The sequence below is a fragment of the Ochotona princeps genome, chromosome 3 (assembly GCF_030435755.1).
Source record: "Ochotona princeps isolate mOchPri1 chromosome 3, mOchPri1.hap1, whole genome shotgun sequence".
Classification (NCBI taxonomy): domain Eukaryota; kingdom Metazoa; phylum Chordata; class Mammalia; order Lagomorpha; family Ochotonidae; genus Ochotona; species Ochotona princeps.
The window spans coordinates 103,286,565-103,345,493 of record NC_080834.1 but is presented as its reverse complement, the minus strand read 5'-3'; the positions used below and the strand labels follow the sequence as shown (position 1 = coordinate 103,345,493).

Below are 58,929 nucleotides of genomic sequence, written 5' to 3'. Positions count from 1 at the left end.
ACCAGTTCCAAATCCCCTTATCTATTCATTATTGGGACCATATCTGTGTCTTTCAAAAAGAGTCGCCAAAATGTGATTACACATGCAGAAATTTTATTGTGGGAGACAAAAATTAGGGAACCGGAGGGAGCTGTGGAGTTTCCAGATCATGATGCAGGTTTGAACCTGAATGAAGGAGAAGAGATGGAAAAGCAGGCCAGGGGACTCCTCTGCTATGGAGTCTAAGGACACTTTGGCCCTTGGGGAGTTCCTAAGCTAAAGACAGCTGTCCGGTAAGTCCCAGGTCTCCCAGGAACGGCTCTGCTTAGTCCCACTGCCGTGCTCCGGCTTTCCCCGCAGGCTGCTTATGGACGACCTCAGGGCTTTGCGGCAGCGACTGGCGCCCTGGGTTGATGACATAGCCTAGAGTTGGAAGTGTGCAAGGCACGTTCTCAAGGCCATCTCAGGTTGGAACAAAGACTAGATACCACTCCCCTGCACTGGCTTCCCTCACCCTCATGAAACTCATGGGCAAGCTAGCAAACAAAACAATCAAACACCCTTGATCATTTCAGTGGGCAATTGAATGAAGGAAGAAAATGAACACACTAATGAGATCAAAGGTGGTTGGGTATGTGCGACTGTATCTACTCTGGATAGGGGAGCTGGACAGAATCTATGTTGGGCCCTGAAGGAAGAGAAATGGAACAGACACTGTGAGGAGAAGAGGAAATGGGCCCAGGCACAAAGGAATTCACCACGGAGGGCAGAAGCAAGCTGACTTGGTGTCGCGTACAGGTGAGGCAAGGAGAGAAATAGGCCCTGGAATTATGGAGAACGATGAGGCCAGAAGGTCAGGAGTCTGAAGACCACAAGGGGAGTCAGTGAAAGGGGTTGTGCTGGAAGCTGAGTGCGATCTGACTTATGTTTAAAAAGTGAGCCCTGAAGAGGAGGCCCGGGAAAGCTAACGGTGTCTTGGACTGGGGCGTCAGGAAGGGGATGGCAAAAAGTGGTTGGATTCTGGTCATGTTAGGGCGCTGCCGTTAATGCTTGTTGATGGGGTGAGTGCCCAGAGTGAGAGGGACAGAGGGTCAGGCATGCTTGCACAGAAGTGGAATCGAGTGGCCGAGATGGGAGGAGGAGCATAGTGGAGGGTTTGGGTGGTAAGGATCAAGTCTTTGCTTTCAACCTGCTGGATGTGAGATCTGATTCACTACCACAGGACATGTTTGAAGAGAGATAGCTGACAAGAACACTTCGGAGAAAGCGTGTTTGGATGGGTTCCAAGTCAGAGACAGTTAGGTGTACACTTGACTTGGATGTAGCACCCAGTTATTCAATCAAGCACGGGTCTAAGTGCGGCTTGAAGACTATTCGGGAGGTGTGGGTAATGTCTAAGAGGATTCTCCTTGGTAAGGCAAGGGGGCCTCCTCTGGTCAGTTGAAGCTCTCAAAGAAAACATTTTGAGGCTTTTCAGAGAAACAGTAAGCCCACCTTGCGACTGAAGCGTCAACTGTTGCCTAAGTCTCCAGATTTAAAGTGCACACATGGGAGGGGACTTCAAAAAAGCTCAGCGGCCCACAATGATGGACATATGACAGAGTATGACGAACTATATGTTAGTAATGATATAGAGGAACTAGGTGGGGGGGATTGGGGAGGGGATAAGGGAATATGGAACTGTATCATAAAAAGATAGTAAAATGTTAAAAATAATAAACAAAATGGATCCAAAAAAATAAAATAAATTTACTCAAAAAAAGAAAAAGGAAAAAGCTCAGTGTTCACAGAGGGGCAGGCACTGAGCTGCCAGTTGGTATATCCTTGTTCTGCATCACAATACCCAAGGTTTTTCTTTTTTAAGATTCATTCCTTTTATTTAAGAGCTAGGGAGAAAGACGAAGAGAGATAGAGACTTCATGTGCAGTTTCACTCCCCAAATGCCTGCAACAGCCAAGGCTGAGCCGGGTTGAAGCCAGGAAGTTCTGGGTCTCCCATCTGAGTGGCAGGAACCCAAGTACCTGGGCCATCCTCTAATGCTTTTCCCAGGCCACTCGTAGGGAGCTGGACTATATGTGGAGCAGCCGGGGCAGGAGCTGGCGACCATACAGAATGCCAGCACCACAGGCAGCAGCTTTATCTGCTTTGCCACAACAGTGGCCCTGTGGTCCCCGAGTTCGATTCTCAGCTCCAGCTCTTGTTTCCAGCCTCCTGCCCATGCAGACCCTGGGAGGCAGCAGGTGGTATTGCAGGTGGTTGGGCTCCTGTCACATGCATGAGTGACGTCTTTGGCTCGGCCTTGGCCTGGCCCAGCCCAGGTCATGTGGACATTTGGGGGGTGAATCAGTGGATGAGTGTGCCCTCTCTCTCCCCACACCCCCATCTGCCAGATTTGAAAGTGTCTATCTAATAGCTAGTGGAGTCACAAGGCATATGGGTAGAGGGCAACACCAGAGCTTTCTACCTAGAAAGGGCAATTAGGGGCCCTGGAAGGCGATGAGGGTTGTTGGGGGCCAGAAGATTCTGCTGCCTTGAAATATTTCTCCCGCCAGCCTTATGCTTCGGCCTGAAGCCCTCGGATTAAGGTAGCATCTTTTGATAAAATGTGAGTGGTCTTGGGAGGGATCCCATGTGACTCCATCTTGATGCCTAACATGGTTATGTACTAGTTAACAACATTGGTGGGAATCAGCGGCAGCAAGCTGGATGCACTTGTGGAAGTGGTATGTGGGCATCCCGGGTACTTGCCTTCAGGAAGAGGTCAGCCACCAGCATTCATGGTCACTAGGTTACCAGTCCCAGAGCTTAGGGGATGCCCTCCTGAGGAGGTATACACTGGGGTGAGGTGGGGAATGGGCTGAAGAGGGTGTTGTTCCATCATTCCTCAAGCAGGTTCCTGTGGAGTTGCTTTTTCTTTGTATGCATCCTGGAATTTACTTACCTGCATTGTGCAAAGAAGGAAAGCGCCAACTCCACAGTGTGTCCCTGGACAGTAGGACTTGTGTGTAGTTCCCTCCCTGCATCATGCCAGGCACACTCCAATGAAGTGTGGAGAAGACGTGTCACTTCTGGGACTGCCTTCCCGAAGTCACTGCCTCTTCTACCTGGCTCAGTCCCTCCTCATGATCATGGCCCATAACTCATACAGGATTTGTATTTGTTTGTTTCAGTCCCTGCCAGAGTGCCTGGCATTCGTTAGGTCCGTAACTGGTGCTGTTCGATGAATGAATGGGAAAACATGGCATCACTTCAGTAAAACAGTCATCTGTGCGGAGGGCAGGGCTAGGGGATGCGAGCACTTGGCACAGTGGCTGAGACAGTCTGGGATACTTGCAACCTGTAGCAGTGCACCTGGCTCCTGATTTCGGCATCTCACAAATGCCGGTCTGGGAGGTCAGCAGTGACGATGCAAGCAGGTGGGTCCCTGCCACCTACGTGGGAGACCGGATTGAATCCCTGGATCCTGACTGGCCTGGCCCCAGCCCCAGCTACTCTGATCACTAGAGGTGTGAATCAGTAATGGGAGCACTCTCTGTCTCTTTTTCTCTGTCTGGGAGAGAAAAAATAATACAAATAACAAAACAAATTGTATTCATGACTCACTGGTCTGAACTAAGAGTTGGGAGATTGTAGTTTATAACTTCAATGAGATTCATCTTCTCAGAAATTTTGTTTCTCCTGCACAGAGTCTTCCTACCTAGAACAATGTGGTGATGGAAAAGAGAATAAAGTAAATTATCCATAGAAAAATGACTTACAACCTACATATGACAGGCTTGCCACTGAGAAGAGCATAAACAAAATTTTATGTAGGATTAAAATCACATCATAAGAAAGAAGTGACATGAATAAATCGTCAAAATAAATTTTTATTGTAAAAGCTATACAATCCAATATTGTATTCAAATGAACGACAGGCCCTCACCAACCCCATTGCTTTGCAGGGGAACCAATCAGGAAAGTCAGTATGTTCTCTAGGTTGACGTGAATTATCCCGTTGCTAAAGAAGTCTAGTGTTCTGTGGTCTTTCCTGCTACAAATCTCAGCTTAGCTCCTTTCTTAAGCACCAAAACCCAGCAGGAACAAAATTCTTATGCTTCGCTGTGCACTTAAAGCCAACATCAGAACTTGGGGATGTAAGCATGCAGCAGCAGCACGTGGCCACAAGGAGGAGCCCTTTTTAAGAAGGAACGTTATTAATGGGGACATTTCCGCTTTTGAAGAAATTCAAGATTTTGAGAATGTTGCTGCTTTCCTTGCCACAGATTAGCAAAGCTGTACAGAGCCTTCTCTGGTTCCCATAAGAGGGCTTAATTAGTGTCTTGTACATGTGTGTTCACTAATAAGGGCCACAATGACTGTGGCTTGCTTTTGATTGGATTCTGATATCTGTAGCCACGGAATTCTTACAAGTCTAGTGATTTTGGAACAGAAATCATTAAAACAAAATATATAAGCTAATGGGGTCCTCTTATAGTTTCTGTTTAAAATCCTAGACAATCTGTTATGTTGTTCTTTTCGACAATTTTTTAAAGCAAAAAACAAAAACTTTTCAGGAGCTGGAGGACCTAATCATCACACCAGTCAAATGTAACACGGCCAAAGCACTGGCAGGCCATTTGACAAAGACGCAAACGTTTTAAAGTGGAAAATGTTAAAGGGAAAACAAAATTCTCAATGCAAACGACAGGTAACATTAAGGAAAGCTGACACTTCGGTATATTATTTGGAAGCATACACTACTTCATATATATTCTGTTAATTCAACATATCTCATGTGGATTTTCAGGGATTAAAATATTTCAAAGGAAATCCAAAAAAATTTTTTTTTCAAAAATACTCTTAAAGATCTGGCTCAATCTTTCACAAAACTAGAAAAAAAAATAGAAATGGATGTGCCGTGTGAGCTTACGCAACAAAAGGCTCACTTGGTTTTAGTGGAAGATTGGGGTTCACATTGTTCGGGAGGACTCCCCAGGAAGCTCCCAACTTTCCAGAGACGGTGAAGGAATCCTCTAAACGTCATTGTTTTCGTCTCCCCCGGCACCAGTTAGATTCTCTGATATCCGGATGATTGACACTTTAGGCGGATTTTATGCACACCCATCCCCACAAGGCAGAGGCCGACCACGATGGCCCCAATGACAGGAAGCACGACTGTGTAGTCAGACGAACACTCATCCACTAAGAGAAAAAACAAACAACAGAGCAGGTGAGCCGCGGGGGCGACAGACAGGCTACCGCTGAAAGAACCAGAGCTTTGGAGGCACGCGAACCCAAGCTTGCATTCCACTCCCACCACTAGTGAACTGATCCGGGCAGTTTCCTCATTTATCAAGTAGGCAAATCAGAAATGACAGCGGGTTACATAAAGTAGCCTTATCGTCTCAGCCGTGGTTATTCCATACCCCTTGGTATGAATCACAGGCGAGGTCACGCTGGGCTTGCTCCTGCTCTCAAGAACCTTGTTAGTACTTCATGCATTGTCTCATATTCCTTTGAAGCTGATATTAGAAAATAGACGTGAATGTGCAAGAGCTGAAAAAACTTAAATGTATAAACTTCTCAAGACTGCTCTTTATTCCATTAGACAAAATTTACTTAATTCACTTTAAAATGTAATTGGGTCTCTGGACTGGAGAAACATGGAAGGGAACTCGAGAGAATACTGCATGTGATGGACCGTCTGGGAGAGAAAAGTGTGTGGACTCCTTCATCTCCGTCTACTCATAATAGATCAGATCACTCTATGGGTGAGAGAGAGCCCTACGCGAAGCAATACTTGAGCTGTGCCCTGAACTAAGAATCACTATGGACCCAATTCTGTGTGCTAGAAAAAAAAAAATACCAGATTGGAGAGTTCTGGGGAAAATCCATGTAAAAAGCATGGCTTTTAATATACTACTTGATTGGGCAGCCCACAATACTTACATGGATATGATAAAATATGCCTATTGATTTTAAAATAGGGTTACAACCATAAATCCTTATCTGCTAACCATATCTTTATCTAAAGATAAAGATTTTTTATCTAAAACTTTTTCTAAAACTGATAAGTGAAAAAACATCAGGATAAGTGTCTTAGGTTTTTGTTTGAGTTTTACAATTATGGAGACAATCATCAGAAGAAATTATTAACATTAGCAAAGATGAACTGGTCTCTCGGAGCTGGCATGGAGAATAATGCTTTTGATGAGAAACCCTGTTGGAGTTCACGATGCTTTAGTTATTTATGGAAACTTCTTGAATAAAAACCAACTTTGACAAGGACACAATGAGAAAAAATACAAAATTTAAAATACAACGCGCATATCTATTTATTCCAGCTCTAAGAATTTACATTAAAGACATAGCCACACAATTGTAAAAGGGTATGTTACAGTCATGTCCATTTTAAGAGAGACTAAAGACCCACCAAAAATTTAAAATGATATTCATCCACTAGAATGCAATGTAGTCACTTCAAAGAATGTGGTGGTCTCAGTGTGATACAATAAAGTTTCCCAAGACCCAAAGTTCCCCAAGCATCACATGATCCCAAACAGACGTGTGTGTGTGTCCATCGTGAAATGATACACACACCCAAAAATGAGATGGAACTAGAAGTTAATTTTCACCTTCCACACAGTTTTGTTAAATTATTCAATTGTTCGACTTAACATTATTGGAACATTTTTAAAATGCAGAGGAGTACAAGAAGCAAAGTTGTTACCCAGTCACTGCACTTCTATTTCAGTTCATCATAAACCTTTTCAGGAACTTGCCTTCTCTGTGAGTGGTGTCTGCGTGTGTGTGTCCTCATGTATTCGTGAGCGGGGGCATAGTTCAGACCATTCAATATTTTTATTAACAGTCTATACTCACTATAAATCACTAAAGCTGTCAAGAAATTTGCTATTAGAAAAGTAAGAACCCATCACCCCAAAAAACATGCAGAGAAATTTCATTGCTAATACAAACCTCATTTAACCTGCCTCTTCGGAACTATAGAAACACCAGTACTTATATTTACACATGATCAGACACGTGAGACTTAATTCACATTGCTGATTTTGCTTTCACTTGAATTGAATAGGTGGAAAACATGAAGTGAACTTGAGGCATTATTGCGCCTTAAAACTTCTTTGTCACAGGAAGTATTGTTCTATAAGAGAACCCTTCAAGTCTCAAAAAAGAGATGATGAAACACATATTTTGTAATCATGACGAGGTGATGAAATAAATTGGGGTCACATGTTTTCTAACATTGCTTCCTATTTAAACATTTCCTACTGAGAGAGTTTCCAGAAATTAGCACTAACCGATTCTCTCTCTTTTCCCCCTCCCCAACTCCAAATTCTGAATATTTGTATTACTGCCTTTAACAATGCCCATATTTCTCATCCTATTTGGTAAGTGATATTCCTACAGTACTTAAAAATATATGTGGAATATAGAACACATTCATGATTTAAAAACTCAAATACAAGATGCTGCACCCTGAGATGTCCCACTTTGCCCCTTCCTATCATCTTAGTTCCCTTGTCCCAGTTAGCTAATTGTATTTTTATTTCCATTTATCTATATACACACACACACAAATATATATTTCTGATGATGCTGTATGCAGGTAGAGATAAAAACAAAGGTATAGTTTAGGGCCTGGCGGCGTGGCCTAGCGGCTAAAGTCCTCGCCTTGAACGCCCCGGGATCCCATATGGGCGCCGGTTCTAATCCCGGCAGCTCCACTTCCCATCCAGCTCCCTGCTTGTGGCCTGGGAAGGCAGTGAAGGATGGTCCAAAGCCTTGGGACACTGCACCTGCGTGGGAGACCTGGAAGAGGTTCCTGGTTCCCGGCTTCAGATCGGCACAGAACCGGCCATTGCGGCTCACTTGGGGAGTGAATCATCGGACAGAAGATCCTCCTCTCTGTATATCTGACTTTGTAATAAAAATAAATGAATCTTTAAAAAAAAAAGGTATAGTTTATTTCCTCCTTTGTTCACTATTATGCACTCTGCCTTTTTATTTATTTAACAAGGTTTTTGTGTGCCTTTCATTATACACTAACATCCTCAATCTTTTAACAGTTCTATCCAATGTGGGATAAGGGATAGGTTTTTAAATCTGTCCTGGACCTGTAGTTTGTTTTCAATCATTTTTTTTCTTTGCTATTACAAATAGTGCTGCTGCAATGAGTACAGGTGTACTAATATCATTTCATCTATAAGAAGGTAGATTTATATTCCCACAAGGCTAATGCCTTAAAAAAAGAAAGCATTTATTTATTTGAAAGACAGAGATGAAGAGAGGGGGAGGTAAAGAGAGTGCTCCCCTACATTGGTTCAGTCCCCCGTGGTCAGCACTGGGTCAGGCATCCCATGAGGATGACAGAAACTCAGGTACTCACACGGGCGTCACTGTGTCACCACTGCGGCGTGGTCTGTATTAGCAGGAAGGTGGAGTCAGGTGGCAGAGCCAGGAGTTACACCCAAGTGCTCTGACGTGCGATAGAGGCGACTCAACCCACGTCTGAACTGCTAGACTAAACACCCTCCCCTGTTTTAATGTTTTTTTTTGATTACAGGAATAAAATATTTGGCAGCAACAGCTTTATATATATATAAACTGGGTTTTTCTATTCCTGAAAATCGTTTCTTTTTTCTCCTTGTTGCTATTAAGACCCACATCCCGTTTCACCGAGTCGCACTGCTAAACAACATCTTTATGAAGGGGTTCCTAGTACTGCAATCTTTGAATTATTTCCCAGGCGCAGATATCTGACTATTGCATTTACGTATGCTTAAATAATACCCGTCATCTTGAGTATGTGAAGGTGTGGAGCAAATGCCTGATTGAGGGAGAAGGAAGAGGTTGCAGCTTCACAGCCAGGCCCTCGCCCTTGAGCCCAAGTCCCTCCCTCACACTTTAGGTTCCCGTCAACATCTCTTGCTTTGAGCTGGGCATTTCCTGGCACTGGAGATGTCTTGAGGGGAGTCTTAACACTCTCTTGAGGGTACCGCTTGTCCTCCCAGTCTCCTCACTTCTAAGAGAGTGGAAAGAATTAAAATACCTTGGGGTGAGCCAATACTCTTCCTAGATAAGCAACAGTTTCAGAGTTGGTGCCAAATTTCATAAGCTTCCTGTTAAAAATAATGAATGACACCTCTGAAAAATGTAGAAAAAAAATCAGAAAACTTCCTGATCATAAAATTAGCTAAGAACTTCCAGAAATCCAGTACTTCCCCCTTTCTCAAAACCCTCATGCTTAAGCCGTTTAGTGTAGTGGAAAATGCGGAATGATATCTTAAGCTTATTTTAATAGATTTTTCCCCTCTAGTTTTCAATCACTTTCAATCAGATTTCTGGTTTGGAATGTTTTTGCTAAAAAGCCAATTGAACTGCACTCATCCTCCGCCACCTGGACAGATCTGCCACCTCCTGCTTGCCCTCTTGGAATGTTCTGCCTACTTGCCTCCTGCAATGACCCAAATTAACCCATTTACAAGGCTGGGAGAGCATCAAAGAAAAAGGTGAATCAGGAAGCAATGTTAAGAAGAAAGACCACAAATCAAGTGGAAGGACTAGAGACCTAACATTTACTGAATCTGGTTTTTTTTTGTTTTTTTTTGTTTTTTTTTTTTGCCAAGATCTTGCTATGTGCTTTACCTTTAGAAGCAAAATTTAGGCAGCTTTCTAAGTTGTCGGGGTTTTCTGTTTGTTTGCTTGTTTACTTTTGTTTTTTACTAATACTAAATTGTAATAGTTAAAACATAACCTTTATTACAAAAAAAAAAGCTTGCTTTACAAAGAACATCTATAATAAGTAAATCAAAGTTGGAGTAAACCCAGTAGTTTAAACTCACCTTGTAATCTATTTTGAAAAGAATTGCTTTTTAAAAAAGTAATATTAAAAAAATAGAACACTCTTAAAAACATATAAGAAAATTCAGTGCAGTTTGAAAATGTCTTCTGTAATAATTTCCCTTTATGATTTTGCTTTCTCCTTACAGGTACTCATGTCTCTGCCCCTCTTTCCCAAATTCCAAAAGCCAGCCCCGTTTATTCAAGTAGGGTATATGGTATTCAAGTCTGCTGATGTGGTTTCCCTGAGCCAGAAGGAGAAAGTCGGGTCTCGCAATTGGCTTGGGAAGGTGGAATGGACAACCCTTTCCTTTTAGGCTGGACATGAAGGCAGATGCCCCAAGGAAGGCCTTCACCTTGCTCGCTTGGAAGGCAGGGCTCTACATGCGTTCATACCCTCTGCGGGGCCTCTTTCTGGCCACCAGGCACGAGGTTAGCCAAACAACCAGTAGTGCTGTGATACTCAGGCCGACAGCCACAGGGATTTCTTTCTTGCTTCTGTCACTGAAGCATTCATCCACTGTAATTGAAGGCAGAGTAACAGGTATTACGGGCTAGCCACAAATGCTGCAGGTGTGTACAGAAAGAAGCGGAGGAACAGAAGAGGTGGCTTGGGGACCACTGATCATTCCATCAGTCCGGTGGAACGATCTCCCCAGTGGGTCTGAAATGTGGGCAGCTGGTGATTCCTGCAGGAAGTTACTCAAACCCATCGCCCAAGCCATCAGAACTCAGTGGGTCCAAGCCCTCCCTGCACCCCTTCCCTCACACACTCTACCCTGGGCAGGGGGGTGTATTCTGCCCACTGCTGGAAAGGAAATCCAACTCTGAGAAACACTGGTGTGATCTCAGAAGTCATGATCACAGTGAGGTTCTGATTTGTGCTCGTCCCAGTCTAGAGACACAGTCCTGCACCGAGTCACAGAGCCAGAACATTCCATCCGAACCCTGGGCTTTCCTAAGGGCTGCCAGAACAGTAAGGAAAGGGAGACAACAGAAAGCCCTCTGGCAGGCTGCAGGCTGGAGCAAGAGTGGCGTCCATCATCTGCACTTGTCTCTCTGACAAGGCTGAGCTCCTGCACTTGCTCATTCCTTTCTCAAGCCCTGGTTGAAGTGTCAGAATTCCCTGCACCACCATCTCACCAGCAACACAGCATTGACCACCCTTTTCCCCTGGGTTCCCACGGCCCTAAGCATGCAGAGCTTTTTCAACAGCATATCATAGTGAACTTGTTCCTGTCTCCTTCCTTCACATTTCAGCGACTTCAGCGAAGTCTGAAGTGCCAGATACAGTGAATGTGGGGTGAACAAGAGAACTCTCTGGAAGGCTATGGGCAGATCTGAGAAAGCATGAGGGAAGGAGAGGATTCTGGGGTAGCTCTGAGGCTTGGTGTGTTGTGCCCTGAAGGGTGGCTGATGTGTGGACACATCAGATGGGTTTGCCTCTGTTTCCCTGTGAGCACTGCTCAAGGCAAGCCAGAGTGTGTGCTGAGCTCCTGCTTCCATTCACCTCCTCAGAGGTCCTATAGGCAAGAAGAGCAGGTGCACACCTGAGGTGGCGAGACCCATCAGTAATTCCAGTGAATTCTAAAAGTGATCACGTTCCAATATGACAAGCCTTGAGACCAAAGATAACATGAGCGGGGGGGATGCCTGCTGGGCAGCTTTATTCTTCAATCTTAGCAGTAGGATGAAGACTCAGACATTAGTGTGATTGTCTGGCTCCTTCCTTTGCAAAATAGTTAGTGCTGAGTCCATCAGGAGATGGTTTCTGCTAGACGTACCTCTCATTTCATCATGGGACTCAAAGCCAACGATTTCATAGTCAATGACACTTCTCGCTGCATCGGGTTCTAATCATTGAGAAAAACTCCTGTATGGGTTCTGACAAGAGGAAGTCAGGGGAAATTGAAGTTCATGAATTGATGAACCCAGTCTCATGGCGAGACCATGATAATACTGACCTTCCCGGCAGGGAGAAAAGAAGGGCTTTTCTGGAAAGTCACTCTGGCTCTCCTCCAAGGATCAGTTTCATTTTGAATGTGCTGGTTAAAATTCCAAGCAGGGGCAGATGGAGATGAGATCTGACTCAGAATCACTGTGGGTACAAATGGCTCCTATGCCAAACAGCAGTCCTCTCTGACCACATCTTGCCCTGTTCCCTTGGCAGGTGGGGAAGGATCTACCCTGACACCATGAATGCTCAGGGGCTTTGTTCTCCAAACACAGTTGACTTTGCCAGTATCCACAAGAGTGTGAGGGGGATCCTGGGGAGAGTGCTCTAGGCTTTTCCAAGGCAGGGGTCGGGGAGAAGGTGTGTGTGGGTTGGAGGAGATGCACCCTGCTAGAAACAAGCTAGGGCACTATGAGCAGGCATGGGTGCAGGGGCCTGGTTTTGGAGTGAGGAAGGAGAAACTTGACCCTAAGAACAGTGTGCAACATTTAGTATTGGTAAGAACACAGCTTGTAGCGACCTCACCCCCCGAGTCCCTGATGTTTACTTCTGCACCCTCAACTCACCATTTCCAAAGTGATCTCCTTCAAAATCAAAAGCCTGCAGTTGGACGTTGGTGGTTTTTAGCTGAAGCAGGGGTGACAGCTGCAGGCTCTGCTCACTCACACACTTGAAGGAATGCCCGACCAGCGTCTCAAACACCACCACAGCTTTCTCCATCCCTTTGTAAGTTTTCTCTGGGAACAGATAATGAAGTGCAGGTGCATGAGAACCCACACACCCCTCCATCATGCTCCCACCACTGCAGGTGAGGCTGCAGCGGCATCTCCACGGGAAAACAACCAGGTGCTGTCAGAGACTTCCTGGTAGTGTTCGGGGTGGGGGGGGTCTATGAGAGCCATCTCACAGAAACTGAGACAGAAGGACATTGGAATGAGAACTCTGCAGGATGTTTCTTACATATGCATGTGTATATATGCATGTGTATTTATTTGAAAGGCAGAGAGAGAGAGAGAGAGAGAGAAATAATTTTTTTTTTTTTTTTTTTTTTTTGTCCAAATGGCTGTAACAGCCAGGGCTGGTCCAGGCTGAAGCTAGGGTCCACGAACTCCATCCAAGTCTCCCACATGGGTGTCAGGGGGCAAGCACCAGAGTCACCCTCCACCACCTTTCCAGGTGCATTAGAAGGAAACTGGATGGGAAGCAAAGCAGCTGGGACTTGAACCATCCTTCACATATGGGTTGCTGTCACTACAAGTGATGGCTTAATCTGTTATACCACAACTCCCAACTCCAGTTGTTTTATATTTTAGTTTATTTTTGTTTGAGAGACTCAGAGAGACAGAGGGATGAGGAAAAACAACATGGGGAGGGGGAAGAGAGAGTGAGAGAAAGAGAGAGAGAGAGAGTCTATATGTACTCCTATGCACACGTCAAGGCCCACAATGGCCAGGGGCTGGGTTGGGGTCAGAACCAGGAACAAGGAACTAACCCATGTCTCCCATGTGGGTGGCAGAAATCCAGTTACTTGAGCCATGACCACTGCCTTGGCAGGAAGCTGAAATCAAGAGCTGGGAGCAGAAATGGAACCCACGTATTCCAATGCAGGATGTTAGCAGCTCAGTTGGGTCTTAAGCACCAGGCCAAACACCCAGACCTCTTTGGGTATTTTAAATCACTAGGGACAGAGTTGGTAGGAACCACTATCAATGCCTGGGGGCTACAGAGATGTGCCCACAGAAAACTTCAGGAATGAGAGAAGAGAGATTTCTCTCTGAGACTTCCCATCACATGTCCTTTGGGTGAATCAGAGCAGATGGCAAAGTCAGCAGTGAAGTATTTGCATATAACCAGACTGGATGTATTAATACAGCAGAAAGGAGAACCCAGCCATGGAAAGTGAGAAGGGAAAGACCCTTCTCTTTCCTTCTGAGTGTTGTTGGTCAGGGAAAGGACCTGCTCATAGACCCACCTGGTCTTGTGACAGACCCACCCCGTCAAGGCGGTAGATTCTTCAAGACAGTACTAACCTGGATTTGAGATGGTCAAAAAGGCTTCCACTTCACTGATGTAATATGACTTTTCACCCTGCAAAACACAGTGTGTCAGTCTTTGGGTTAAAAGACAGGTTTATTGTGTTGCAAAATATTATTGAAATCCATGCACATGAGGGTCTTCAGAACATTCATGAAGAACTCATGTTGTGAAATAATGATATGTAGATTTCACTAATGTTTTACAGGTACTTCTATACATTGTCTGATTTAATCCTCACAATAACTATGAGAAGAAACGGAAGCTCAACAACTTGCCCAAGGTCACAAATATCAAAGGACACAGAGGAAGATAGGACCTTAAAGCTGTCTATATCCTCATTTCGCTTTTTTATTAATTTATTTTATTCTCTCTCTCTCTCTCTCTCTCTCTCTCTCTCTCTCTCTCTTTTTGAATGGCAGAGAAACAGAGATCTTCCACCAATTGGTTCACATCCCCAATTGTCCATGACAGCCAGGACCGGGCCATGCCAAAGCCAGAAGCACGAAACTCAATCCAGGTCTTCCAGTAGCTGACAGGGACAGAAGTATCTGAGTCATTATCTACTGCCTTCCAAGGGTGCACATTAGCAGGAAGTTTGATTCAAAGCAGAGCCAATCGTTGAAACACCCTAATTTAGGAAACAGGCTTTGCAACCAGCATCTTAACCACTGCCCCCAAATGCCTGTCTTCAAGTCTGGTTTTAACCTCTCTCATATTGAGTCTATGCCAGACATTGTTGTCTGGAAGGGGTTTCACAAAGTTCACGGGGAAGCTGGTGTTGTGGGCTAATACACAGATTGCAAGGGCAGCACCCTACAACTGAAGTTCTGGTTCATGTTCTGGCTTGTTCTGTTTCTGATCTAGTTCTCTGGTAACGCACGTAGGAAAAGCATCACATGATAGCCCCTAATACCCACATCGGAGATCTGGATGCAGTTCAGGCTCCTGGTTTCAGCCTGGTCCAGGCCCAGCCATTGTAGCTATTTGGGGAGTAACCAGTAATTTAAAGGTCACTGTTTCTCTCTCTCTTTCTCTCTCTTCCTCTGTCTGTGTGTTACTTTTAGTTTCAAACTAAATAAATAGCTAAATCTTTTTTTTTTAAGTCTGGAAAATGAAACTAAATGACTAGCTTATTTTTATGCAAATCACTTTGAAATATAGGCTTGGCTTTCCTGTATGTGTTTTTTCCAGGGACTTTTTGGAGGAGACCTGGCTGCTTCCCTTGAGGTGCCCAGTCTGATGCATGAAAGATGGTTGAATTTTGGGTTTGGACTATCTGCGGTCCAACATCTGAACATTCCGAGCATCTGTAAAATGACTTTTTGTTTGTTTGTTTCACTGACCATTTATTCAGATTATTCTTCATTTGTGACACTTTTTAACATAAGCAAGACCTGCACTCTGGGGCCTATAGTTACATAGCTCTTTCCCCATCCAAAGGGAAAACAGGATTCATTGAAGGAACTTGAACAGGACAGGGACATGAGCTGGCCTTTGTTTTTGGAGATTGGTTGGGCTGTGCTGTGAGAATGATTTAGACAGCAGCAGGAAGAGAATGAACAATGAGGCAGCACTGCCCTCCCAGGATGCCTGCTGGAATTTTTCCTTGCTGGACATCTCCCAGGTCTGTCTCCCCCAGCAAAGGTATGTTTGGATTTTTGTAAAGATGCCACAGTTTGCCAGGTTCATGCCTTCAGCTGCATTGCCTCACTGACCACCATAGCAAGCCTCAAGACAGAACAAAGAGTATCTATCAGTCAGTTCTACAGCTGAGAAAACAGAAGCCCAGAAGAATCCGTATCCATCTCAGATTTACATAGCTTGCAAGTGATACAGCAAGATCCTGCTTTCAGGATCCTGTCCAAAGTTTCCTCCAAGGGACATGAGGTATGTGCATATAGACCAAAAATTTGTCATGTGAGAACTTTCTCTGACATTCCCTGAAATGCAGCTGGAACTTACAGCCCTCTATAGGAAGCAGGACTGACCATCTGATGAATTTATGGGGCCCCAGACAAAGTGAAAATGCAAAATCCTTGGTTCAAAAGTCACGTAGAATTGCAAAAGGCAGCAGTCAAGCATTCAAAGAAGCACAGAGCCTTTCAAAGGGCCAGGTTGCACACCTATGAAGCTAGATAGAAAGGGGCATTCAAGGTCCACAAGAATTTATCCTTTTCTGGTTAATCCAGCCATCAGCAGACATCAGCGTTACATGCATGGCCAGGTTCACCTTCATGAGCTAAGAGGACATACTCTGCAAGCTGCACTCAGCATTTCTTTCATTCTGGCTGAGTCAAGTTAGCCAAATGTTGGCTGGAACTGAGCTGACGTCTATCTTTAGGGTACGGGAAAAATATCTGTCAGGTGAATTCATACCAAAAAAACTGGCAGGAGTCTGTTTAGTTTCCTCAAGATTCCAAATTTTATGTCATTTATGCTGCTAACATCAAATGAGTCTTTTTAAGGCAAGTTGTGCCTACCATGTATTCTATAATGTTATGGTGATACAGGACATTCTTAGAAAATAAACAAAATGTGCCTTCCTGTTCTCTCTGCTGGGAAGGACTAAGTTAATTCCTGGAGACAACCATAGACCCTCACCAAGTGAGGACGGTGCTAGAGGAATCAACATAACACACCCACTATCTGGCCCTAAGGCTTCTTCTTTTGCCCATCCATTTGCCTTCCTATAGTTCCTGACTCTGGAAACAAACTGTGCTCCTTGGTCAGCTCATTAGAACGTAGCGTTCATTGCTGAATGTGCTGTATTCTGTAGTATTCTAAGCACCGGTTTCTCCCATGTGCCTCAAAACCTGCTTGTAATTCTCTTGTTCACCTGCCTTTAGTAACAGGAGTCTGTCCTGGTTATAAAAATATCAAGGTTCAGGAGACCATGATGTTCTCTCCTCACTACGACAAACCTAGGTCTCCAACCAAATTAGGCCTTACACTTGCTATTCTACAATGTGGTTCTCATTGATAACACTGATGACATTATCATGAACATAACCCACATTTTCTAAGGTTTTCTTTTTCCCTAAACGAGTGGTTCTCAAGCAGGAAGGATTTTGTCTCGCAAAAGACATGTGCAACATCTGGAGGCATCTAGAGCTGTCACATGAGGTGATGAAGCAGATGGATGATTGCTACTAGCAGCTAGTACCTTGGAGGCAGGGACACTGCTAGCCATTCTTCACGACAAACAACCCTCTCCCATGACATTCACCTCACTCCAGCATTAACCTGCTTTTGAGTAGTGTGTTTAAAGAGTAGTAGTGTACCCGGTGCAGTAGGCTAGTAGCAAAAGTTCTCGCCTTGTGCATGCTGGGATCCCACCCAGAACGGACACCTGACCATCTCATATGAACACAGCCATGGAGGACAGCACTGAGCCCGATGGCTGGACACCAGGCCTGCCACTGACCACGGGTAAAACAGAGGAGCAGTGGCTCTCCTCCCTCTCTTCTGGGGAATGGATACTCCCTCCCTTCCCATGTGCCTACCCAAGCTGGTATTGTCAGCTGTCCACTTATCCTTTCATTCTCCTATTAGAATGAATGGGACAATGAAAATGTCTTTGATTTTTGATGGCACTCTCCATCAAAAGTGAGAATGTAAAATTTGGGGGACTATTGTTTCAAGGAAAAAACATTTTGCTAGCCTGCTTCATTCATTAAGTTAATGGGTAACCTCTTGCTTTAATCCTGCAGTCTTCGGCCTTCTGTTTTTGGCTTAAACAAGTTCCTTCTTACCATGCAGCAATGCCACAGGAGTACAAAGGCTACTCTCTCTGTTTAAGGTCTGGAATTGGGGAGTAGTGTCGGAGAACAGCAGAAATAAGGCAGATGGGCCGGGATGGTTCAGGGAAAGAAGTGATTGCCGCTCTTGAAGCCATGCACTGAGGATGGCTCACTTTGCCCCCTCAGGAAGGCAGCTGGGAGGAGTGAAGAAGGGAGGACCTGCTAAGCTTCTAGCTCTACCAGGACACTCTGTTCCTGCCGCTATTTTAGAAAGGGGAGGTAATTAAAGGGCAAGCAAGATTATTAAAAAGAGGGAAATCTCAACATTTAGGTGTGGTTTGATCAAAACAAAGCCAGTCTGCAGGCGTCTGAAAGGCCAAACTGTAGTGAAAGGAGACAGGGAGAAGTGACAAAAACAGTGGTGGAAAAGGCACCAAGGAAACACCTGCTTGCAGTTTCACCTGAGGCCTGGCCCTGATGGCCATCGCTGGGGATTTCTGCTGCCTTCCCTTGGGCCATTACTCACACAGTGTCTGGGCAGTGGCACAGGTGGAACTGGGCCCTGAACTAAAGCACAAATGTTTATAGATGTCTGTCCTGCCAGTTTGTCAAGGCAGCTTTTTGAGAAATTCCTGACACCTATAGAGTTTAACTTCAAGTATTCAAGGAGACAGCATTTATTCTGCCTCTTCTGATACTATGCCTTTCCCATTTGGCATCCAAAGAAAACTGCTGACTGCTCAAGTTCATCTCTACCTCTTGGAGAAAAGGATGTATCAGGAGGATAAAGCATGTAAGACCAAGCTATGTACAACAACCTTAGCCACACTCTTCCTTGAGCATGGTGTGAAATAAGATGCGTGAAGGCCATTCGTCTGGGCTAGTATCCTGCACTCGTTCCAACAGACCACACCAAAATGAAGTCACTCATGCTGGAGTTCCAGACCACCAAGATGAAACAGAGAGAGAAACACCCCAATCCCTAAACAAGCCCCTATTAGTTGGCATAATAAGGAAGTCCCCCTGCTGCAGCCACTACAAAGAAAAGTAACTTTGGCATAACCAATCTGCTCATTGTTTCTGCCTTCCTTACTTAGCCTTTTCTCTAGATTCATCCAACCTCCTCTGCTCAGTTCCCCATATTGCTCATTCTATTTTAGAAAATGACATATTGCTTGATTCCAGCATCACAAATAAAGGCCAGTTTTAAGCTAAATTTGTAATTATGGCCATTGATGGTTAATAAGTACCACACACTGTGCTGCACAGTTTACACAGCCTGTTTCTAATCTTCCATGGAGTCCTAATAGGTAGGTGTGAGAGTTCCCATCTTAAAGATGAAAACATGATCCTCACTAGCCTGAGACCAGGTCCCAGGTGAAGGATCCTCCTGTGTCCCTCTCTGATTCATGCTTGGTCTGCTTGAAAGACACTGTGGGGGCCCAGCGGCATAGCCTAGCGGCTAAAGTCCTCGCCTTGAACACCCCGGGATCCCATATGGGCTCTGGTTCTAATCCCGGCAGCTCCACTTCCCATCCAGATCCCTGCTTGTGGCCTGGGAAAGCAGCCGAGGACGGCCCAATGCATTGGGACCCTGCACCCGCGTGGGAGACCTGGAAGAGGTTCCAGGTTCCCGGCTTCGGATCGGCTCAGCACCGGCCAGTTGTGGCTCACTTGGGGAGTGAATCATCAGACGGAAGATCTTCCTCTCTGTCTCTCATCTCTCTGTATATCTGACTTTGTAATAAAATGAATAAATCTTTAAAAAAAAAAAAAAAAAGAAAGACACTGTGGGGCAACCAGGGACAGGTGCCCCACAGAGTGAGATCACCAGCCTCATCTGGGATTCCAGCGCACTTGCCAATCCCACTCACTGCAATTACAGCTTCTATCTGCATGGGTTTGCCCCTTATGAAGGTGATTACCAATTCTTCTTCCACTCCTTTTCAAATAACAAAAGTCAGCTCTGACAGGTTAACTTGCCCATCTGTTGTCACAAGGAGAGCAAATGACAGATTCAGATTTGTGTTGGACTCTGATTTCAAGGCCTATATTCAGTCCACTCCCCTTTGTTGTCTATACACTTGCAGAAGATGGCCCAGAAAATCTAGCACCTGGTTAATCCCTGACTTTTGCCCACTGAGGTTGGAAAAAACCCATTCTGACATTTGATTTTGCTCTTAAAATGATCTTGTTACTCTGGTGTTCACTGGGAATTTCTAGAGATCAGTTCATCTACACAACTTCCTCCTTCAGTTAAGTACAAATATGGCCTGAGACCAAGTCTCTGCTAAGAGGTTCTGAAAACCTCCTTCTGTTGCATAGAGGAAGTTGAAGGGAGAAGAAGGCAAACAAGAGATGTGGACACTCCACCCCGCACCTTTCATTCTTATCAGCAAAGATCTCAAAAGACTCTGAAATCTGGTTCTGCTGGGCCTTACACTAAAGTGTGAGATTGCACCACTGGGCCCCAGGGCACCAGGAGAGGGGAAGCCACACAAGGGTTGGTTAGTGCCAAGGAACTCTTGCCTCACCTTGGTAAATGTGAAATTCACAAGTCCACCCTGGAAATGTAAAAAGAGGTTGGATTTTCGGCAGCCACAGTTCCCAGAAACTTGGGTTGTGTTGGGGTCGATGTTGAAGTATCTCTGAGGTGAGAAGACCTGAAAGAAAGAAGACAGATGAGCAACACAAAGTAGAGATGAACCCGGAAGGAACTGGAGATACAGTGAATCCAAAGCCACGGCTGAGCAAGTGCTCCCTTGCAAAGTCCCCAGAAAGATGGCATCCTATCAGTCCCAGTCACCATCCAAAGCTTTCTTAAAGAGGCTTTGTAAGTGCCAACAGGAGTTGTCTGATGCTTCACAGCAGGTGTATTCCTGATAAGCTGCATGGAACTTGACTTTCCTTAAGTTAAACATGTTGAAAGGTACTGGGGTGGGGAATGGGGGTGTAAGGGGTATTTGCTCTCTAAAATGCCTCTGTCTCAAATCAAAATCTGGATGTGTTTTATGAAACTATAAAAATAACGTGCAAAAAAGGAAAGGATTGTTTTAGGAATATATCCTTTTAGTAATTCAAACAATCACAGCCCTTCTTCATTTATCTATTTTTTAATCTGGACTTCCATATGAATGTCCTAGCTGCCCAGAACTACAAAAACCCATCTTCCTTTCACAGCAAAGGAGCTTGAGCTTGGAAGTTATGAAGAATGGTGGGCCAGGCTAGCCACACTGAACACACCTCAACACTCTGCCCATGATGTCTGGAAGGGAAGAGTACATATTTAGATTTTTGTTGTGTACCTTCTCATGTCCAGGCACTACTATGAATACACATGTATTCTAAATGGTTTTTGTTCTGTTTTGTTTGAATATCAGAAAGACTGAGATCTTCCCTCCACTGAATCACTCCCCAAACTCCCACAACAGTCATGGCTGGGCAAGATCAGAAGCAAGAATCAGGGACTCAATCCACATCTCCCACATAGAGGGCATGGACCCAACTCCTGGAGCCATGCATCCTTTCTTGCCCCACCCCCAGAATGCACATGAACAGAAACCTGGAATCGGGAGTGGAACTGAGACTCAAACTCAGACATGCAGGTATGGGATGCAGGCATCCCAAGCGGGTGTGAACCCCTGCACCACATCGTCTACCCCCATATCCACCTTTCAATGAAGCACCCTGCAGAAAGATGAACTCACAGTAATTTACTTCATTTAAAGACATAGGATGCAAGGAAATGCTCATTTCTAGCAAGGTAAATTCTATCTTGGCATTTAGAAGCTGGCATTATAGTCCTTCAGCCCCAACTTACCGCCTCTTTGTCTTGAACAACCAGTTGTAACCCCATCTCTGCTTTTATACAGAGTCTGCTCCCATTTCGAACTTGATAAGTTCCAGTCTTGGCTGATGTAGGCCGGGGTGCAAGGGTGGGTCCAGTAAGGATGGAGGCAGGGGAAATGGTCTGGGTGGCATTGTGTGATGCTGTTCCTGGGGTGTGGGAGGTTTGGACAGACTTCTGACTGGTTGTGTTTCCATGTGGCTCTGTGGCCAGAGTTGTCAGGATGGTGGTCTGCTTCCTGTGTTGGGTTGTTTTCCCAGTTGTGTGGCGAACAGTTGATGGATCCCTTCCAGTTGTATTGCCACAAGGAGTGGTAGTGGGTGGCTGGGCATGAGTAGCTAAGCTGGGGCCGATTGTAGCTTCTGTGACCGGAGTAGCTGGGTGTGAATTGTTGGTTGTGGCCTGAGTTGTGACTAGGGTGTGGGTCATAACTGGGATGGTGGAGGGGGTACTGTTGGTCATTCCCAGGGTGGTTAAGATTTTCACCATGTGTGTGGTTGAGTTTTCAGGGCTGGTGGTCATGGCAGTCACTGCAGAGGTGACAGGTCCATCTGTTGAACTCTCTGGCAAAGTACTGTTGGGCATGGGGTGAGTCTGTTGCAGGAGAGAAGGCAGTGCTCTGGTCCGTACTGCTGTCGTTGTGGACTGAAGATGGGCTCTGATTCCAGAAAGCGCCTTCACACTCATTCGGCTACCATCATGCAAAATTACTGCAAATTGGAGGGGAGGAGGTCTTAAGACAATAATCTATTGTTCATTTTCAAAATAACATGATTGATTTTAGATTTGATGGAAATTCACCACACTATAACCGCAGAGTGAAGATTGTCAAACATTCCACCACTAGGTCACAACTGTAATGTGTCAGTTGTAGTTACGTATTTTTTTTAAAGATTTGTTTTATTTTTATGTGAAAGATAAAACTATGGAGACACAAGGAGAGACAGGGAGAGGGAAATCTTTGATCTACTGGTTCACTCCCCAAATGGCCACAGTGGGCTGAAATGGGCCGATCCAAACGCCAGGAGCTTCTGCCATGTCATTCACAGTGGTGCAGGGTCCTACGAGCTTGGGCCATCCTCTGGGAGCTGGATTGGAAGTGGAGCCACAAATCAGTGCCCATATCAGATGCCAGTACTTACCAGAGGAGGCTTGGCCTACTATGCCATGGCGCTGGCCTCTATACTCCAGTTATTTTACAGGCCAATGACCACACTGCAGACATCTAAGCCTCTTCGGATGAGATATGGTACTATTTCCCAAGGTGATAAGTGTCAACGTGTGCAAAGAAATAGAATTAAAAGACAAGTTTCCTTTGGTGCAGAAATGTTTAAGAAACCATTCAAACCAATGCTTGGTTGTTTCATAACTTTTGAAGACTTTTGGTATGCAGGGATTTCACAATTTCTGCACCACAAAACTCCTTTAATTCCATTTTGCCCACAAACTTTCTGAAATATCCTCACCTAACGATCTGACATAACTGGGGCAGCTTGGATAACAACAATTCAGACAAAAAGTTTTATTGTATTCATAGAATTACAAATCAGAGATCAGAGAGAGGTCTTAAAGTTGGCCTAAACTAGTTTAAACCCTAACTTGATACACCGTGGAATCTTTCCCATGTATTACAAAAGCTATGCTTAATTAGCCCTCATGAGACACTCATTTCCGAACAATATAGTCCCTTATGTATTTTAAGTGCATTTATTTACTTATTTTAAAGACAGAGTTGTAGATAGATACAGAGAGTGAGAGAGACAGCCTCCACCCACTGGTTCATTCCTGCTATGGCCACAACAGCCAAGCCTGGGCAGGCTCAAGCCAAGAGCCTCGAACTCCATCCACTTCTCCCATGAGAATGGCAGGGACACAAGCTCTTGGGTTACGTTCTACTGCTTTCCCAGGCTCATTAGAAAGGAGCTGAATTGGGCCCAGCACAGTAGCCTGGTAGTTAAAGTCCTCGCCTTACACGTGCTGGGAGCCCATATGGGTGCTAGTTCGTGTCCCGGCAGCTCCGCTTCCCATCCAGCTCCCTGCTTGGGGCCTGGGAAAGCAGTCGAGGACAGCCCAATGCTTTGGCACCTTGCACCCGTGTGGGAGACCCGGAAGAGGTTCCTGGCTCCCGGCTTCAGATCGGCACAGAACCGGCCGTTGCGCTCACTCGGGGAGTGAATCATCGGACGGAAGATTCTCCTCTCTGTCTCTCCTCCTCTCTGTATATCTTTGCCTGGGAAACCAGTCAAGGATGGCCCAAAACATTGGGATCCTGCACCCACATCAGAGACCCGGAAGAAGCTACTGGCTTCTGGTTTCAGATCAGCTCAGCTCCGACTGTAACAGCCACCTGGGAAGTGAATCAGCGGACAGAAGATCTTCCTCTCTGTCTCTCCTCTCTGTATATCTGACTTTGCACTAAAAATAAATAAATCTAAAAAAAAAAAAAAAAAAGAAAGAAAAAGAAAGGAACTGGATCAGCAGTGGAGTAGCCAGGATTTGAACCAGCACTCATATGGAATGCCTGAGTTACAGGCAAACTAACCACTGAACCACAAATGAGCCTTATTTCGCTTTTTATCTTCTTGTCACCCACTGTTTTCCTAAACACAGGCCAGTTGTGCAACTTCCTTGCTGTACATTTTGAATGGCTGAGTCCTTGCCATTTAAGAAAGAAAATTAAGGCATAGTGGCTCTGTTATTTCAGGCGAGCTATCCTTCCTGTCTTGGTTTAAATGCTGGCTCTCAGAATCTCCCTGGTCCCTCCCTACGAACACAATTATTCCAGTGCAGGTAGTTTGCGAAGTGGGAAAGATAAAAGCATCAGTTCAGGACCCAGCGGTGTGGACTAGCGGCTAAGTCCTCGCCTTGAACATGCCGGGATCCCATATGGGCTCCGGTTCTAATCCCGGCAGCTCCACTTCCCATCCAGATCCCTGCTTGTGGCCTGGGAAAGCAGGAGAGGACGGCCCAAAGCTTTTGGACCCTGCACCTGCGTGGGAGACCCGGAAGAGGTTCCTGGTTCCCGGCTTTGGATCGGCACAGCACCAGCCATTGCAGCTCACTTGGGGAGTGAATCATCGGACGGAATATCTTCCTCTCTGTCTCTCCTCTCTGTATATCTGACTTTGTAATAAAATAAATAAATCTTAAAAAAAAAAAACAAAGCATCAGTTCAGACAGCCTTGGATAACTCCTTATAAAGACACACTAATAGTGTCTAAAATTATCATTTAAGTGTTCTTTGTATTTAATTCATGCATTTGGATAAATTAAATGCAACTTGACAATTGTAGATTTTAAGATTACTATAGGTGGAACATCCATATCACAGGGCTTGGAGGAAGATGTTTCACTTCAAGGTTGTTACGGAAATGATTTTTGTTGAAGAGTTATTTTAGCACTTTAGGCTAAATATGCATTGTCTATTCTTTGGTTAGAAACCAATAGGAACTTTACTTAGTTTATGCAATTATTATGGAGAAGAGAAATCACTGTCAAATGTAATTTCTAGAAATACCTCATGATAAAGCAAGAATTGCTACAGAGAGATGCCCACAGCCTGAAAAACCATTTGCATGTTGCTGTCTTCAGGAGGTAACCACGTGCTTGATACAATCCTTCTAAGTTAAAGCAAATCATCTCAACTGATGAGAAAAAACTCAAAGGACTAGTACACCTTATAAAAGGGGAGACTTTATGAGATGCAATGGGACTCCTCTTTCGGAAGAGATGAATGGGATGGGTGGCTGATCGGGCACGGAGGCATATCTTCCGGACGAGGAGTGTGGTTGGTGGACAGAAGGCTGGGACCACAGTGCCAAGTTCACTGCTGTGTTACAGGCTGTGTCATACTGGGCATCAAATCACATTGATATTCCCCTTCTCCTTTCTCTCTTAGACCCCTCTCTTTCCCTCCAGACACACGAGGCTGCTGAAGCCTCCTTGTTTTGCACACACTCTTCTTCCTGTCTAGAACACCATCTACCTTCCTGTCTGCTTGAAGGATGTCTTCTTGTGTGTGGTACAGAAGATGGACAGGCAACCAGACAGAAAATTGACAGGGGTAAATGTAGTCAGTCAAAACTGACACATGGGTTTTGAACGGGGCCTTTAGCGCCTGGAAGTTCAGTCAAGGTCACTAGTCTATATGAGACCAACAAAGAAGGCAGAGGGAAGAAGCAAGGGCAGGGTGTAGCTCAGAATCTATCTTGACCCTCCCTGTATTCAAAGAACACAGTATTGGGGTTCACACCCTAGTGTGTCAATCTCTCTTGCCTCAGCATCCCTCTCCAGGATGCAGGCGGCTCAGCTCATAATTAGCTCAGACCCTTGGTGCCTGGCTTAGACTCCTTTGGCTGGCCTTCTGCAGGATGAGATGTGAGAAGGTTTTGGTTCCCCTGTGATCTGTAGCAGGCAGCAAAATGAGTCACTGCTCAGTCCCTGGGGAAGTCAGCCACTACCTCTTCTCTAGGAATTTCCCTGACCAGCAGTCACTTCCCACATGGCAGTCAGATGGTCTCCCTGCTACAGCCAGTTCAATAGGTTTGTACAGGCTTTCAGAGGCAGGCCTGGTTTCAGGGTACTCAAAGCCCTTGGAGGCATACACACACTAGACCAGACTTCTCTCAGGGACAAGGGTTACCACCCCGCCCCCTGATGCCATGGGAGTGAGGGGTTCAGGGAGCACTACAGCACAAGGAGACATCCTTAGGCAGGTGAGGAGGAGAGCTGACCTTCTAGACAAGAAGAAGAGCAGAAGACTCAAGTGTCAGGAGGACAGCAAGGGTTCAGTGTAACAGGAACTAGGGAGTGGAGGGGGTTACAGGCCTAGCAGGTCACAGAGACTGCACAACCTTTATGGACACAACTGTGTGCTAGTGGGAGACCCATGGCCATGCCTAGAAGAGGAACTGGAGTCAGTCCTCTTCCCCCAAGCACTGTACCTAGAGCAGAAGGAGTCATAGCAGACAGAGAAAGGAAACCCTGGACCTGAAGGTGCTCCAGGCCTTTAGTAGTGGAACCTTGAGTTTAAGCTTAGCATTGACAGAATCAGACATCCAAGCCTTTTCTCTGGCGTGGGGACATGTGACTGGTGTGCCAGACAACTGACAGCGTCATGTCCACTTTCTGGGAGGGCTGATTGAAGCATGCGCAGTTACCCACATGGCTGTCTCTTAATGCCCTTCTGTTTTACTTCCTTCAATTTGTACGTGATAGCAGACATAGGGAACCCAGAGATCACGTGTAGTTAGAAGTTACCTATACCCATAAGAAGAGTAGGGGCCAATGATGAGCCCCCACATTAGAAGCAGTATGAATTCTTCTGGACATGATTTTGTCTGAGAACGGCAAGCGGCTATCTTGTTCACACCACTGTTATGTAACGATTCTTGTCCTTCATGTGCAGCTGATCATAAACCTCACTACAATGAGCTTCAGTGGGGAGGAACTGGAGACCAGGGACATAAAATAGCTAGATGAAGATTACTCCTCTAGTTTCACTGCAAGTTATGCTTCTCTCTACAGAATTTCTTGTGGTTTTTGTTCATCTCCAACTCAGCAAGTACTTCTTGGGTCTATGCACACAGTGCTATGTAGGTCAACCAAGCAGAGCAGGAACCTGAAAGCCAGATTTCTCATACGCCAGTCTCAGGGCTGCCACTTGCTAATTGGAAGACCTCCAGCCTTTGCCTCAGTGCTCTCATCTGTAAAATGAGGTCAATAACAGCAACTGTTTTCAAGATTCTTAGAGGAAACAGGCAAGTAGAGGCGACAGCTGCTATGCGTGCAAAGTTGGATTCAGAGCGCAACTGTGTCGCTGCCTAGCCTTGTGACAGTGGGTAAGTTATTATGCCTCTTGGTGCCTCCACTTCCTCCCAAGCCAAGGGGAGGACGTAGCAGATTGTTGGGTGGGTACAGTGCTTGGCACAAAGAAGGTTCCAGGACACAGTGGTCATTGCTGTTCCCACCCCATGCAGTCAGGGGTGGCACAGGTGAATGACCAGAAGCAGAATAAACAGAGTTGAGGGACGGCAGCAGGGCCACCCTTTGCAAGCTGCTGTTTCAGTTGGTCTTCCCAGCACCCCTGGGAGAGGTCTCTCTCCATTTCCCCTTATCTGTGAGGGAACTGGGCACCTAAAAAGTCCAGCATGCTGGGCAAGGCCTGTCTGCAGTAAGGGTCAGGGCTTAATCCAGTCCTGCGGCACCCCTCAAAGGCCATACAAGCACCATCTGCCCTGGGGCAGAGGTCACTTCTGAGGAGGAACCTCTCATGTTTCTGCTTCCTCCACCTCCAAGTGCTGGTGCTCAGACAGGAAAGGACAAGGGGACATCTCTGCTGCTCTTGGCCTTTCACTTCCCGGAAGTCACTGGGGCCCTGAGCCTGCCAGTCACCTGTCAGCCATTCAGGGTCACTCAGTTCCTGGGGCTACTACTAGCTGAGGTCGTGTGTTTGCTTGATTTGCTTGCCCTGGGAAATGCAGTGATGATATCCTCTTACACCTGCCACGAACAAGGCACCGTGATTCTGAAAGGATGGCCCAGAAAAATCAGCCTGGAGTGGGGCAGGGGTGTGAGCCTTCCCACCGCTTCAACCAAGGGCCACTGTGTGCCTCCCTTGAGCCTACCAGCAGGGCAACGTGGATGCAGTAAACTGCCTCACACACTAATTCAGTGGTCCTAGAAGGAACTGCAAATTAATCATGGAACAGAACTCAATACTCCAGGATGGAAAATGTTCCAGTGAAAGCAGACAATTGCAGCATAAACCACAAGGTGACCTGGAAAAGTTCCTGGAAAGTGGAATTCAAGGATAAGTCTGGTGCAGGCATTGTGGCAGAGCGGGATAATCCACTCTGCGATGCTGGCATCCCATGTCAGAGCATCAGCTTGCTATCCTGTTGGATATACTCCGACAGCTTTTATTCCTGGCTGTTCTACTTCTGATCCAGCCCCCTGCTCATGTGCCTGGGAAGGCAGTGAAACATGACCTAAGTGTTTGTGCCCTTTCCACCCTTGTGGGAAACCCAGATGGCATTGTGGGTTTCTGGCTTTGACTTGGCCCAACCCAGCAGTTGAGACCAGCAGATCCCTCTTTTCCTACCTCTTCCTCTATCTCTACCTCTCTGCCTTTCAGATTAATAAAAACGGAAATCCATGCAGTTTTTTGTTTGCTTGTTTGTTTTGTTTTGTTTTTTCACAATGTGTATTTCCATGAACTTTCTGGAGACTCTTCCTGTGATTCTAAGCTCTACTTCCCAGTGTCTGGAATCTGAAAGATGCTTTTGCTCATCTGTTTCCATATTTGACGCCCTGGCTTGCCTCTTGCTGAAAAGGCAGTTTGGTGATGCGTCCTCACAGCCTGCTGTTCACAACATCTCCGTGTGAGAAATAAGCAAAAAGCAAGCTATGACCACTTTTTCCAGATCACAAAGCAACAGCCCTGTTCCCAAGCCCTGGCTCAATGGGCCGTCTACTAAATCTTAGTGGTTTCTCTAACTCTCCCTAACGGTTGCTAGGAATCTCTGAGAACCAGGGACAGCGTCTCCTCGTGTACTCCACCAGCCTCACAGCCCACAGAAAACAAGCCGGTGGGGAAAAGCAAGCAGGCTGGAGCGTTTTCTGGCTGAAGGAGTCATAACTACAGGTGAGCGATCCGCACCTTCTCCAGCCTCGCCTCGGTAAGGGACACCAGAACGCGTTTCGAGGGGATCCGACAGGGCAGGGCCACATTGGAAAGTCACTCACCGGCCAAGGACATTACGAGGAGCGCAGTCGCCGCTGGCGAGAGCCGGAGCATGGCTGGGCTGGCGAGAGCTAGCGCGGGCTGCGCGCACGGCTGGGCTTCCGGACCCACGGGGGTGCTACGGACGCTTGGGTGCGAATCCCACAGCAACGCTGCAGCTCTTGGCCGCTCGCTCACTGGTGGAGGAGGCCAAAGGTCCGGCTTTATGAGAAGTGGCGGAAAGACCCGCCCAAGGGGTGCGCTGGCGGGCGGGAACCACGAGAGCCCGGGTGCAAACGCCGGTGCTTTTCTCTCAGTCCGTCTGGGTTTGACGAGGGCGGGCACGCGGTGGGAACGGCCAAGGGCAAAGGAGCAGCCCGGGCCAGGCAGTTTCTGCACCGGAGCTGGAGGCCCTACCAGGGCCCTTCTCTCACTCTCTTTTCTCCTACCGCGCAAGGACATTTCTCTAAGCCCAGGAGACAATCCTCCCTGGGTCATGAGAGGGAGCAGGGAAGGCTTGGACAGTGGGTGCACGCGTTGGTTCTGGAGCTTTTATGGAGATTCCAATGGCATCTCACTGGGTGGGACGCAGACAGGGCTTGAATTTGGCTCTGCTAACGCCCCAGCTGTATGACGCTGGGCTCTCTGAGCTTCAAGTCCTTCTCCCATGAAATGGGCAGTACTGGTAGGTGGTTTTGAAAACCCCAAATACTGAAACATGGAAAATACTCAATATTTTAGGAAGACACCCTTCTTGTCTTCCTTCATCTGTTAACTAGACAAAGCGGCAGTGATCTGTCCTAGGCTGGGTCAATGTCTGCAGCCTGTGAGGATGCCCAAGGTCAGGGCTAGCCTCAACTCATTTTCTGGGAAAAACAAACAAACAAAAACCAGATGACTTTGTCCTATTGTGTGGTTCCAAATGCTATCCAAATAAATGTACTCAAGCTTGCAATGTGTTTCAAAGTGAGTTTTGCGGTGGGAAGTGAAGTTAACTTTTGCCAGTGAACTGAATTTCAGCAGTTGTGTTCTGGCCTTATTGTGGATTTATTCAACAAATGATAAATAAGCAGATACTACCCACCAAGTATCTGCTCCTCACTTTGAGTCCACAGTCACTCCACATGGGCCATGTTGTGACTACTGCGATCTCCTACAGATAGTTAAAATAGCACAGAGAGGCCATGTGGCTTGCCCAAAGTCACTCAGGTAAATAATCCAATCTGATTTGACCATCTAGGGCTTTCAACATTGGACTGCATTACTGCTGAAGAGGAGTTCAAGACTAGGTTTTTGAGATATCCCTTCAAGTTGTTTACTGCCTGGTTGATAACCAGTACTTATTGATACTTATCAATACTTATTGATATGCTATACTGGCCACAGAGTGACTGGTTCTGTTTTGAGTCATACTGGAGGAGGAATTAGATCATCGGGAATGGGTTTAGGTAGCAGGACTTGGAAAGGTAATGGGAGAATAACGACAATAGTTTTCCTAAAAGGAATGCCCACCGGGTATCCAACACTATGTGGTGCATGTGTTAATTCTATGAAGGTAGCTGTTTTAACTCTCCATTATATTGGTGTGGAAATTGAACTATGTAGCATCACATAACAGACTGGCGTGGGCTGCGATGGTTTGTGTGGTCCTGAAGCCTGTGTCCTCTCTGCTGGGCCAGCAATATCTCAGAAGTGGGGAGCACAGAATACCAGCAGTGATGGAGAATAGGATAGGTCAATATGGCACCACACTAGAGATGCTGAAAACGCCAAAAAAGAGTGCAGTCTCAGCCTAGGATGCAATGGAGGGAACAGGGAGAAGGGACCATGAAGGCTGGCACAGGCAACATTGTAAACTCATTGGGCTCCACCTGGACTGCCCAGCCCTAGAGGCAGGCACCTGGAGCAGCGCCAAGCTCCACTGCACCCGCGCAGCACTGAGCAAGCATGGATGCGTTGTCAGTCTGTGCTCAAGTGGACAGCGGCTCTTCTCCAAGCGGTCTCAGAACAAACATCGATTCTATCACCCACCAGCACTGGCTCAGAGCTCCCTCCAAGCCACCTATCACTGCCATCCACCTGCCTTCTGCCAGACCCATCCAAGCCATCCATTCCTAGGTGTCTCCCTGAAACCTCCCTGGGGAAGGGGGCTGAACAACTCCCAGCTGCCAGTTCCATTTATTGCACTTTTTTCCCTCCAACACAATAAAAGTCAAATTAATTGGCTTATAAAAAAAATAGATAAATAAAAAATAAATCCTGGAAACTGGGGCCAAGACCATGTTTTAACAGGTTAATCCTCCACCTACAAGCACCGGCATACCATATGGGTGCCCATTTGTGGCCGAGCTGCTCTACTTGCCAATGTAGGTCCCTGTTTATGGTCTTGGGAGGCAGAGGAAGATGGCGTAAGTCCCTGGGACTCTGCATTCATACGGGAGATCCAGAAGAGGCTTCTGGCTTAAGATCAGCTCAGCTGCTCCCACTGGTTGCCGTAAGGACTGAGTATAAAGTGGACAGGATCGAGCTGGACTGCAACACCCATTGGTTCCCTTGGAAGACAGGGCTGGAAACAGAACTGACCCGGCAACAGCAACGACCAGCATGTGCATAAGCTGATTGGGGTGACGGACGGTGTCGGACCCTGTACTGGCATACTTACGCAAGAGTCAGCTTTGGGATCATCTCAGATGAAGTTTCTTTGGAGATCCCACCAACTGAACTGCTGATCTCAGAATCCCAACCATGAAGGGACTATGTCAGCTAGGGGACTCTGAATAGGTTTCATTGCAATTGGAATGGCGAGATTGGCAGCAATCCAGAACTGTTGAACTATCAAAACTGCTTGAGCAGGAACCTCAGAGCACGCCTCACATTGGGGATATGGGATGGGTGGGAGGCTGGGTGGGGCTTTTCTCTTTGTTTCTCCCCTGACCCCAGATACAGGGGAAAAAATGATATTAGTGTGGAAACAATGGTATTATCCACTTTCATCCTGTAGCCCTTGACCCTTTGTACCCTAATCAACGAAGTAAGATTATTTAAAAAAAAAAAAAAATCAGCTCAGCTGTGGCCCTTGCAATCATTTCGCAAGTGGGACAGTGGAAGGAAGATCTTTCTCTATGTCTCTCCTCTCTATAAATCTGCCTTTTTTTTTTTAAAGATTTACTTATTTTTCAGCCCAGCGTGGTGCCTATCAGCTGAACTCCTCGCCTTGAACGCCCCGGGATCCCATATGGCCACCAGTTCTAATCCCAGCAGCGCTACTTCTCATCCAGCTCCCTGCTTGTGGCCTGGGAAAGCAGTCAGTAGACCACCCAAATCTTTGGGAACCTGCACCTGCGTGGGAGACCTGGAGGAGGCTCCTGGCTTCAGCACTAGCCATTGCGGTCACTTGGGGAGTGAACATCAGACGGAAGATCTTCCTCTCTGTCTCTCCTCCTCTCTATATATCTGACTTTCCAATAGAAAGAAAATAAGTCTTTAGGAACAAAAAAAAAAAAAAAAAGATATTTTTAACTGTTAGGGTACTATGTCAGGCCCAAATAAATAAGTCTTTAAAATAATCCTGGAAACTAGAATGGGCAATGTAGTGCAGTGTTAAGCCATAGCGGAGGACACTCACATCCCATAGTAGAATGGAGTCCTGCCTCTGCTGCTGGTCCAGCTTCCTGCTCATGCATATCTCAGGAATCAGCAGACGATGGCTTAAGTACTTGGATCTCTGCCATTCCATGGGGAAAAAATCTGATTGGATTCCTGGTTAAAATAAACTTGCAGGGCCCGGCGGCGTGGCCTAGCAGCTAAAGTCCTCGCCTTGAAAGCCCCGGGATCCCATATGGGCAACGGTTCTAATCCCGGCAGCCCCACTTCCCATCCAGCTCCCTGCTTGTGGCCTGGGAAAGCAGTCGAGGACGGCCCAATGCATTGGGACCCTGCACCCGCGTGGGAGACCCGGAAAAGGTTCCTGGTTCCCGGCTTCGGATCGGCACAGCACCGGCCCATTGCAGCTCACTTGGGGAGTGAATCATCGGACGGAAGATCTTCCTCTCTGTCTCTCATCTCTCTGTATATCTGACTTTGTAATAAAATGAATAAAAGATGCTGGTTAAGACACTCAGGTCCTGCTTGAAATACCTAGATTCACTTCCTGACCAGCTCCTGATTCCAGCTGGTAGAGCAGACCTGTGAGGCAGTGGTGATGGTTCAATTGGTTGAGTTCCTAAGGGAACTAGGTTGAGCTCCTAGCTGCTTCCTTGGGCCTCTGGGTACTATGGGCATTTGGAAAGTGAACCAGCAGCTAATGGTGGCATGCTCTCTCTCTTTCTTCTCAAATAAACAAAATTTTAAAAAGACAATTTATTTTTGTGCAAAAATGTGTTGAAATCCATGTAAAATCTTCTCAAAATCTTCTCATATGCAATGCATGAATAAAGCAGATATTTTAAGTGCAGAGGGAGAGATAGTTCCCAATACAGTAGTACTTTTAGCAATGGAAAGATCATCCATCAGTAGTCATTGCAGTTAAACTCTACAGAAGGCCAGTGAATTTAACAGACATCCACACAACAGTTCATCCAACAACTGCAGAATACACATTCTCCTCACCCAAACATTCTACAAGACAGATAAGAGAAACTGCAAAACAAGTCTCAACAAATTTTTGTCGTTTTTTTCCCCCCCAAGAGTTATTTATTTATTTAAAAGGCAGAGAGATGAAGGGAGAGAGAGAGATATATATCTTCTGTCTGCTGATTCACGTCCCCAAATGGCCACAATGGTCAGGGCTGAGCTGCTGTGCAGCAAGGAGCCAGGAGGTTCTTCAGGTACTCCAAAGCATTTGACCAATCCTCCGCTGCTGCTTTTCTAGGCTCCTTGAGAGGATTGGAAGTAGAACAGTTGGAACTAGAACCAGTGCCCATATGGGATGCTGGGTTGCAGTTTTACCTGCTAGACCCTCAACAAATCAAAAAAAATGTGTCTTTCCTGACCACAATGGAATAAAACTAGAAATTAACAACAGAAATTTGAAACTGTAAAAGCACATGGAAATTAGAGAACTTGCTCCTAGATGGCCAATGACTCAATGAGGAAATTAAAGCTTTTTCAATTTGAAGCAAACAAAAATAGAAATACGTAATGCCAAAACCTATGCAATAAAGAAAAAGAAGAATTAAGAGGAAGTTTTACGGTAGTAAATGCCTACACAAAAAAAGGAGAAAGATACTCAAATAAACAACCTAACAGTATATTCAGGAAGTAGAAAACAAACATAAAGCAAACTGCAAATTAGTAAGTGAACAAATTGGGTAACTAAACAGAAATTGATATACAAATTAAAACTACAAGGAAATACAAACATCAGTGAAACAAAACTGACAAACCTTTAGCTAGACTAGGAGAAAAAGAGGAAATAATCAGACAAAATCAGAGAGGAAAAGGGAGATATTATAACTGATACCATATCATAAGAAACTCCTATGAACAGTTATGCACTAAGGAATTAGATACATCTGAGAAACAGGCAAACTACTGGACACATATAACCTACAAGATTAAATAGTAGAAAAGACCAATAATGAATAATGGGATTAAACCAGTTATTAATTCTCTCTTCAAAGGAAAGGTCTGGAACTACACTGCTGAATTCTACCAAGCATGGGAAGAAGAGCCAATATCAACAGAATGAAAAAGGAAGAAACTTTTGGAGTTATTGTTCATTAGAGCCTCTTCGATGTGACATGCATAGTATGAAAACTTGTTCTTCTGTTGTTAACCTGTCTTGTTTACAGGCACCTGTGCCAACTTGATAATCATTTGTAAAAGCTTTTTACACCTCAAGGACATTTTCCCCATTGCTTTATGTTTTAAAAGTGTATTTATCTTTGACTTGTAACTGTTTTTCTCCTATACAGATGTTCCATGACTTATGACTGGGTTATACGACCAAAAAGCCATAATGAGGATGTAGACCCAGTGGTGCCTGACAGTTTGCCTGATGCAGAGTTAGGGTACAGAGTGGGTGGAGGGTTTTCCGTGGGGGATTTGTGAGAGAAGGAAGAGGTGGTGAATCACTCAAGCTGACTCCAAAACCTGAATCTCAGGAGGGTGAGCAAATACTGTGCTTTCATGGGCCTCTTTTTTTTTTTCTTTTAACATTCACAGCTTTAAAAAAAAAGTTAGTCATTTTTATTGGAAAATGAGATTTTGCAGAGAAAAAAGACAGATCTTCCATCGGCTGGTTCACTCCCCAAGTAGTCATAATGCTCAGAGCTGAGCTGATCCAAAACCAGGAGCCAGGAGTTTCTTCCAGGTCTCCCACTTGGATGCAGGTTCTCAAGGCTTTGGTTATCCTCGACTGCTTTCCCAGGCCACAAGCAGGGAGCTGGATGGGAAGCGGAGCAGCTGGAATATGAACCGGCACCCATATGGGATCCCAGCACATAAAAGGTGAGGACTTTAGCTGGTAGGCTACCACGCTGGGCCCCGCCTTCTTCTTTATGAAGCAACATGTGTAAAGGTTGCCAGAAAGGACAAACAAGTGCAATACTTTACGTGTTACACTGCTTAGGCTAAAAATGAGGATGAATGGGTTTCAGAAAGCAGAGTACTCAAGTATGTGGACAGAAACAGCGAGAACTTCAAAAAGCGAATCAGGGGCAATAAATACGCAGAGGGCAAGGTGCGAGGAGCTGCTCTTGGAAAGAAGGCAGCTGACCTGCAACAGAAACATGTAGATGGGAAAACAAAAAGAATCAGTATAAAGCACCAGGAAGTGGAGGCAGTAGCAATATCATCAGACCCAAAAAGGACCCCCCTACTGATCCCTACTGTTCAAATGAAGAAACAGCCATGAGTACAATGACAGTGAAAGAAAAGATCCATGAAAAATGAATACCATGGCTTGTTGATGCTCGGGACTTACTTATCAGACCAAAACAACTCCTTTACCCTCATGCCAATTTGGGGTTCCATTCTGGAGGACTGTGCAAATTGTAAGAAATCTCGTGGAAAGAGATAATAAGAAGTATGCTGTCAAGCTGTGGGAGGGAAGAAAGAATACTTCAGTGTAATGCTGGGCCCTCAGCTGCTCTACACATTTGAGAGACCCGTGGTATGCAGAAATCCTTGCCGATCATCCCCAGTGCACCCCAACCCACGGAATGGAGTGCCACATCTACTGCAATGGCTTGCCTCATTGGAGCGTTGGAGCGATGTTGGCTCACACACCCCTGAATGAGAAGAGCCTTGCTTCTTACTTGGCAGAGTTCCATGTAGTGCCAGTACTTATGAAGTAGCGCCCCCTGAGTACCACTGGAAGCTAAGATAAGAGGCACATTCACTCCCTCACTCGTGTTGGTACCTCTGTGAAACATTTTTGTTCCTGGTCCTTCACTTTGAAGATATTATTGTATAACAGAACTGATGCTTGATTTTGGATTTTTTTTTTAACTTTCATTTTGGGCCTGGAATGATAGATTAGTGGATAAAGTCCTCAACCTACATGTACTGGGGATCCCATATGGGTGCTGGTTCATATCCTGGCGGCCCCACTTCCCATCCAGCTCCCTGATTGTGGCCTGGGAAAGCAGTCGAGGATGACCCAAAGCCTTGGAACTCTGAACCCATGTGGGAGACCTGGAAGAAGCTCCTGGCTTCAGATTGGCTCAGCTCTGGCTGTTACGGCCACTTGGGAAGTGAACCAATGCACAGATCTTCCTCTCTGTCTCCCCTCCTCTTTGTATACCTGACTTTCCAATAAAAATAGATGACTCTTTTTTTAATTTATTTTTAAAATTATATTGTTGACAATCTTTACATAGTTAATTACAGTAAAAAGGTTCGGGGCTATAGGGAGGTGGGTAAGACTATTATTTCCATATTGTTTCCTTCTTGTATCTGAGGTAAAGGGGGATATTGAGGGAGAAGCCCCACCCAGTTTCCCACCTACCCCAAGTCCCAGATGTGGGGCATGCTCTGAGATCCTTGCTCAAGTGGTTTTAATAGTTCATCAGTTATGAATCACTGCCATTTTCGCCACTCCAATCACGATGAGGTCGTTGAAGAATCCACTGATTGACATAGTCCATCACAGTGTCTTTATTTGCCCAGTATTTTGCTGCCAACATATAGCTGAGGTGGTTGATTGACTTGAAAGGCAGGGTTACACAAACACATACACACAGAGAGCAAAAAGAGAGACAAGGAGAGATACTCCCCAAATGGCCACAATGGCCAGAGCTGAGTCAGTCCATAGTCAGAAGCCAGGACCTTCTTCTAGGTACAGAAACTCAAGGACTTGAACCATCCTCGACTGCTCTCCCAGGCCATAATCAGGGAGCTGGATTGGAAGTAGTGCAGGCAGCACTAGGACCAGCACCCATAAGGGATGCCAATAATGCAGGCAGAGGCTTAGCCTGCTACATCATGACACCAACTTTCTGTTGATTTTAAACACCACCACCAACAACAAAATCAAAGGGGTTGCTATTCCTTTTTTTCTTTTCTAATTTCAAAGTTCCCATCTCTGTATTCAGTAATGGACAACAGAGGGACATGCTGTGGAGTTCTCTATATTGCCTAGTTAACTAAGCTATTTTTGAATGATCCTATTCCTCTGACACTATGCACATTTATGTTTTTAAAAAAGATTTATTTATTTTTATTACAAAGTCAGATATACAGAGAGGAGGAGAGACACAGAAGAAGATCTTCCACCTGATGATTCTCTCCTCAAGTAACCTCAATGGCCAGTGATGTGCCGATCCAAAGCCAGGAGCCAGGAACCTCTTCCAGGTCTCCCACACGGGTGCAGGATCCCAAAGCATTGGGCCGTCCTCGACTGCTTTCCCAGGCCACAAGCAGGGAGCTGGATGGGAAGTGGAGCTGCCGGAATTAGAACTGGTACCCATACGGGATCCCAGCGGGTTCAAGGTGAGGACTTAGCTGCTCAGCCACAGCGCCAGGCCCACTATGCACTTTTGTAATGTGTGTGAATGCTACATGACAAAATGCTTTGATTCCTAGTGCCAAAGGTTGAATTTTGTGTGTGAAACTGAATACACTCATCATCTATGTTCTTTCAATATGGTGATTAATGTGAAGAATCCATCCTTGCAAAGCCGTCCTTGCTGTTTCTTAAGCATTTTATCTCTGCTCAAGTTACTGAAGAACAGTGGTTGCTTCATGGAGTTTGTGTCTGTGTCTAATGTATGTTTTAACATGATAAACACAGTGCATTATGTAGTGGCAATTTTCTGGTAAAGACTTTTTGAAAGATTTATTTATTTTTACTGGAAAGTCAGATATACAGAGAGGAGGAGAAACACAGAAGATCTTCCATCCAATGATTCACTTCCCAAGTAGCTGCAACGGCCAGAGCTGAGCTGATCTGAAGCCAGGAACCTCTTCCAGGTCTCCCTGGAGGGTACAGAGTCCCAAGGCTTTGGGCCGTCCTCAACTGCTTTCCCAGGCCACAAACAGGGAGCTGAATATTAAGTGGAGCAGCCAGCACAAGAACTGGTACCCACATGGGATTCTGGTGAAGGCAAGGCAAGGACTTTCGCCACTAGGCTACTGCGCTGGGCCCAGTTTTGCGGAAATGTTGATCTTTTAGGTATTTGTTTTCAGATCTCCAATAAATTTTTTTCTTTAAATTTCAAAAAAAAAATCCATAAGTTTAAAATACTGTAATTCAAAAATGTATTTAATATACCTAATTCATCAACCACAATAGCTTAACCTATCCTACATGAAGCATGCTCAGAAAACACACTAGCCTACAGATGGGAAAAACCACCTAACATGAAGGCTATTTTATAATAAATTGTTGATTATCTTACATAATTTATCAAATATCTGGGTCTAAATGTCTGCTGGCAGCCTGGTTCATTAGACAGTGCTGACTATTCACCCTCAGGATTGCACCCTGTGCTGTAAAACATTACTCTACAGCCAACAGCCTATCTCTAGTCTGAAGAAAATCAAAATTCAAAATATGGCTTTTACCAAATCTGTGTCAAAGTTGAAAAATCCCAATTTGAGCCATCATACATAGGGAACTGCTGTTAAGTTTGTGTTTCTTAGGCTACTTCAGTTAAAGTTTCCTGTTGTTTTCCCTTACACAAATAAGCAAATCTGTTAATAAATGAACTTAGTAGAGAGTTTAAGTTGTACAGTCAAAAAACATTTGTTTTTAAAATTATGGTTATTGACAGCAATGCTGGACTTTTTCATTTTCTGTCCACTAGGAGGCAGATGAAGCTACTGTAGATGGTGCTAGGCAGAGGGCAGTTTTTCTCCCAGTAGATTTTTTTTTTTTATCAATTATTTTGCATTATGTGACAATTTCATAGGCTCTGAGAATCTCCCACCCCTCCCTCTCCCCTCCCCCCGGTGGATTCCTCCACCTTGATGCAGTATTACAGTTCAAATTCAATCAAGATTCTTTCCTTACAAACATATACCAAGCATAAAGTCCAGCTACTTATTGTCCAGATGGGTTGAACAGTTTCTTGGGGAGACATAACATCAACAGCAGTTTGCAACATTATGGAATTGACATGGTTTTGAGTAACCAGTATGTTAAAAAAAAAAAAAAAAAAAAAAAAAAGCAAGTCCTAACCACAACCTATGATTAGCTCATTGACATCTCAACCCTAGTTTATATACAGGACCGGACCGGCTGCTATATACCTTAAAATGGCTATAAGGTACCATTCAGCTGTCTCGTGTCTATTTCATTTTAGTATTTAGCCATTTAAAGGGTCAAAGTTTTGGTTAAGTCCCTTCTAGCTTTTTCTCTCATCTAATGGATGATAAAAGTAAAGCTGTCGGGCTCGGCAGCGTGGCCTAGTGGCTAAGGTCCTCGCCTTGATCCCATATGGCCGCTGGTTCTAATCCCGGCAGCTCCACTTCCTCTCTATCTTTTCTCCTCTCAGTATATCTGACTTTGTAATAAAAATTAAAAAAAAAAAAAAGTAAAGCTGTCCACACAGACTTCAGAACCATTTCTAGTGTGCATTCAGCCTGAATTGCTGGAACTCTCTTCAGTAGATTTATGGCCCATCTAAGGACGGTATCTGGGCTTGCTTCTGTTGCTCTAGAGAACACTGGAGGTACCATGGTGCCAGCAAGAGTGAAGTTTCCTGTGAGCCAGCTGCTAGGCCGGGAGCACCATTTCATTTAATCCTCACAAACAGACTCCAAGGGGGCTACCCCCTTTCCATACAGTAAAAGCTTAAGAATTAAGCAGCAGGCATTATTCCTAGCGGTTAAGATGCCTCCCGTATCAGAGTCCTCGGGTCTGATTCCCAGCTTCCTGCTCATGCAGACCTTGGGAGGTGGCAGTGACAATGCATGCAGTCATCGGGACAGATCTGTATTGCATTTCTGGCTCCTACTTTTGGCCTTGGTCTAGCCCCAGCTGTTGCAGGCGTTTGGGAGCTTTGTCTGTCTCTGCTTCTCAGGTAAATTATTTAAAAGAAGGAGAACAAGAAGAAGAAGAATGGAAGGCACATTGAGCTGGGCTCCATCCTGGGTCTGAGGGACCTCCAAGACATGGCTGACTGCTCCTGCCTCAGGGGATGTTAAGCCACGGGGCTAACTTCTGCCTAATCAGCCCCAGGAGCTACCGAGCTCTCATGAAGGGAGTGATCTCAGAATTCACCTCTTACTGAGCTGGTTCAGAACTCTGTGCAGAGGTGTACTCTGTAAATCAGAGTTTAGACTTATACATTACAGTGTACCTGTGCAGATCAATGTGTCTCGAAGTGTGTTTTTCCTCCGCAAACCAGTCAAGGGTCAAGAGAAAATACAGTTACCATAGTCATTGAGAGGGAACTGGCACATTTCTATTAAAAAGTTGTAAGACCTTGTAGGAAACTAAAAACATTAATAATCTATAAGCACTCTAAGATATTTGCTATTTATTTTAGAGAAACAATATTTGCTCAAGTCTACGGCCATACCACCCTGAACGCGCCGGATCTCGTCTGACCTCGGAAGCTAAGCAGGGTCGGGCCTGGTTAGTACTTGGATGGGAAACAATATTTGCTCAAGTTAGCAGGGATTAGAATAGAGGCACAATGAGCAAAGCTGACACTCTCAATGCTGGTATCCTATATTGGGTACCTGTTCAAGTCCTGGGTACTCTGTTTCTGATCCACCTCCCTGCTAATGTGCCCGAGAAAGCAACAGAGGATGGCCTAAGCACCTGGGCTCCTGTCACCCACATAAGGCATCCAGATGGAGTTCAGGCTCCTGGCTTCAGCTTGGATCAGACCGGGCCATTGCTGTCATATAGGGAGTAAATTCATGGATAGAAGAATTAGTTGTCTGTCTCCCTGTTTCTTTCTTTTTTGTCTCCCTGTTTCTTTCACGCTCTTCTTTTTAATCACTCATCCTTTCAATTAAACGAATTTTTTTTTAGATTTTTTTTTTTTATTGGAAAGTCAGACAGAGAGAAAGATATCTTCCATCCACAGGTTCACTCCCCAAATGGCCAGAGCCAGGAGCTTCTTCTGAGTCTCCCACAGGGGTTCAGGGATTCAAGCAGTCGGCTGTCCTTCACTGCTCTCTGAGGTGCTGTAGCAAGGAGCTGGATGGAAGTGGGGTGGTGCCCACATGGGATGCTGGCACTGCAAGTAGGACCTTAACCTACTACAGCGCGGACCCCAGGCAATGCTTTATGTAAGTCAATTCTAAGACCATTCAGGCCTTTTTCCGATTTGGCATCAAATCACCTCTTTGCCAGCCCTAGACCAGCCCAGTGCCTGACTATCAACCCTAACTGAATTCAGGCAGCCCTTGCTGTGAATTTGGTTTGCCACTTACTTGCTCTAGTTTTGCTGTGGTCTGAATGTTTGTGTCTCCCCTCTCCCAACCCCTATGCTGAAACGAAACTAGGCTGGCCACATTAGGAGATGGCTGGTTTTCTGTGATTTGGTCCTATTAATGCTTTAATAAAGGAGTCCATAAAAATCGAATTAGCCCTGTATACCACACAAGATTTTCAGTAAGATGTGTATGCATAAGCAAGCTCTCCCCAGACACTGAATTTTCCAGCACTTGGATCTTTTGACTTCTCAGCTTCTAGAATTATGAGAAACAAATTTCTAATGTTACAGCAGCCTGAATGGACAAAGACAACCTTACTCATTAAGCCCTGGTTATTTATCTGTAAACCGAGATGATATTAGCTCTTTGCACATAGTTGTGCTGTTTGTTCAGGAAGCTAATGAATACTATCAATTCAGATAATCGTTTGTGTCAACTTTATGCAGGTAGAATTTACATACTTGTCTTTCAATTCCATTTCTACCAACTTAAAAACACTTTACTATTCAGGGGCTGACATCGTGGTGTAGCAAGCCAAGCCTATACCCGTGCAGCCAACATGGGAGCCTGGTTCATATCCCAGCTGCTCCACTTCCCATCCAGCTCCCTGCCTGGGGCTTGGGAAAACAGAGGGGGATGACCCAAGCCCTTGGGACTCTGCATCCACATGGGAGATTCGGAATGGCCGCTGTGGTCCTTTGGGGACCAAGTGAATCAGCAGATGGAAGATCCTTCTTTCTGTCAATCTGCCCTCCCAATAAAAACGAAGCTTATAAAAAAAAAGAAAGCGGTGGTCGCTATTTTTAACTCTGCTTGAGCGCGAGCTTGATGAGGTCGCCGCGAGAGCCACTGGTGTCCCCCAGAAGGCAAGGACTTCAGGGCACACTGGGTTTGCTTGGCTACCTCAAAGCAGGACGGGAAGCACGGGGAGCCACAGGGCGCCCTCTTCTGACGCAAGATCGAGTCCTGGCTTCCTAACCCCGGTCCTAAAGGATGAAGCAAACCCGCCAATGGGGTCGCCACAGAAATGCCAGAGAAACAATTCATGAAACCCCCAGGAAGCTGAGTCCAGCACGCCAAAACTAATCCAGTGGGTTTCCTCAGCCTTCGGTGGCCTGCCCACGTCGCCCAGCGGCCAAACTAGTGCCCACGCCCGCCCCCCATTCCATCCCTCCAATGCTTGCCCCTGCAGTCTCGAGTGGGAGCTGAGAACAAGGTCACGCCTGTCCAGACCAAGTATCTCAGAGAGCCATGACGTCTCCATAACCCGAGCAGACCGCAGAACACCACCTACATCTTCGGGGCGGCGCGCGGCCGCGCCGGAAGTGACGCGATTCGTGCTCGCGGCTTCCCGCCCTGCTCCGGGCGGCAGTTCGTGGCGGGAACTGAGGCTGCCGTGGACCCCGCCGGGATCCAAGTCTGCTGGACCCGTTCCTCTCGACTTGGGGAACGCGGCGGAGGCCTCGCGACCACCTCCTCTCCCGGACAGCCCAGGAGCGAGCCGGCAGCGCGAGAAGGCAGCGGCAGGTGCCGGCGCGGGGAAGCTAGGTTATTCTTGCGAGCTTCGCCTTCGCCCTCCCCACCCCGCCCTGATGCCCCGGGGGTGGCTGTTGCGTCTGGGCCTGGGGCCTAGGGACTCGGTGCTGCCCCTTGCAGCCCCCGCTTCAGGCTGTACAGTTAGAAAGCTGGGTTGGCCGCAGGTCTGAGCAGTATATTTCGTTTTATTGAGTGTACGGCCCATATGCCACGCGCAGAACTACCCTTTTGTCCAGCTTCTTTAATTAGGCAGTAGTTCTTAGTCCCTTATGCAGGAAAGGTGGACTGAGTTTTGGGGGGTGCCCCATTCATTCACCAGAGTAATTAGGGGGCATCTACTATGTCCCAAGCCCTGAGACAGCGAAACAACACTTGATAATGTGAAGAATTTTCTGGCAAGTTCATGGATGCCTTTTTTTTTAATCCCTAAAACAGCCTGAATGTTTACCTAAATGTTAGTGGTGATTTGTGAAAGACCCCCGACTTTGTACATTGTTTTGATTTCTCTCAAGGAGCATGCTATTGGAAAAAAGCAAGGCAGAATTACATAGAGAGGGAGACAGAGTGAAAGATCTTCCGTCCTCTGGTTCACTCCCCAAATGACCACAATGGCAGGAGCTGGTCCCAAGCCAGGAGCTTCTTCTGGTCCCACGTGGGTGCAGGATCCCAAGGCTTTGGGTCATCCTCCACCGCTTTCCCAGCCCACAAGCAAGGGAGCTGGCTGGGAAGTGGAGCAGCCAAGATATGAACTTGTGCCCATCTGGGATGCTAGCACTCCAGGTAGAGGATTAGCTTGCTATAGCTGTTTCCATTTTACCAAGAGTCCTCCTTCCTCCCTTCCCTGAAGTCCCTGAAGACAAGCCTTGGCCTAGCCACTGACACATGCAGGCTTGGAGTGCAGCTCAGGCCAAGGGATGGGCAGTCACTGTGGTCCCAGCACTCCTGATTGCTAAGTTCTAGGTTTGCCTGGAGAATTCAGAAGTCCAAGTACAGTTTGACTGCCAGTGACATCGTTTTAATTACATGGCCGCAAATTCTTGCTTTTCTGACAGCGTGGCTTTGTTCTAGAACTGCAGCCCTGTGAAAGGATTCTGTTTCTTTAGGACTGCCGCCGGCGATTACAGTGATGCAGAGCCACATGGGTCATGGGCTGATGGCCTTTGTTAAGTCATTAGTGAATGCCTGCCTGCATGCAACACACTTTTAGTTTTAGGTTGTGCTTCCTTACAATGTTTCCAGAAAGTATTTTCTGTCTTGCAGTTGGGCAGCGTGAAGCAACCATGCAGGCCTTTCTCAAAGGCACGTCTCTCAGTACTAAACCCCCACCGGCCAAGGATCGAGCAGTGACTGCAGCTGCAGGGAGCAGCGGAGAAGCCAAGAAGGTCAAACCTGTGCCCTGGGTGGAGAAATAGTAAGAACACCTGCGCTTCTGTCGATTGCACTGATAAGTGACCTTTCTTCCCAGGTCTTATCATTTGGTTTTTACTTGACTTTCTGTAAGTGGTGTTCACCCAGTCTGTGCCAGGGACCTGAGAAAGATCTAGGTGAATTCCCTTGTTTTAGAGATGAATCGAGGTCTTCTTTACAACTAAAATCTACCATATTAGGGGTGGGATCAGTAATGAAGAAATGGATGTTGCGGGCCTGGCACGATAGCGTAGTGGTTAAAGTCCTCGCCTTGAACGCACCGGGATCCCATATGGGCACTGGTTGTAATCCCGGCAGCCCCGCTTCCCATCCAGCTCCCTACTTGTGGCCTGGGAAAGCAGTCGAGGACAACCCAAAGACTTGGGACCCTGCACCCGTGTGGGACACCCAGAAGAAGCTCCTGGCTTCTGGCTACGGATTGGCTCAGCTCCAGCCACTGCGGCCACTTGGGGAGTGAATCATCAGATGGAAGATCTTCCTCTCTGTCTCTCCTCCTCTCTATATATATCTGCCTTTCCCACAAAAATAAATAAATCTTTAAAAAAAAAGAAAAATGGATGTTGCTATACCCTGGCTGTGGGTCTACGTCAGGGGTTGCACTTAAGTCCAAATGATCTGCCTCCCTTTGTGCTATTGACAGGTGGAAGTGATTTGAGTTTTATTTATATTTTTGGCAGAGACATTTGGAGTGGTGCCTAAGTTAGTAGCCAAGTATTATGGCAAGTAATCATATCCACTGTGTCAGTTACTTGTGGGTTTGTGGATAACTTCCAGTCCATAGAAGGCAGCATTCATGGTCTTGCTGGGCACTGTAATGTTGATAAACATCTAGATGTTTGAAACTAAAAGCACCGTGCAGGGGATTTTTCATCTTCTAAGGAGAGCAGGCCACACTAATGCTCCTCACTTTAGAGGAGTCACTTGCCTCCTTCTGCCACAGTACTACTGTCACAGTACTTGCCCAGGCACTGTCACTGCAAGTGTACTTGAACGTGAGAACATGCTCTATAAAATAACAAACCTTTGGGGCCTGGCATGGTAGCCTAGTGGCTAAAGCCCTTGCCTTGCACGTGCCCGGATCCCATATGAGTGCTGATTCTAATCCTGGCAGCCCTGCTTCCCATCCAGCTCCCTGCTGTGGCCTGGGTGAGCCTAAAACCTTGGGACCCAGTACCCATGTGGGAGAACCTGAAGCTCCAAGCTCCTGGCTTCAGATTGGCTCAGCTTGGGCTGTTGCAGCTATTTGGGCAGTAATTCAACAGATGGAACATCTTCCTCTCTGTTTCTCCTCCTCTCTGTATATTTGACTTTGCAATAAAAATAAATAAATCCTTAAAAAAAAAAACCAAAATGTACAGGTTTCTGTGAAAGAACATGTTTTGAAATAATTCTTTTCTAGCATTAAATTTGAGTCAGTTAACTAAGCTCAGAGCCCAGTTGTGTAGGGTTAAGAATGTAACCTTGGCCTAGCTTCTCCTAAAATCACTAGTAATGTAAGATGGAAATGATATATTATTAACTACTTATTGGTTACACTTGTTATTTTGTTTGGGCTCCAGTAGGTGAATAGGCTTTTTGTTTTTTTGTGGATGCAGTTTGGTGATACAAAAGTCGGTATTTACAAAACATCACACACATATTAACCAAAATGATTTCCTATCCTTGAGCTAAGTTTTCCATTTCCAACTTACATTGAATAACTTGTCAGAAAAACATACTATTTTCTCAGCAAGTGTTTATTAACCAGTTAGCACTTGAGGTATAATCCTTTTGCTTAATTTTTTGAAGCAGAACAGGTATGGGCAATATTCAATATTTATATTTGCTTAATGTGAACATGAATGGATTTCCATTTGGTTCCAATTCTGAGAATTTTTCATTACTTATATATAAGAATCATTGTTGGTGTTTCAGCAGAAGGGACATTTGGGACTTTTCTCTAGCCATTGTACATACGGAGTATATACTGAGAGTATATACCTCTCTCACTCCCTAGTCGCCCAAAGTGTGTGGATGAAGTTGCCTTCCAGGAAGAAGTGGTTGCTGTGCTGAAAAAGTCTTTAGAAGGAGCTGATGTAAGTAACAAATGTTGTTTACTGTCACTGAGAAAATTTAAGATTCAGTTTATTCACTCTCTTCCTTTGTACCCTCTTGACTCCATCAAATATCATGCTGTGTGGTCTTTTGTAGCTGCTCCTACAGCAATGATGAGTTCAAAAGTACTAAGCCTCTCACTCAGTCCTCTGTAGCAATGCTATATATTATCCAAGTAAATACCACTTAATCAAACAGATTAGGTACATTATATTCGTGAGCTTTCATTTTGATAGTGAGAGAAAAAAAAAACAGTGGGGAGCCAGGGCAGTGGCTTAGAAAGCTTATCTTTTACCTGCAGCATCAGCTGCCTGTTTAGGCACTGGATCTTGTCCCAGCTGCTCCACTTCTAATGCAGCTCCCTGCTTATGACTTGGGAAGGCAGAAGAGGGTGGGTCAAGTCCCTTGTCCCCACATGGGAGACGCAGAGGAAACTCATGACTGTCACATCAGCTAGCTCCGGCCACTGCAGTCATTTAGGGAGTGAATCAGTGAATGGAAGACATTCTCTCTCTCTCTCTCTCTCTCTCTCTCTCTCTCTCTCTCTCTTTTCCCTCTGTAAAATCCACCTTTTGAATAAAAATAATCTAAAAAGAGGTAAAAAAAAACAAGTAAACCAAAGAAATTTGACAATTTATGGATAATATCTGTTGTAAAGAGAGACTTTGGGTTTATTTGTTTTGAATTTTTGTGTTAAGATCTGTTTATTTTTAACCGAAAGACAAGCCAAGATCTCAGTCCGCATCTCCCACGTGGGTGGCAGGGATGAGGGTGTGTATTAGGAAGCTGGAGCCTGAAGCAGAGCTGGTATTTGAGTCTAAGCATTGCCATATGGGATGCAGGTATCCTCGTTGGCACTTTAACACTCACTCACTGCCGTGGAAGTCCTTCTAGGCCATGGTAAGCAGGTTAGGCTTATTGGTTTTTACTTTTCTACGTAGAGGGTAGAGGCAGTTAATGGTTCTAATAACAATAGCCTGGTTTCATATTTTGGAGAAAAATGAACAGAGGAAGGTAGAGAATGAGAGAGGAGCAAATAAACTGTTAGTTTTCTGTGCACAGTGATTTCCTATATGAAAATACATATTGAAGAATGTATTTTAGGGCCCGCCGGGTTGGCCTAGCGGCTAAAGTCCTCGCCTTGAACGCCCCGGGATCCCATATGGGCAAAGGTTCTAATCCCGGCAGCTCCACTTCCCATCCAGCTTCCTGCCTGTGGCCTGGGAAGGCAGTCGAGGACGGCCCAATGCATTGGGACCCTACACCCGTGTGGGAGACCCGGAAGAGGTTCCAGGTTCCCGGCATCGGATCGGCATAGCACCGGCCCGTTGCGGCTCACTGGGGAGTGAATCATCAGGTGGAAGATCTTCCTCTCTGTCTATCCTCCTCTCTGTATATCTGACTTTGTAATAAAAATAAATCTTTAAAAAAAAAAAAAAGAATGTATTTTAATAGAATTTAGGGTTGGAGGTTGCAGTGCTGTGGTGTATAGGCTAAGCCTCTGCCTGTGGCAGCGGCGGCCCTTATGGCCAGCCCAAAAAAAGACATCTTAAGACGTATATACCTTCTGTTTTAGGAAAGTCATTGAAGTATTCTAAAAACAATTTTTGAGTCATTTTTATCTGTTCCAGATTACAACTTATTTAAGAATTTTAATTTGTACAGCTTCCTAATCTCTTATTTTATGGTCCACCTGGAACTGGAAAAACATCCACTATTTTGGCAGCAGCTAGAGAACTCTTTGGGTAAGTAGAAATCTCTCTTATCTCTGAGACGAAAAAAAATAATCTCGGGCCTATTTGATTTTCCTCTAAAAATTTGCAGTTAGCTTCCCTGTGGAGTTACTGAATGTTTTTATTTCTGAGTCTCTGAAATCAACCCAATGGACCCATTGTGTTCCTGTCCCCTTCCCCACAAAGTTAGCTTGCCTACATCTTTTATAGGCTACTGAGTCTTACTTAGGTGCTTCACTTTGTTTTCCTCTAACTTGTATGACTTGGAGTCCAAAGAACCCAGCCTTTCTCCATCTGTGTGGCTGTGACAGAAGCGGCTGTGTGTGATGCAGTGTGCGTGCCAATCCTCAGGCTCTGACTGGAGTGGCCAGGCTGGCTTCCTGTCTCCTGGACTCCTGAATATAAGTAGACTGAAACAAACACAAAAGGAGAAGACGCTGTTACCCTAATGTTTTATTTATGTGATAGCACCTTTTATTTCCCAAGAAAGTTATTAAAGAGACTTTTTGATCATTCTACAACTCACATGGTTACAAGCTGAACTAGCCTTAGTGGTGGGGTCAGTATGAAACTGCTAAGTGGTGTATTAATGTTATTGTGTAGTAAGTCAGTTCAGTTCATGTAACATTTTATATATGCTTTATAAAATAATGTCCTTAAAGAATGACTTGCTTTAATTGTGAATTTCATGTGATTTATATGTGGGTTAAAATAGAAAAATTAAAAAATAATTGAAAATACGTGCACAGAGCTTCCTATCAATGTCTATGCCTATAGCAAAAATGAATAGATATTTTCCGCTGGCTTCTTCCCCAGATGCATGCAATGACTGGGCCTGAGCCAAAACCAAGAGTTAGGAATGCTATCCAGGTCTCCCAGTGGGCTTCAGGAGCCCTACTGCTTAAGCAGTCACCACTGCCTGCCAGTGTTTACATGAACAGAAATCTACAGTCAAAAGCCAGAGTAGATATCTGCCAAACCTTGACACTCTTGATACAAGTTGCAGGCATCATAAGCACCAGGCTAGACACCACTCCCTGTTGTCTTAGTCTTGAGATGCTTTGTTAATTTGAACTAGGACCCTGGGAGGTAGAGAGAAATATCTTCTATCCAGTTCCCAGCATCCCCACAATAGCTGAGGCTGAACTCAGCCAAAGAGCTAAAAACTCCATCCAGGTCTCCCAGAGGGTAGTAAGAATCCAAGTGTTTGGACAGTCATTGCCTACCTTCCAGGCACATTAGCAGGAAGCTAGATTAGAAGCATGGAGTTGCTGTGGTTGGTACTGGAACTCTGATTTAGCATGCAGGCATTCCCAAGCAGCAGCTTAATGTACTGCACCACAGTGCCTACCTCATAATTCCCTTATAGCATTACCCTATTGAAATAATTCAAAATATGCTGTAACGTATTTTGCTATCTAGGGAGCTGGCATTGAGGTCACTTAGCTAAGCTAGTGAATTAAGGTGCTACCTGCAAGGCTGGCATTCCACATGGGCACTGGTTTTAAGTCCTGGCTGCTCTACTTCTGATCCAGCTCCCTGCTAATGTGCTTGGGAAAGCAGTGGAGGATGGCTGAAGTACTTGGGCTACTGTCACTCATGTGGGAGACCTGGATGAAGTTCCTGGCTCCTGGCTTTACCCTCACCTACCCCCAATCATTGTTGCCATTTGGGAAGTGAGTCAGCTGATAGAAGTACATGGATGATTGTTTGCCTCTCTAGATCGTCGTTTCACGTAAATATTAAAACTAGATGTCTAATACAGAAGAATATTGTTGATAAGTGAATGCTATTTTAGTCATAACATGAAAAATTATACAGCTATTAAAATGGCATTTAAAATGGTTTTGTTAACAAGGCAAGCTGTTCATTACATAGCTAAATGGAAAACTGATTTAAATTGTGTGTTATATGATTGTGTGTGTGGAAGGTAATGCATGGAAAAAAGCCAAAATGTTAACTGCACAGTTCTGCAAGAATGCAGAAGGGATTGCCTGCTTTCTGTTCATACTGTACTACGTGGTTTCGCAAACTGTTGACAAGCGTGCAGATGTTGAGGAGATGTAAGCCCGAATTTTTTGTTTGTTTGTTTGTTTTTGGTATGCTCCATGAGATTTTATATTTGCATGATTTTTACGTAGGCCTGAACTTTTTCGCCTAAGAGTCCTTGAATTAAATGCTTCAGATGAACGTGGAATACAAGTAGTTCGAGAGAAAGTGAAAAATTTTGCTCAGTTAACTGTTTCAGGAAGCCGTTCGGAGTAAGTAAACTTGCTTTTCCCTCTTCAGAATTTATCATTAAATGTTTTAAATATACATAGCAGAGATTATAAGAGACAAGCAGACCTGAGCTAGCTGGCTTGGTATCTTCCCCGGTGACGCCCTCTACCATGTTACTGTGCTGTAAGAAGGCCCTCGTCAGATGCAGCCCCTCAGTCTTCCAGATGTTTCTCTGTAATTCACCCAGTCTCAGGCCTGAATAAAAATGATCTTTTAATAATAATAGCAAGTTTTTAATTTCACTGGAAAGGCAGATTTACCAACAAGGCAAGATTTACCAAGAGACAAAGCTCCTCCATCTACTAGTTCATTCCCCAAATGACCACAACGGCTAGGGCTGCACCAGTCCAGAGCCAGGAGCCTCCTCTGGGTCTCCCTGCAGGTTCAGGATCACAAGACCCATCCTCCACTGCTTTTCCAGACCACATAATAGGGAGCTGGATTAGAAGTGGAGCAGCCCAGACCTTATCTGGCGCCGATATGAGATGCTGGTGCTTTTGAAGAAGGGTTGGCTAGTTGAGCCTTTGGGCTGGCCCCTAATAAATTTTTAGTTTTGGGCCTGGCGGCGTGGCCTAGCAGCCAAAGTCCTCGCCTGGAACGCCGCGGGATCCCATATGGGTGCCGGTTCATATTTCAGCTGCTCCACTTCCCATCCAGCTCCCTGCTTGTGGCCTGGGAAAGCAATCCAGGACGGCCCAAGGCCTTGGGACCCTGCACCCACGTGGGAGACCTGGAAAGAAATTCCTGGTTCTAGGCTTTGGATCGGCACAGCACTGGCCCTTGTGGCCACATGGGGAGTGAATCATCAGACAAAGATCTTCCTCTCTCTCCTCTTCTCTGTACATCTGCCTTTCCAATAAGAGAAATAAATCTTAAAAAAAAAAAAAAGTAGACTGAGGAAGGCTTATTGGAAGTGACTCCTAATGGGTATAGAATTCGTTTTTAGAGTAAAGACATTCTATTTTTAGTTTGTGGTGATAGTTGTATAGCTGTGAATATAAGCCCTGTTATTGCAGTTTGGAATTTAAAAAGTTATTTATAAGTCAGAATGGGAGAAGAGGGCCCGCCGGCGTGGTCTAGCGGCTAAAGTCCTCACCTTGAACGCCCCGGGATACCATATGGGCCGGTTCTAATCCCGGCAGCTCCACTTCCCATCCAGCTCCCTGCTTGTGGCCTGGGAAAGCAGGAGAGGACGGCCCAATGCATTGGGACCCTGCACCTGCGTGGGAGACCCGGAAGAGGTTCCTGGTTCCCAGCATCGGATCGGCACAGCATTGGTCCGTTGCGGCTCACTTGGGGAGTGAATCATCAGGTGGAAGATCTTCCTCTCTGTCTCTCCTCCTCTCTGTATATCTGGCTGTAATAAAATGAATAAATCTTTTTAAAAAAAAAAAAAAGAATGGGAGAAGAAAACAGCAAGACCTTCTATATGCTGATTGATTCCCCCAAATACAAATAACCATGGCTGGGCGAGAAACTCCAACCAGGTCTCCCACATGAGTGTTGACCCAAGTATCAAGTGTCTTAGAACAGGTCTTTTTAAATGAGTAAGCTGTATGGTATTGTATCTCTGCAACGCTGTTGCAAACATACTGGCTGGTGTTCAATTCTTGTTTCTCTGTATCAGTGGGAAGCCATGTCCTCCTTTTAAGATTGTGATTCTGGATGAAGCAGATTCTATGACCTCAGCTGCTCAAGCAGCATTACGACGTACCATGGAGAAAGAGTCAAAAACCACCCGGTTCTGCCTCATCTGTAACTACGTCAGCCGGTAGGTGTATTGCCCTATAGATGTTAGACAGCCTTGTTTTGGCAATTTCAGTCCAGAAGAGAGGGGGGGAAAAACTTTTCAAGGTTGCACTAATTTTTCTGTCAAATCTTGAGGGTTTTTGTTTAAAAATTTATTTGAAAGTCAGAGACACTCAGAGGGGAACACAGCACTTGTAACCCCTGGCTCACTCTGCTGAAGGCTGCACCGCCAGGGCTGCGCAAGGTCAGGCGCTTCATCCAGCCTCCATGTGTTTGGCAGAGGCCCTGGTACAGAGCCATCTGCTGCTGCTTTTCTCAGGCCATTTGCAGGGAGCTCCATCAAAAGTGGAGCACCTGGGACACAAATTGGTGCCCACAAAGGATGCAGATGTCACAAGTGGAGGCCACTGCTCTACCACAGTGTGGGCCCATCCTTGGAAAAAAAGGAATTAAGACACCAACTCATTCTTTTGCAATCTTTTTACAGAATAATAGAACCCCTGACCTCTAGGTGTTCAAAATTCCGCTTCAAGCCCCTGTCAGATAAAATCCAACAGCAGCGATTATTGGAGATTGCTGAGAAGGAAAACGTTACCATTAGCAATGAGGTAAATACTAGCTGTTACTACAATTACTAATCCCTTTGATGAATGCCTGAGACCCTGACAGAACTGTATATGTAGCTTCAGTCCTGATGCAGATTTTTTCAGACAAACCTGAGTAACAAGAAGTCTATTTAGGAATTGGGAATTTGATAGTTTCTTACCTAATATTGTGCCCCCCTCAAATTATGGAATGTATAAGCTCCTACTTGTTTAAGAATTTCCTTTGCGATAGAAAAGACACCCATCCACCCCTACTTTTTGCAGTAAAACAAGCAGCCTTATTTTGACCACTATAGGTTTCAAACAACTCTTTCTCTCTAGGGAATAGCTTATCTTGTTAAAGTATCAGAAGGAGACCTAAGAAAAGCCATTACATTTCTCCAAAGTGCTACTCGACTCACTGGTGGAAAGGAGGTTACAGAAAACGTTATTACAGACATTGCTGGGGTAAGAACACAAGCCTGAAATCTGATTGGCCTTAAAAATTTTTAAAAATACAGTCAGCGTCTCCAATGAAAATCCTGCTTTAAGAATTTTCTATTAAACGCTCTGCAATTTCCCTTCTTTTGCCTACTGTATAAGCAGTTATCCTGTGTATCTAGTAGGGACTGGTTTCAGGGCTTAATTATACCTACACATTTAAGTATTAGATATTTCCAGTCGTGGACACCTGTCACCACCATCCATGATTTGATACTGCAGTGAAATCTAACAGTGTCACTGCATGAACCTAGACACTAACATTAATGCTAAACTTTCTAGGTGATACCATCAAGTACAATTGATGGGATATTTGCTGCATGTCAGGGTGGCTCCTTTGACAAACTGGAAACCGTGGTAAAGGTAAGATCTGTCAAGGTCCTTTACTGACTTTGGGGGAAGGAAAACCATGCCTTACAAAGACTGGCTTGTATGTTGCAGAACTTAATAGATGAGGGCCATGCAGCAACTCAGGTGGTAACTCAGCTTCATGATGTAGTTGTGGAAAATGCCAACCTCTCTGATAAGCAAAAGTCCATCATTACAGAAAAACTTGCTGTAAGTAAGCATTTTGCACACGCCCTTAAAGGTACCTAGATGTACCTGTACTAACTTCTGTTTCTTTGTGTTACAGGAAGTTGACAAGTGCCTGGCAGATGGTGCCGATGAACACTTGCAATTGATCAGTCTTTGTGCAACTGTGATGCAGCAATTAACTCAAAACTGCTAATGCTAAATTTTTTATGGCAAAATAAAAAGTCAAGAACCTTAAAGTGAATATACAATTTATTTAACATTCAAACTTCATTAAGACATGTGCAATATGGCAATTTTACTGAGGATTTAAACCCTACCTAAGATGATTGCTCGCTGGGGCTAGCAACAGGGTCCAGTTCACACTTAGCACTAATTAAATACTTTATTGAATAAATACAATACCAAACAAAATGCATTCAAATGCTTTCCTTAAAAAAAAAAAATCAGTTTTAAAGGCCTTTCTATTTAGGCTAATGACAAACACAATAAAGGCAGGTATGCTAGTTTAACATAATTGGCTGATTTTATACAGCACTTATATCTTTTAGTCCACAAGTATATTATTAAATGATACAGAACATCTAATACAACCATTTCTACAGAACTAGGAAATAAATGTCTAAGGAAGAAAGATTTTACAGACCCCATCTTTTATACCCACCCCAACAGTCTAACTCTAGAGGAAAAAGCCAGTGACCTTCGTCCTCACAAGAGCTCACGACTAATGTCGCTTTGCTATCAAAATCTGTATTTCTGATCCGTTATGAGCATTGAGACAAGATTCAAATATTCCCAAAGAAGCACAATGCCACGTTGTGATCGCCTATTCGGCAACAGCGAGCACAGCATTCAAACTATCTCATCCCAGGAATTAAATAAGGTCAGCCACATTCATGGGCATCTCCTCCACTGTAGTATTGTAGAAAGTCTCAATGTCACGAAGAATCCTCTTGTCTTCTTCAGTAACAAAGTTTATAGCCACACCTTTCCTCCCAAATCGACCCCCTCTGCCAATTCTGTGTAAAAAAAGAAAGCAAAGCATCAATCAAAATTATTTCTCACACCAGTGGACTACTGAACATGACGATCCACTTGTTAACCATCAGCTGCTGTTTACTTATGGTTATAGTTCGTGCTTACAATTGGAGCACTACCTGCTAATCAACATGTAGAGAAAAAAAATCTTCCTTTGCAGTTAGGGCCAAAAGGATTGAAAAGCTTTTCTGGCTGCAAAATGAGATTTTATCAGGAGTCTTGAGCATTGTTATAAAGCAGATGACAGTACTGTGGTTTGGGGTAGTGAAATTAAAGCCCATACCAAAGTGGGCCAGCCAAGAGCAGGTGTCAGCCTGGGACAGATGTAAACACCAGGGATAAAAACAGTTATGTAATCCATTTCGACGCACTTCTGGAACTGAAAACTGCAAATACAAATGCTACAAGGTTATCTTGTCTCCAATGGGAAAAGAAATTTGGTATGGTGACCCAAACTTATCACTGCTTTTGCTCAGTCTCACACGTTTTAACTGAAAATTACTCAAAACGTGTTACCACCAATAACAGCCCTGTAATCTTCCTTCCTCACAGAAACCACAACCTCACAAAACCACCTCATCAATTCTCTCCCTCAAACTGCTATAAAATGCCTTGGCTGGAGCAACTTAAAAATAATCATGACAAAAGAAAAACAAATATAAATACCGACTCGCTCTTTATTCAAACAGTGCTGTTTCGCTTATGATTCCACGTCCTAAATTACGTCAACGCCGTTTCTGAGTGCCATCTCGTCTCATCAACTGCTGCTATCGACTCCTGTATTTTTTAAAAAGTCTTTTTTTACATCACATAACAAAGTGCAATTCAGTTTACTTAGGGATAAAGCCACTATAACTAACCAGGGATCACTCAAAATGCTACCAGGCGACACCAAGAAAATCCCAACCATAGAAGTCACAAAGAAAAAAAGCACATGGATACAAGAGCAACACTAGAAAAGCTCAAACCAAGACCAACTGATCTAAAGCAGTCTCGTCTGTACCAATGTCCACCATCTAGGCAATGCCAAGTTTTCCCACTTTCGAAACAATCTTCCCAACAAGCACCTTAGTTAATCTGTTCCGATTTGCATTACCTTTTACAAACATCACAATAGAAAAGCAATGCATTCATTTTACATTGTCAATACAATCTTCTCACCTGTGAATGTAGTTTTCACGATTGGTAGGTAGATCATAGTTTATGACCAAAGATACTTGTTGTACATCAATCCCACGAGCCTGAAACACAACGGAATATGTTCACAATCCTTCCCAAATAAACCAAAAAAATGGAATGTAGGCCACAAAATAGTAGTGAACTATACTAAATTGTATGAGCCCACTGTGGAGTGTGGTCTTTTTCTTTATTCTCCCAAACAGCCCAAGTTGGTAAAGGTTATTAACAAAACCTTCTCCAAAAAATGATAGCTTTTGGTAGGCTGAGGACAGTAATGGAGACATACCAACAAGTCAGTAGTGATCAGAACACGGCTTGAGCCTGATCGGAATTCTCTCATGATGACATCTCTTTCCTTCTGGTCCATGTCACCATGCTGTAAATTAATAAACCTTTATTCACATCACTGGGTCAGATGACAATTTTATCAACATGTATGAGACCAAGCGTCCCTGGCTGCTACAAAGGGATAGCAGACAGGTATAGTAAGAAACAACCTTATTTTGAGCAGGGGGAACGACAACACAGCACTGAACAGCTATATTGTAGTCTGAATCCTGCTTGCTATAACAAAGTTAAAGCACTGCTTACCAGAGCAGAAACTGTGAAGTCCCTGGCATGCATTTTCTCAGTGAGCCAGTCTACTTTGCGCCTTGTATTGAGAAAAATAACAGCCTGTGTAATGGTCAATGTTTCATACAAGTCACAAAGTGTATCCAACTTCCATTCCTGCAATATTTCCAAGACAAAATTAAGTCACTCGAGTCCTTTCATCATCTATGACATTTAATTGTCAAAACACATATTGCACCAGATTTTAAGACAAAGGACATTGGACATTAAGAAAGAGGTCCACCCCAGTCTTTCAAAATCTAGTGCAGTTGCTTTTCTTCCTGTGTGTACTCTGCTAGCATTATTACAGAAACCAAGACATGGTCCCAGTTTCTGTAATTTTAGCACAGTGCTTATACAAGAAGGTTAGAAATGTGTACATTTTTATGTGGATGAGATTACCTCTCGTTCAACATTGATGTAGAACTGTTTGATTCCTTCAAGGGTCAATTCCTCCTTTTTCACCAGAATTCGAATTGGATCTCTCATGAATTTTTTGGTCACTTCTAAAACATCAGTTGGCATTGTGGCAGACAGCAGCACAACCTTTAAGACAATGACTGCACTGTCATATCAGCAAATACCACATTTTCACATCAACATGAATGAAAACTGTTTGAGACCAAGCGTCTCTGTCCTACTATGAATTGGAGCTAGACAGAGATAGTATGAATCATATGCTGTAAGCAGGGGGAACGACAATAAAACACTTCAGTTGTATTGTAACATTTCCTGCATCAAACCAAACTTACAGGAGTACCAGGAATACAAATATCCCTGAAAACTGACTCACCTGAATACTAGTATTTAGTTTTTGGAAAATTTCATAAATTTGATCCTTAAACCCCCGGCTCAGCATCTCATCTGCTTCATCCAAAACGAACATTTTGATCCATTTTGGAGCTGCCACAGGAAAAAAAAAGTTCTCTTAACTTCTTTCCTGCTGTCAACAGTAACAAATACAAGCAGTAGTACTCAAATACTTACAAAGGTATCTTCTGTTTAACATATCAAACACTCTGCCTGGTGTACCAACAACGATATGTGGTGCTTCAGCCTGCAACTTTTGCATTTCATTTCTAACGTTTGTTCCTCCAATGCAGGCATGGCAAGTTGCTCCCATATAGTCTCCAAGTGCCAGAATTACCTTTTGGATCTACAAGCCAAAAGCTGTAGTTATCACCGTGCAGAATTACAGCTTCTATGCCTAACTGCCAAAGCATAATGGCAAATATCTGCCAACAGCTTTTATGCATGCACAGCACAAACTACTTCCAAGCTTAAAATGCAGACAAACTTAACTGCCTCTAAATACAACTCCCTTCATGACTTTCTCATGTATGTAATAGCTTACTGCTGTTGCCCCAGATTATCTATCTGCTAGGCAATTTCAAAAGCAACATGTCCTACATGATGCTTCACGTGTAGGAAGGTAGTTATTCAAGTTCTGTAATTATAATCAAGACAAATATTTTCCCCTACAGGGTACTGTACGTTTACATGATTGTGACATTAATAAAGCCTACAGCTTTATTAGGAGGGTCTATTTACTTCAAAGCCAATGTTAACAGTTAAGCTTTGAAAACAGCATGCAACAGATGCATCACAAACTACTGAGACAGTCAAGTAATAACATGTCACTGCAGTTTTCATGTTGCACAACTGCATCTACTTTTTAAAAATGAATGTAGATCTGGGGCA

The 58,929-nt window shown here is 44.8% G+C and overlaps 3 protein-coding genes, 4 non-coding genes and 1 pseudogene across 10 annotated transcripts in view; 2 read left to right on the top strand and 6 right to left on the bottom strand.

The window, feature by feature from the left end:
- Positions 1–3,839: 3,839 nt before the first annotated feature.
- Positions 3,840–29,246, bottom strand: LAMP3 (lysosomal associated membrane protein 3). Its single transcript, XM_058662210.1, has 6 exons — positions 29,147–29,246; positions 21,374–22,110; positions 20,088–20,216; positions 13,807–13,864; positions 12,343–12,513; positions 3,840–5,163 (listed from the first exon to the last, which is right to left on the bottom strand). Exons 1-6 carry the CDS (start codon positions 29,196–29,198, stop codon positions 5,030–5,032), a joined length of 1,281 nt encoding a protein of 426 aa, XP_058518193.1. The 5' UTR covers positions 29,199–29,246; the 3' UTR covers positions 3,840–5,029.
- Positions 29,197–36,421, top strand: LOC118758873 (mortality factor 4-like protein 1; annotated as a pseudogene).
- A 6,874-nt stretch (positions 36,422–43,295) lies between these two features.
- On the top strand, positions 43,296–54,638 carry RFC4 (replication factor C subunit 4). Its single transcript, XM_058662209.1, has 11 exons — positions 43,296–43,487; positions 44,757–44,907; positions 46,921–46,999; positions 48,684–48,763; positions 50,893–51,012; positions 52,659–52,802; positions 53,268–53,388; positions 53,707–53,832; positions 54,148–54,228; positions 54,307–54,423; positions 54,500–54,638. The coding sequence occupies exons 2-11, from the start codon at positions 44,777–44,779 to the stop codon at positions 54,593–54,595; spliced, it is 1,095 nt and encodes a 364-aa protein (XP_058518192.1). The 5' UTR covers positions 43,296–43,487; positions 44,757–44,776; the 3' UTR covers positions 54,596–54,638.
- EIF4A2 (eukaryotic translation initiation factor 4A2) overlaps positions 54,634–58,929 on the bottom strand; it is a 6,013-nt gene continuing 1,717 nt past the window's right edge. For 2 of the 4 annotated variants that reach the window (XM_058662207.1, XM_058662208.1), the window contains 7 exons: positions 58,216–58,384; positions 58,022–58,131; positions 57,631–57,774; positions 57,208–57,345; positions 56,903–56,992; positions 56,599–56,678; positions 54,634–55,418 (listed from right to left, as the gene is read on the bottom strand). In XM_058662207.1, coding sequence (XP_058518190.1) covers positions 55,274–55,418; positions 56,599–56,678; positions 56,903–56,992; positions 57,208–57,345; positions 57,631–57,774; positions 58,022–58,131; positions 58,216–58,384 — 876 coding nt within the window. In that variant the 3' untranslated portion in view covers positions 54,634–55,273. Of the gene's footprint in view, positions 55,419–56,103; positions 56,215–56,598; positions 56,679–56,902; positions 56,993–57,207; positions 57,346–57,630; positions 57,775–58,021; positions 58,132–58,215; positions 58,385–58,929 lie in introns of all 4 variants that reach the window. The other 2 variants (XR_009245183.1, XR_009245184.1) reach the window with 2 other exon arrangements.
- On the bottom strand, positions 56,733–56,877 carry LOC118760610 (small nucleolar RNA SNORA4). The gene has a single exon (XR_004996885.1). It is a non-coding gene; the product is annotated as a small nucleolar RNA SNORA4 (small nucleolar RNA).
- On the bottom strand, positions 57,049–57,179 carry LOC118760612 (small nucleolar RNA SNORA63). Its single transcript, XR_004996883.2, has one exon. It is a non-coding gene; the product is annotated as a small nucleolar RNA SNORA63 (small nucleolar RNA).
- LOC118760611 (small nucleolar RNA SNORA81) lies at positions 57,417–57,595 on the bottom strand. The gene has a single exon (XR_004996882.1). It is a non-coding gene; the product is annotated as a small nucleolar RNA SNORA81 (small nucleolar RNA).
- LOC118760613 (small nucleolar RNA SNORA63) lies at positions 57,841–57,966 on the bottom strand. Its single transcript, XR_004996884.2, has one exon. It is a non-coding gene; the product is annotated as a small nucleolar RNA SNORA63 (small nucleolar RNA).

What these genes read in the sequence shown, in the direction of transcription:
- RFC4 (XM_058662209.1), top strand. Translation starts at nt 44,777, where the DNA reads ATGCAGGCCTTTCTCAAAGGCACGTCTCTCAGTACTAAACCCCCACCG. An exon ending in GCAGCTAGAGAACTCTTTGG is followed by an intron (nt 48,764 to 50,892) that starts GTAAGTAGAAAT and finishes ATTTTTACGTAG; the next exon opens with GCCTGAACTTTTTCGCCTAA. An exon ending in ACGTTACCATTAGCAATGAG is followed by an intron (nt 53,389 to 53,706) that starts GTAAATACTAGC and finishes CTTTCTCTCTAG; the next exon opens with GGAATAGCTTATCTTGTTAA.
- LAMP3 (XM_058662210.1), bottom strand. Translation starts at nt 29,198, where the DNA reads ATGCTCCGGCTCTCGCCAGCGGCGACTGCGCTCCTCGTAATGTCCTTG. An exon ending in TTTGACCATCTCAAATCCAG is followed by an intron (nt 12,514 to 13,806) that starts GTTAGTACTGTC and finishes ATCTGTTCCCAG; the next exon opens with AGAAAACTTACAAAGGGATG. An exon ending in AGGAGATCACTTTGGAAATG is followed by an intron (nt 5,164 to 12,342) that starts GTGAGTTGAGGG and finishes TTTTTCTCTTAG; the next exon opens with TGGATGAGTGTTCGTCTGAC.